The sequence below is a fragment of the Cryptomeria japonica genome, chromosome 5 (assembly GCF_030272615.1).
Source record: "Cryptomeria japonica chromosome 5, Sugi_1.0, whole genome shotgun sequence".
Lineage (NCBI taxonomy): Eukaryota > Viridiplantae > Streptophyta > Pinopsida > Cupressales > Cupressaceae > Cryptomeria > Cryptomeria japonica.
In genome coordinates this window covers 226,787,310-226,859,398 of record NC_081409.1, presented here as the reverse complement: position 1 = coordinate 226,859,398, position 72,089 = coordinate 226,787,310, and the positions used below count along the sequence as shown (strand labels likewise).

Here is a 72,089-nt window from a genome sequence, read left to right as displayed (position 1 = left end):
GGAATTCCCTAGCAAATGTGTCCTCTGAAATCAAATAGTTAAAAATTGCTCACTGGCAGCCACCATGGGAGCTTTGAACCCAATACGTCCAACACCAGAGCCAAGCATTGATGGATTAGATCTATAGAGGGTGGACAAGGAAATGGTAAGTCTTTTGGACCCACCTATATTGGATGTTGCCCCGGCAAACAAGGATACTCCTTTGCAGTCAGAAAACAAAGACTTGGCTTCTCGGCCTGTATCTCCTACTCCGGTAGACTCTCAGCAGCTTCACACCCCATTAATAAATTGACTTCCAAGAGAGAAGTCATGTAAGTTGATCCAATTCCTTTCAGATCAAGGATCTCAGCCTCTTCCAAAACCTCCTTTAAGATGTCCCCGCCTCATTTTATCTCTGATTGTCAAGATCCAACCCCATAAGGCAACCAGGAGATTGTTTGGACAAAAGAAAACTCCCTCTCTGAGCAGAGGTGCCTTCAATATTTTCTCTCAACATCCTGCAAAGGTTACCAAAAGAAAGAATAAACCTAGGTGAAAGAGACCAAGAGGAGTTCCAATGCAAAGGTAAACCCATGCATCTTGCTAACATCTTACAGGAAGAGGAAGTTATTGCCAAAGACATTGAAGTAAATTTGGAGGAGGGGGTAGCCGCAAGAAGTTGAGTCCCACTTTTGGGCAAAAAGTGGAAGTGTTTTCTCTGTTTTTCAAATTTTATGTTGATTTATGTCAAAATTTGATGCACTTAGAGATTGAATCTCGAAAAACTTCAGTAATAGAAAATGTAGTGCTTAGAGTCTACTTTTCAACTATGTAATTTATTTTAATACCCACATGGTAGAAATCCCTTTTTAGTAGGTATGTTTAAAAACCAGTTTTTCAAAATGTTTGTTTTAGGACTATACCACGCATGTGTAAGACCACCCTTTTTTGATGCAAATAAATGAATTTTTGCAAATCCTTCTAGGAAATGATACCTAAGACACCAAATATTGATGAGAATATTTTTGCTTATTTTTTATTGAATATATATTTTTTAATTAATTTTTAACTGACAATAAAGTATATTTTCAAAACATCGGGTGTACGACCACCATAATTCGATGAAAATTTCATATTTTTTAATTTTTGTTTATTAATATTCAAAATAATTGTATGTAAATTGATGCCATATAATTTATTTTTCTAAAATCCTAAAAACCAACAAGTTATTAACGTTTTTGTGAACCTTGGTATTTTAGGTTTAGGTTCCACTTTTGATTAATAAATAATACAAAAATAGTAAAAGTAATCTTATCACTATAAAATTTACATTTCTGAAATCAGGACGCTAAAAATTCTAATAGGTTTTCGTTTCGTCAAAAAATTCAATCAGAAGGGCCCTCAAAAAATTAGGCCAAGGTAGAAATCTAATGTCGTTTTACCTTAGTCATTTTTTGGAGGTCCAAGCATAGGCTTGGTGAGACCAAGCCTATCTCGAAGCAAAAAACAAAGCTAAGGAATTTTTCCTGCCCCTAATTTTAAAAAATGGGCACCCGTTTTTTAAATTTAAAAAATGGGCGCCCGTTTCACTCTATACCATTAAAAGCGAAATGGGCGCGCATTTATGAAAAGATTCATTGGGCTAGGCTCTGGCCCACAAGCACAAATCCCAATGATTGAATGATTTTTCAATCATTGGCTGACAGGTATGATCTGCAAAGAGAATGTTTTGATTAATCATCCTCTTTGTTTGTCTTATTGTTGATTTGGTAAGGAGATTGATTCAAATTCAAATCTTGGTGCAGCCATGGGATCAAATCAACGTAGGAAGAGGAAAAGGAAAGTTTTGACAATTGAGGAGATTGTAGCAAATAGGGAGAAGGAGGAAATGCGTCAATGAGAGAGAAGATCAAGAATGAGACAAGGAGCTTCAAGTTCCACAATCGTTTTAGAAGAGGAGAACATCAATGAGACCATAAATGTTGATGAAGGAAACACAATAGAACCATTTAATTCAGGGGCATCTTCTAATCCATTATTGGATACATGTATGTCTTCACAGCCCTATGTTTTTTCTCATGAAGAAATTGGTGATTTAGTAGAAGCAGGTTACTTATTAATGAAATTCTAATTGAAAATCAAACCCCAAATGAAATTAGAAGTCAAGTTGAAAGTGAAATTGAAATCCAAATTGAAACCCCAACTTAAACTAGATCTCAACTTGAAACTAAAATTGAAACAAAATTTGAAACTCCAAATGAAATTGAAAATCCACCTACAACTAAAACCAATAATGTGCATGTAGACATGGAAACACCAATTGAAAATGAAACATGTTTGAATGATAATCAAATGAATGAAAATTTTGAAATTAAAAGTGATGTACTAGACAACCTTCCTGGCTTGGTTTCATGGACACAGATTAGGACACATGCAAATAGATTGTTTAGACATTTTTTTTATAATAAAAATTTTGGGTTTCAATGTCAATTAATGGTACAACTAATTAAAATGACTAAAATGCGAAAAGTGATGAAGAAGTTAGGCTTTTATGTCAAACCCAAGAAGAAGGAGGAGTCTTTAAAACAAGTTGTATCGACTGTTGCTATTGCCTTTGATACAATTGGAAAGAAAAGTCGTTCTAAAGATAAAAATGTGGCACGATGGGCAATAACAACAGCTTTAGTAAGTCAAACAACTTCTAATAAAAGAATGATGAGTAACATAAGTGGATATCTTAATATTCATCGCAAAACTTTGTCAAGAGCTGTAAAAAGAAGAGTTAATTTTGAAAGTGATCCGACAAACAAATTGTGGATTTTTAGTGGTAGACTACCAAGGTCTGATATGAAACTTACTGGTGAAGTCAAAAATTTGATTGAAAAATTCTGGCATGATAATACGAGAGTATCACCTAATGTTAGAGATGTTCTTAAATTAAGAGTTGGGTCAAAAATTCGTGATCCACATCCAAAGCATCTATTGGACATGACTCAAACTGAATTGTATAAAAATTTTTTGGATGATAAGGTGTTGACTATTAGCATTTGTCAAAGGTCTTTTGAAAAGTGTAAACCTTGGTATGTTCAAATTAACAAGGAAAGAGTCACATGTTGTTGCAAAACTCATGTTCAATTTCGCTACCATTATGATGTATTTCGATATATACATGTTACCATGCATAGTAATGGAATGTTCCAAGAATGTGGTATAAATATACCACCTAAAACTATAAAGGAGTTTATTTCAAGTTTGTTTTGCAACCCACTAAATGAACAAAATTTCCTTTTCAATGCATGTGTTTCTAGTGTATGTGATATATGTGGCAATCTTGCATTGTTGGATGAATGTTTGCATGAAAATCTTTCAAATGATTTTGGACAACAATTAATTGATGTTAAAAGATTTAAAACTATTGAGTATCCACTGAAGGATGGAAAGGTTGGAAAATGATGCGATCTAATCACTGGTAAAGTTAGTGTTCATGCATTTATGAATGAATTCAAGAGTAACATCATACCTAAATATGTTAAACACACTCAAAATGCTAGATGGCTCGATGGTCAGTTTCAAATATGTAAGGATACATTTCCTATTGGTAGTATACTTTTGGTTGTTGACTTTGCAGAGAACTACACACTTGCACCACAAGATGAGGTACAATCACAATACTACAATTCAGTGCAGGTATCAATTTTTGTCCATATTGTCTATAGGCATGCACCCGATAGTACACTAGAGGATCGCAAAATTTTGAGAGAGTACCATTTCTATATGAGTGATAATAAATTACACTCATCTGAGTTTGTCCATTTTTGTTTCAAGACCTTTTTTAGAATTTGAGGGAGAGAGAAATTCAAATGACACAACATCTAATATGGTCTGATAATTGCACAGGGCAATTCAAGAATGCTAGAATGTTTTATTGGTTGAGTAGGATTCATAAGAAAACTAATATCAAACACATTTGGAATTTTTTTGAGGCTAGACAAGGGAAAGGAGAACATGACAGTGCTGGTTCATGTGTTAAGAGAGCCCTTTGCAAAGAGCAACTCAAATTCGAAGAAAAGGCTAAATTTAAAAATGCAAGTGCAATTGTGGATTGGTGTAGTGCAAATTTATCCACAGGATCAAGTCAGAACTCTACAATTAGACGTTTCTTCTGGCTAGTTAAAGAGGAGAATATCCTTCCAAGATGTGATTGTGATACAATAAATGGGTCAGCTAGATGGCATTCATTTAAGAGTTCTAATTCTAACACTTGGACTATATGGACTAGAGAGCTTGCATGTTTTTGTCAATTTTGTGTTGCAGGTGAATGGGAAGAATGTGAGAATATGGAATGGGTCGAAGAATGGCAACACAAATCCTTAACACCTACTGAGACACAATATGAAGATGTTAGAAGAAATGAAGACCCCGATCATGCATTTGCATTAGAAGATTATGATCGTGTTTCAAACCTCATACAACCTGGTAATTTAATTCAATTTATTGTTTATAACTTTAATTTGTATATTTTTATGTATTGTCATATAATTTATGATTACATATTTTAATTATAAATTCTAACAAGTTTTATTTCTACACATTGTACTTAAATTTGTTTTATAGGACATGTGTATGCCGTTGTTGCACTTGAGGATAATGATGAGCAGGTTGAGTATTGGCTAGCTAGATGTGTAGAACCTAAGAAAAAGTTGATATGTGATCAAGTAGATGATGATGGTTTTTAGTATCCAGTTGAGTTTGTTGTGGTGGTTGGTTTTCATGGTGGTACATGGTGGTTGGTTTTTAGTATCCAGTTGAGTCTAATGATAATTGTTTTTCTTTGTCCTTTTAACATTGTATTTGTCTACATTTGATACAATTTTGGCTTCATAAACAACATTGTATTAGTTATCTTCTTCTTAATGTTATTTTGTGCACATTGTAATTGTGTAACAATTGAATTCTAATTTTTTATGATATATTTATTTTATTGTAATCTCTTCATAGATTAATTGTAAGTTCAAAGATAGATTTATGTCTTAAATATGACCTGACTCTATATTTATCATTGTATGGCAAATCTATATTTATAGTGTACTTTTTTATTTTAGTACCATGAAGTCCATGCTTTTCATATCACTACTATCCGCACTAATAAACCATCAATACACTAGTAAAGTAGTGTGGTCAACTTAAGAGGAAAGTCGATACTATGTTTGTAGCTTCCTAATAATTTGGTTGGCCTTAGTTCCATCAATCTATTGGATTCCTCTATGAGATTCATTTATAATTAATAATCCTTTTATATAATCATGAAAATCATGATTCCTCTATGTGATTCATTTATAATTAATAAGTCGATACTTGTGTGAACTCTTTTAAATATTTAATCATGATAATTGTTTTTCTTTGTCCCTTTAACATTGTATTTGTCTACATTTGATACAATTTTGGTTTCATAAACAATATTGTATTAGTTATCTTATTCTTAATGTTATTTTGTGCACATTGAATTATAAACTATTGCACTATAAGATGATCAATCACAATGTTAATATATAAAGTCATAAATAGATCACATAACAAGTCATAAATAAAAAGTCCTATATACAATCACATAACAATTCCTGATGACATAATAACAAGTCTTGAAATAATAATTTAATAAGGAAATGACATTAAAACAAGTCCAAATAACATAATAACAAAACAATGTATCACATATATAATCACTAGAGTGGACCAAATCACATAACATGACCTGATATCATAATAGCAAGGAAATGACATAATAAAAAGTCCTATATATAATCACATAACACATAACAACAAGTCCTATATATAATCACATAATAACAAGTCCCGGGATAACATAACAGCGTCATCATAAAAAGTCCACAATACAATAACATGACATGATCTAAAATATACAATCTAAGAACTCACGTGCATCTCATCAGCAGTCCTCTTCACTCCATGTGAAGGTGGTTGAGATGAATCATCCTGCTGCACATGGTCCTGAGATGCACCATCCTATTTCTATGCAATATCAGTGTCTCCACCCTCCTATGCAGTATTAGTGACTCCACCCTCCTGTGCAATATCAGTGTCTGCACCCTCCTGTACATTATTAAAAGATTTTACATGAGAAGAAGTTACTTGCATAATTCACTTATAAAGTGATTAAATACTAAAAAATTTAAAATAAATTACCATATGACCATGCTCTACAATGCCCTCACTAGTATGTGGAGGTCCACTATCATGAACAAGAAAAGTGGTCGTAGCCAAGTCTTGCAAAAAAAACATTGTACACCAATTTTGATAATCCATATAAAAGCCAGGTACACAGTATAAACAAATTAGAAATTATTTTTGTAATTATCATGCCTCAAATGATAATGTCGATGGTTGCATTTGGCTCAACCCCATAGCCATACCAATATTGGTAGTGGTGTGGACCTGAACAACATATATAAAGCATGAATCAAACTTGTATATATACATAAATTATAAAGTATATATATATATATATAGACTACAAGATTATCACAGAAAAGCATACATGTGATGCAGGCAAAGTAATTGATGGTCGAAGGCATACATGTGATGCGCCATCAAACAATCTAGAAGCCTACAATTGCAAAAAATAATGAACATGAATCAAAGTTGTACTTAAATTAGTAAGCATGTAAACACTTCAAATTATTGGATGAAAAACATACTAGTGGTATATGAGGCTAAGCCTCAGTGGTCCATGGGTCACGTGAAGAACTACCCACCTTAGTGCTACATGAAGCACCAACAAAATTGAAAAACCATATCATATGTAAATCATTACATTAAAAAATTTATTGTTTATTTTAAATGTACATATCAATACAATGTATCTAGATGAAAGTGCATACCATAAATGGGGCACCAACATCTCTAGGTATTGAGGTAACATGCTGTTGGTTCCTCAATGATGTGGTATGATCCATCCTCTGTTCAGAAAAAAATGACTCATGTTATGGTTCATATGTGTATATATAAGGAATTTAATATTGCACTGTAAATTATACAAATAAATTTGTACCTCTCTAGGCTGATCATCATCTGCCCATAGGAGATCAACATATGAAGAGATGGCATCAGCATGTGCAACCTCATCGGCATCATCGTAACCACCATGGGCGGCATCAACATCATCAAAATCACCATCTCCTCCAGGGGCAACCTCACTCTATGGATCCCTACATACATCCCCACAAATCGTTCAAACATGTGCTAAGCATGGGGCAACCCTCACCTCCCACAACTACTGTACCAAATTGCCCAATAGGGCACTCAATGAACCTAGAGTAGAATCCACTGCTCGATGATGGCCAAGTGCTGGGACAACTGGTGATGGAAGAGGAACCAATGGATCATCGCGCACACAATTTCTAACCCTGTCACTCAATTTTGCTCCTGGCCTATCCTGGGGCATGCCTATCCCAACCCCCTGAAACGATCTAATATCGAAGTAATTGGGCTTTTTGCCCAATTCAAATTCCGCGCATAATTTCTTAAAAAAATACATCAAGACCTCATGATTGGAGTGTGGTGGATGGTCAAAGACCATCCACCACCGCTCCCAAAAGTGGCTAGCAATGCCCGGGTGCCTACACCATCGAATAGAGATCTGTTCCTTCTTCGGATCTATCTCTTCACCCATATTAGGGTTCACAAAATATTTTTTCAAATCTATTTTTTTTTTTTTTAAGTCATTAACTTGTTTGTATGTGAGGCCATCTACGTAAAATGCACGCAATCCCTCACACTAGCTACGATACCTATCTAGCTTGCTATCTAATGCCTGCACAGACTATACAATGCCTTGCATACTATTTGCAAGGCATAACAACTGAGGGGGTGGATGGGGCTCATGCCTAATAGTGTGAATATCTCTAATCAAAGCATCAATATTTTCCTAATTATCTGTCGCAACTGATCTGGTGGAGGTGGAGGTGGAGGTGGAGGTGGTGGTGGTGGTGGAGGTGGAGGTGGAGGTTGAGGTGGAGGGGGTGGAGGTGAAGGTGGTACTATACCTAATAGCTCATCTATCTTAAACTCATCCATCATGTGAAAATAATCTGCATATATGTACAAACATGAAAATTTACAATTACAATTACAAACATGAAAATTTACAATTACAAACTATTTAATTTACATTTCACCTTCCAAAAAAACTTATAATTAAATACAATTTAGCAACTTAAATATAAAAAAAGGAAACTCACATAGATCTATAATATTATTAATAGGTGGGTAATAATAAGCATCATTTAAGAAATATTATCCACTTAAATCAAAGTATAAGAAAAATTCTACAAAATAAAACATCATAATGCCCATGCAACTCAAACAATACTTTTTAACATCTAAAGGTGAATTAGTATAAGTTCCATGAAAATCATAAAAATAATCATAAGTTAAAGTCATAAGTTATATCTATGAACTTGTCAATACATGTACTACTTTGTTGTGTTCTTTTCTAGAATCATTGGATGATTTAGTGATCGCAACTAGTAGTACTACACTAAGTTGAAGCTTGAATAAATGACCATTTTTTTGTGATTTCACATTCTAGTCATTTACTTGGACATCTTGGCACTTGAAAATGACCGTCTTATATGAGATGAATTTGTTTGATATGTTTTTTATGTATTGATTTTATTGATTTTTTAAGGTTTTATTTGAGGAGGTATCATAGGTTTCTCTATTCATCCTTTTTTGGTAAAATTAGAAAGGGATAACTATGATTCTTTTGTAAAATGGCATCTTCATAATTTTTAGGTGGTGTAATCATTTTCCTTTTATGTATGGAGTCATACCTAAACTGGAAACACTAGAAAATATATAATCTTGGTGTAACATCATTGACCATGTAGGAGTGATTTGATCTAGTATCAAGATCATGATTCTATGTGTATTGCATTGGATATTGATTTCCCCCACACACTTTGGAATAGACTTTAGGAGATCCATGGAGACCCTCATATCTCTCCATTCCTAGAGGATCCTATAGTAGATTTTTTCATTCCCTTTATAGATGAAGATCAAATACCCTTCGATGGTGATACTTAAGAGGAAATTCATTATATCATATTAAATAATTTATTTACTTAAGATCAACTTTTATTTACATATTAAATAATTTTCAAAATATATTTTAATTATGTACATCAATTATATCAATTAGAATAAACATTTGGTAATGAAATGCAAGCAATTATCATAAAAAATTTAGAATCAATTCATTCTAAATGTAAAATGATACATACACATATAAATATATAATCAGTTTTTTAATTTAATATATACTTGGCAAAATAAATTTATATAGACGTGTAAATTTTTAAGTAATTTAGTGGGGTTTATAATGAAACCTATCCAAGAAAATTTGTCATATATTAGAATACATAACTCATCTACCCTATATAGACACCACCCTCAACTCTCCCTTCTTGTTGGTTCTTATTTTACTATGTCAATTAATGCTTTCACATAATATAATACATTCACTTCCAACACACACTCTACTATTTTCATGTGCATTTTGCAAACCAACCAACACTTTACTAATATTGCTACAATAAGATTGCAATACCTCAAACTCTTGATGTACACCTTCTAATTATACTTTCTTGCTTTCCATTTGAGGCAAGTAGGTCACTGAGTCCAATCCTTTTGAGAAATCAACAAACATTTCTTAGACAACCCTACCTTGATTCTACCTTAACATTTTCATGTCCATAATTAAAAGGAGTCTTAAGATCCATTTTCATAAGCCTACATTAATAATGAACATAATTAGGTTGAAGAAAAACCCCTCTTAGATAAAAAAATTTGTGATGTTACCTACCTCCATACTTGTCTCTTTTAGTGCAACTTTCATGAATCCTAGAGTTTATTTTGATTTGTAAATAAAGATTTGGTTAAACCTTTTGTAAAATAAATTATTACAGGGTTTTTGATCCTTTCCTTTCTCTATGTTTATTATACTTATCATCCAATCCAATGGAAAAATACACTGTCCTATAGCCAAGTTATTGAATCTTAATCCAATGTTTAGGGTTTTAATTAAAGATTATAATTTAGGGTTTAGGGTTTAGGGTTAATCAACCAAGATAGTCAAATTTCTCCTGGGGCTTGTTCGTTTTTTTCTATTTAGGGTTTAGTGTTCATTTTTCTGTTCAAGGTTTATTGTCTATTTTTTGCGTTTAATGTTTATTGTTCATTTTTTTGTTCAGGATTTATTGTCTGTTTTTTGCATCTAATGTTTATTGTTCAGGGTTTATTGTCTATTTTTTGCATCTAATATTTATTGTTTGTTTACTTTTTTGTTTTTTGTTTTTTTCCTATGGTTTAAATACTATTCATGTTTTTTGTTTTTTTCCTACGGTTTTTACTATTCATGTTTTTTGCAATATTTGAAAACTGAAAACTACTTTAAACATGAAATAAAAGACGATTTTCAAACTTTAAAACATAAAAATTAAAAAATAACAATACATTAACATTTTTTTATGAAAAACAATAAAAATAAATAGAATAGAATATAAAAAATAAAACTAAATACTTGGAAGGAGGTAAAAATGGTCAGGGGGTCAGCTGAGGTGAAAAAAAGGGGTACTTGTGCTCCTCAGAAATGCTAGCCCATTTTCCAAACAGTAAAAATGATGGAAAATGGTTAAAAATAAAAAATAAATACATTTAAAAAATGGACACCCATTTTTTTCAAATCGGGCACTCGATTTGAAATAAATGGGCGTCCGTTTAGCTTTGGGCACCTGTTGCTAAATGGACACCTATTTTTTGATGGCTTGGGCACCCGAAGCTAAATGGGTGCCCGATTTGTAAAAATCGAGCACCCGTTTCTAACAGGCTCATTTCCCAACCCGCGGACTTCCGCAGGATTAAGACCCAACTTTTTACATTTACCCGAGGAAGATGAGCCACATCTATCTGAAGTTGAGATCTTTCCCTCTTCAAAAATTTTTCCAATAAAGCAATATTTTAATCTATCAGCGGAGATCCCTTATCCACTCTTGTTGTCACCCACTTTAATGCCACAAGACCTAGATTTGACCATGGATCAGAATGCCTAGAAAATCTTCTAGGAATTCATGAAAGAGGATGAAGACTTGGATGCAGTCTTAGATACTCCCCTAGTAGTATTGTATTCTCAGATCAAGGAGAAAATGAAACTAGGGTTGTAACAAAACCTAGAGGGTTTGGAGAAATTGGACTTTGGTTTTTCCCCCCCTAAAAGGGTCGCAGATCCCTCATTGAAGCTAGAGCATAAGATGGAGTTGTGGAGAATCAATCAAAACTACCAAACCTTTGGAAAGTAGGGAAGGGAATCCCCCTTCTTGAAGAACAATGAAAATCCTATCTTCGAATATTAGGGGACTCAATTCCCCTAACAAACAGAGGGTGATCAAAAGAAGGATTCTTTTGGTCAATGCAGATATCATCCTGTTGCAAGAAACTAAATTGGATTGTCAGCAAGAAACCTCTTTTGGTAATGAAATTATCTCCTTGTTCCATGCATCACTTCAATTTATAATGTCCTCAGAAGGGGCTTCTGAGGTCCTAATGATTATCTGGAAGCGTTCTCAAGTTCAAGTGGAGGGCATTGCTTCTAGCAAAAATTGGCTGCTAACCAAAATCACTCATCTTTAGTTAAATACTTCCTTTTTTGTCATCGAAACTTATGGTCTAGTGTCCTCACTCAAAAATTGACTTTTATGGCTTTCTTTAGATGGAGTCATATCTCAATTGGTCAATGAAGAACTCATCATAGGAGGTGACTTTAATGCCATTAGGAAAGCATCAGACAAAAGGGGAGGCATCATCCACTTAGGTGGATCTCAGCAGGATTTTAATGATTGGATTGATAGGAATGGATTATTAGAAATAGATTCAGGGGACTCTTTTACATGGACAAATATAAGGAAAGGCTTCAACAATATTGCGGAAAAAATTGACAGATTCTTATGGCAAGGTGATCTCTGTTCTTTTTCTTTTTCCCTTGCCTGTGCTATCCTCCCCTACTCAGGTTCGGACCACTTTCCTATTTTTCTTTCACTTCAAGGTAACCAAGTCACCTCCAGATCTCCATTTAGGTTTGAGAATATGTGGATGAAAGACCCAAATTTTCTAACCTTGATTGAAAATTGGTGGAAGGAAGAAGTATTTGAAGGATCAAAACTCTTTTGCTTTATTTCAAAGTTGAAATTAGTGAAGCATAAATTGCTACAATGGAACACCCACCACTTTAAAATCTTTTTTGCAATCCAAAAATCTTTGGAAGAGCGATTGGTAGCTCTAAATGACAAGATCATCTCGGTGGGTATGGATCAAGAATATTTTGATCAAGAAAAGAACCTCCTTTCGGAATATGAGGATATCCTTTCAAAAGAAGGAATCTTTTGGAAACAAAAGTCTACAGTGAATTGGCTCATAATGAGGGATAAAAAAACCAAGTTCTTCCATAATGTTACATAGCTTCGAAGGAGCAAGAATTGGATCTCAAAACTAGAGATAAAGAAAAATCAAACCATAGAGGACCTTGAAGAGATTAAGAAAGAGATCATCTCTTATTACTTCAACCTATTAAACAATACTGAAGGCTCTCAATTGACTGAATAGGAAAAGTTTCTGGAAGTGATCCCTAAGATTATATCAGATGACCAGAATCATAAACTAAATGAGAAAATCAATCTAGAGGAAGTATTTCAAGCTCTAAACTAGCTTCCCTCTGGAAAGGCTCCTGGTTCAGATGGTTTCCCTACAGATTTTTTCAAGAATTGTTGGAACTTATTGGGTCAACAACTTATTGAAGCTTTAGAACGCAAAAGATCAGGTAAAATACTCAAAGAAATCAATAACATGTTTATTGCCCTCATTCCAAAAAAGGAGAAAGCAACAAATCTAGGAGACTTTAGACCCATCTCTCTATGCAACACAATTTATAGAATCCTTTCAAAAGTCATGACAAACATAATGAAGCCTCTCATGGATAGAATTATATCACAAAAATAGATAGCATTTGTTCCAGGCCACTCAATTCTTGATGGGGTTATTGTGGTGCAAGAAGCAATCCACACTCTTCAAAGAACAAATAGACTAGACATGATAATTAAGTTAGAAATTTCAAAAGCTTATGATAATGTAGATTGGCACTTCCTTTGTAAAATATTGCAAGCCTTTGGCTTTGCCAAATAGTGGATCAACTAGGTCTATGAATGTATCTCTACACTAAAATTTTCAATTCTCATAAATGGAAAGCCAATAGGATTCTTCTCTTCCTCTAGGGGCATCTGGCAAGGAGACCCTATATCTCCTTTCCTCTACATCATAATGGGGGAAGCTTTAGGAAGGGCAATTAAAACAAGACAAGTTAATAATCTACTAGAGGGAATCAAGGTAACCACAAATTTTGGAGTCACTCATCAACAATTTGATGGTGACAACCTCCTCTTGGGTACAGCTAAAGTATAGGAAGCATCTCATCTAAACCTACTATTAGAATCTTTCGGAAAGGCCTCAGGACAAATAAGAAACAAAGAAAATTTCAAAGTTTTTTTTTTCCACTCCAAACCACTTACAAGCTAAGATTCTAAAAATCCTGGATTGCAGAGCAAGAACTCTCCCATGTATACATCTAAGCATCCCAATAGATCGAGGACTAAGGAATACCAAATTTTGGGACCCTCTAAAGTTAAAAATGGAACAAAACTCAAAATCCTTGAAGGGGAAGTGGCTATCATGGGTTGGAAGACTTATTGTGATTCAAGGAGTGATCTCGGCCTTACCTACCTACTTATTATCCATCTTATCTCTAACAGCTAGTGCAAATTCCTTCATTATTAAGAAGATGAGAATTTTTTTTTGGCAAAACATCCAGGAAAAGCAAAAAATTGCCTTAATTGCTTGGGATAAAATAATCAAACTCAAGACAATGGCGGGTTTAGGTATAAAGGATCTAAAACTGCAAAACAAAGTCCTAGGGGCAAAACTAGCTTGGAAGTTTATTAAAAACCCTAACTCAAAATGGGTTAGAATGTTCACATCTAAATTTTTATTAGATGTTAACATGGGTCACACTCAATCTCTTGGGATATCCATGATGGTTCATCTAGCTTTTTCTGGGATGACTCATGGGGAAGATATCCCTCCATTGCTAATTCTAGATATCCCTCCGTTGCTAATTCTCTCAATCTTCCAATAGCAGGGTCATCGAGTTAGTGACTACACAGCAATGGATAGCACATCGAATATTCAAAGTTGGAGGTGGAAACCGATGGAAGGATTGCAAATCCTAGGAGAAGAGTTAGAACAACTTTTAGACCACTTAAAAGAAAGAAATATCAACCCTAGAAGAGGAAAAGCTACTCTAGTTTGGGCAGCCTCCAAAACAGGGCAATATAATTCTAAAGATGGCTACAAAGTCCTAGTCAGTAATTCTAATCAAGAAAAGCAGGATATCCCAACTAAGCTATTTTGGAGCAGTAAGACCATCCCAAAAGAAGGGATTTTTGCATGGTTAGCATTCCAAAAAAAAATATTATTGTAACTAAGTTTGGGTACTGATAAATTTCAGGGTTTTTTAATTGTGGTTACCAATAAACTTCACTTTTTAAATTTTTTCTTATCTTCTTATTGATTCAATATTTTTGTCTTACACTATTGAAGACGAAGCTTTTAGAGTGGATGTTTTACTACAAAATGCTTTGGATTGACTGCAAATAGGTATGCTTTGTACTGCGCAGAAATTCCTTGTAGATAAAGTGCAGACTCTTCAGGACTTCAAAAGTCTTGCAGACACCTATGTCTGTTCAATCTTGCTTGGATCTAAAGACACACCAGGTAGGTGAAAAATTACTTTTTTGAATGCCCGCCACTCTTGTGTTTGGCACCTCAAAATCTAACACTATTGTGCATGTTTGAACAGGAGGACTTCTCTACTTATTACCTGAAGTTAATCTGCAGTATGTAATTTTGACTATACAAAATACCTCAGCTCCTCCAAACAACTAGTGTCTTGGTGGGGGGTGACAGTGACGTCTGCATCCTTCGTAAGATGGGAGCTATAGCAAAGCGCCAGGTATGTAGAACAGTTACTGAAAAGAATAGCGAAGTGTCAAAACAATAGTCATGATGGAAATAATAGTTAAAAGTCATTTTGAAACTCTTTTAAACCCTGTTTTCTAAAGATTTTAGTAAGTGTCAGTGCCCATGCTTTTTAGCTTACAACCCAGATATTATTCTGAGTTTTTTTATGTTGTGGCAGGTGGACTATATACTGGGTTCGAATCCTCTGGAGATGTCATACATGGTTGGGTATGGTTCCAAATATCCACAGCGATTATCAACACTGTGAACCTACAACACTCTGCAGATGACAGACAAAATTATCAACACTCTGAACCTACAACCTATATCAATGCGCCGTTAGTTGGCTCTCTGGCTTACTTAGACAGATTGATCACTCTTTATCAATAATATGATATATAGACTCTAAAAATGTAATAAATGTAAGCTTAGCCTATTGTCCTCCATACGCTTATGCTGTGTTTTTTTGGTGAGCGAATAAACATGATAAAGACTTTTTAGATTACTGTTGCTTCTGAGGAGTGATATTTTAGAATTAACAAAACTCTTTTTGAACGACTTACTTATTCTGCAGAACAATTTTACGCTTGAAACACAAATGCCAATGTTATCTGTTTAAAGATTTAAAATTTGACGGTACTAAATGATTAAAACATAAATTACTGCAAGGAACTCTTGTACGGGATGGTCTGCATGCATTCCAAGCGTTTTGGATCAAATATATAGCGTAGACTGTTACTTTAGTTTACCCTTTAAACACATTTGATTATTTTATTTAAAAAATATATGTAAAATATGTAGATAATTGTAAATAATAACTAGGAGTAATAGAATTATTTGTTGGTTCTATTTAAAAATCAAGATAGAGATCAGTGTATAGCAAATATACAACAAATCTCATAAAAATAAAATAAAAAATCTTACTTTCTAAATAATTAGTAAACTAATAAAAATAAAATTAAAGTAATAAATAAAACAAATAAGGAAATTAGTTGCCATAATAAAATTGCTTCATCTATCAACATAATAAAAGATAAAATAAAATTGTGTCTATCTATCAGCACAAAAAAAGATAAAATTTATCATTGTAAATGTAGCAGTTTCAAGTGTAATAAAAATTAAACCTATAAAATTGTCTATTTAATTAGTCTATTTCAAGTCACGGCTAATTAAATAGTTTTGTTCAAATTTAATTATTTCAATTTTTAATTTATTAATAATTAAATTAAAAATATTTTATTGTTTTTTTTTATCTTATTATCTTCACTAATTCTATAAATAAATGCTCTAATTTCTTAATTGTGAAGTTCAATTAATCAATTTTTTGTTTTCAAAATAAACTTGGATTTGTATTTTTATTGTAGAAATGATTTATCTACAATATGATTGGTTTAGAAAAAATGGTGTCATAAGAACAAATTTTTAGGATTGATAGTATTTTTAGGTTTTGTGAGACTAATATTTTTTATTTATTTATTTTTTATTATTTACAATATTGTAAATAAAGTGATATTTTTATATAAATATATAAGTTTTGATAATTTTTTATTTCTAAAAAATATGGGTAATAAATCAATTATAGGAATTTGACTCACACTATTTAAATTAAATTGAATAAAAATTTATACACATATTTCTATTATAAACCAAATATTTCTTTCAAGAACCATGAGCACCCAAAAATCAAAGTGATTTTTCAAATTAAAATAAAATAATATAGTAAATTGAATTTGTCTTTAAATGAGTAGAATATAATGAAGTAAATTATATTTGTGGTATAAATTATCTTTGTGTAATTTGTAAGTTAGTTTTCTTCACTTTGTTTGATGATTAGATATATCAATAGTTAGTCATGCAACCATATATATTTGTATTTAGTTGGTCAAATGTGTAAGTAATTTATATTGGCAACCTAAGATTATATCATATATCATTTTTCAATGTCTCTATAGATGAAAGCATTGCAAAAAAAAAAAGGTAGGGAAAGAAAAATGTAAACTGGCATTGTATGCAAATTTTACCATTTCATTTTGTCCCCACCTTAATACACATGTGAATGGTAAGATGATCTTATACATTTTGAGATATGTAGTATTAAAAACATGCATGAAAAGCAAATATCTCAAATGAAACAATCCCTATCTCAAATGAAACAATGTACTTGTAGGGATAAGATCACACATGTTTACCTTGTATATATTTACTATATATAAGGTGAGTCTCTATAAGCTCTTATAATCATATGCACATTTGAACATAGGAACATTAGTTATAAGATATGTCTATATAGTTGTCCTATTTATAGAATAAATTGAACTATCTAAAAATGGAAATATTACCCTAATATAAACTAATCATATAATCATGCATCAAGCATCTTAATCACACAATTATAAAGCCACACTATAATGAGTAAAAAATGCACCAATAAGAACACAAGTTGAAGTGGGTATTGTTGAAATAATGTCACCCCAAACATAGAAAAAAAAACATGTTGGTGTGACTCTTTGTAGCCAAGATGTGTATGCAAAGTGTAATGATACAATGGGTTGATAAACTAAAGCTCTTAGTAGAATACCCAAAGTATACTTAAAAGGAGAGTACTTAGTACAATACCTCCAAATGGTAAAAGTTTAGAAGAGAACTTAGCACAATAATTCCACATGTAATAAAAAGGGGAAGGGGAGACGGGTGTGTTTATCTCAATGATCTCAATTAAAAAAGGAAACTAATTTTTTTTTAGCTTTCCATAGTCCAGGATTGATTACTAGTGGCACAATTTCCTCTCGTGAAGAGTTTTAATTAAACTTTTTATATTTCCATAATCCATGATTTAGACATGATTTATTTCTAGTAGTACAATTTCTTTCTATGAAGAGTGTCAATTAACCTTTTTCGATTTCCATAATCCATGATTGACTTCTAGTAGCACGATTCCATCCCATCAAGAATGTCCAATTAAATCTATTAGATTTTCACAGTCCATGATTGATTGGAAGTAGCACAATTCACTCCCATGGAGGGTGTCTTATACAGTCCATGATTGAATGCTAGTAGCATAATTTCCTCCCATAAAGGGTGTCAATTTGATTTAGGTATTTGATTTAGCTGATAAGAACAAGGAATCTTACATCAACTCACTTAAGTCTACAGTCTGTCCATTCCATTGCTCTTATTCTGGGTATCGGGTAAAGAAACTAAATGTGGCATGCATTGCTTTCAGATTATATTGCAGTAAAATGTCAGGGTTGAATTGATTTTGTGGGGCATTGTCTTAGGATGAACTGTTATGGGGAGCTGCATGGCTGCATAAGGCAATGAAAAATGTCGAATATTTGAACTACATTCAAGCAAATCACCATAGTTTAGGAGCCGATGAATCAGACAATATATTTGGGTGGTTCAAAAAAAAAATTCGAGCTCGAGTGCTTTTATCAAAGGTATAATAGCTTGAAGTGTGGGTACTGATAAATTTTAGTTTTTTCATTGTGGTTACTGATAAACTTCACTTTTTAAAATTTTTCTTATCTTCTTATTGATTCAGTTTTTTGTTTACACGATTGAAGATGAAGCTTACGAGTGGATGTTTTACCATAAAATACTTTGAATTGACTACAATTAGGTATACTTTGTACTGTGCAGGAAATCCTGGTAGATAAAGTGTAGTCTCTTCAAGACTTCAAAAGTCTTGGTTACAACTATGTCTATTCAATCCTTCTTGGATGTAAATACACACCAAGTTGGTGAAAATTTACTTTATCTGAATCCATGCTACTCTTGTGATTGGAACCTAAAAACCTAACACTGGGGTGCATGTTTGAACAGGAGGACTTCTCTACTTATTACCTGAAGTTAAACTGCAGCATGTTACATCTTCCTGAAGTTAAACTGCAGTATGTTACATCTTCATCCTTCATACTATTGACCTATACAAAATACCTCAGCTCCTCCAAACAACTAGTGTCTTGTGGGGGAGTGACAGTGACTCCTCGCAAGATTAGAGCAATAGCAAAGTGCCAGGTATGTAGAATAGTAATTGAAAAGAATAATGAAGTGTCAAAACTATAACCATGCTGGTAAAAATAGTTAAAAGTAATTTATCAACTCTTTTTAACCCTGTTTTCTAAACGTTTTAGTGAGTGTTAATGCCCATTCTTTTAAGCATACATTAACTCGTATTATTCTCATGAGGAATTTTATGTTGTGGCAGGTGAACTATATACTGAGTTCCAATCCTCTGTAGATATCATACATGGTTGGACAAGGTTCCAAGTACCCACAGCGAATTCACCACAGAGGCTCATGTCTGTCTTCAGTTGCTCAACACCCACATGCCATTGGGTGCATTGCGGGCTTCCAATTCTTGGACAACAATGCCCCCAATCCAAACCTTTTGGTCAGAGCAGTTGTGGGTGGCCCAAATGCTAATGATCACTTTCCAGATGACAGACATGATTATCAACATTGTGAAGCTACAACCTATATCAATGCTCCATTAGTTGGCTCTTTGGCTTACATGGCCCATTCTACTTGCTCTTAGATAGATTGATTACTCTCTATCAATAATATGATATATAGACTCTGAAAAATGTAATAAACGTAAGCTTAGCCTATTGTGAGGATGGCCCAAAGTTGGAGCCTTAGTCCTCCATATGCTTATGCTATGTTTTTTTGGTGGGCGAATAAATAATAATGGTTTTCAACCATGATAAAAAAAATTGAGATTACTATTGGTTTTGAGGAGTGATGTTTGGCCTCCTATTTTTTTTAATATGGATATATTGTTGGCATTAATTTCTCCTGTCCACCTATGTAGAGGCTCCATACTATCAAACAAAGCATTTAATTTAGAAGTTTCTATATCTGCCAGCATTTAAATAAAAAACATCCTGCATTGATCTCAAGTCAATAGTCTTAACATGTTCTTTGAATATGTAGAACTATAAACAGTTCCAAGACCTCTATAAATAAGAGGCATTTGTATATGTTCGGTACTCCATGTTGAGTCCAGCTTTTCAAAAGCTGTAAGGAAATATGCAATCCAGGTGTATGTAAGGGTGTTTAGGAGATGAATGAGATGAAGCTCTCTGAGAAGTTTGTGAAATATATTATGTTAATCTGATCAATATAAAAAAGTGTTTTTATTTTTCATGTTATTTCTTCCTCCATTCCAATCTTCATACTGTCAACCTAAGCAATTAATGTAGAAGTTTCCATATCTACCCAACATTTAAATCAGAAACATCTTGAATCGACCTCAAATCAATAGTCTTAACATGTGCTTTGAATATGTAGAACTATAAATAGTTCCAAGGCCTCTATAAATAAGAGGCATTTCTATATGTTTAGTACTCCAAGTTGAGTCCAGCTCTGTAGAGTTGTAAGGGTCTGACAATTCACTATATATCATAGCCTTTGGAGATGAGTGAGGTGAAGCTTAGATATTAGTTGTTATGATTTTGTTGAATAAAAATTGTGTATTTGTGGTTCAATGTGTAAATTTGTGTTTGCCCTGTTTCCTCCCTCATCCTTCAAATTGGTATCAGAGCCGATGGTTAATGCTCCTGGAGATTTTGTAGAACCAGAAAGAATCTCGAGAAGTGTTCTACCCTTGCTAAAGAGCTGAAGCCATCATTGGAGTGTTGATATTTGAAGGCATTACGCAAGTGCTTGTCTAAAATTGTTGTAGCAGTTGAACAAAGGCTTTTTTCAGTTGTCAAGGAATGGTGATTTGTAAATCACAAAAGCCAAAGTTGTTTGCAGAAGCTATGAACCGACGACCAAAGTCACCATGCTGTTGTTTGATTAAAGGAGAGCTCCAAACATTGAAGAAGTACCATATGCTCGTTGGCGTTTGCTGCTGAGATTCATTACGTTGGATTGTAGGGAGGAGATTTTTCTTGCCCAGCCTTCTGTGACCTCCTCCATCACAGATCGAGTCTCAAAGCTTAGTAGATTTGCAATATTTCCCATAGCTCAAGGAGATTTTGGAGTCTTTGATACAAGAAGAAGTGTTGAAGAAAGCCTTTCTGCAGAGAGGTCAAAGAAAATCGAAGCTACAGTTATATTGAAGGAGAGTTCATAGCTCTCTATGAAAGATCATAGGCTGTTAAGTTAAGGAAGCAGTAGAAGCCGCTAAAAAAGGAAAGGTTTGTTGCCAGTTGAATTAGAAGTCGTTACCACTAAAAGATCACCAAAAGATCGTTGGGTTTGAAGGAGTTTTAGACTTTGAAAAGTCAGTGATCCAAAGAGGAAATCACCAGTCAAAGGAAGGAGAGATTTCTGGGATGCAGATCTATAGAAAAAGATGTCATTGTAGAAAATCTAATGTTGAGGGAGTCGCTAATTTAACCCGATGCATAAAAAGGTTAGGCCATGAAAAGGCTATGCAATAGAAGATATTGGGTGTCAAGATTGAGTTGAAAAAAGAAGATAAGAAGGTTGGACATTCCCTGTAAAAAAATAAAGAGTAGATTATTGAAAAAGAGGAGTTGAGGTTCTTTATGAGGCCACTGTAGTTGGCCAAGCCAGGCTAAAGGAAAGAGAAGAATTGTTCTCCATATTATTGACATGTAAATGGGTAGATAATGAAATTATATTTTTGGGCAAATATTTGAATGATTTGGAATGGTTATTGTACTTCAATTTTTGTAAGGGGTGCATGATTGGTTGTACTAGACACTTTAGTATTGTTACAAATATTGATGAATCTATGTATCTAAAAATAATTCCTATACAATTACCGAGCACAGCTGCTGGTTACCCATGTGTCTCGGTAGATGGATTGATTTTCATATGGTCTCAGTAGAAACCACTAGTATGTGAAGTTTGTGGTCAGTAGAAACCACTTGAGAGCAAAGTTTATGGTCAGCTACAAACCATTTGTGAAAAGAATTTGTGGCTAGCTAGAAACCACTTGTGAAATATATTGGTTAGAGGTAAGCCCTAAAAAACTCAAGGTGATTTTCATGAGGGTAAGTCAGAAGATTGAAGCAGCACACTAAAGCCCATTTAAGCACAAGTTGTATAAGCATTGCAAATGGCTACGTAGTAAGGCTTTAAGTCGGAATCCATCTTGTCTAGATTACGAGGGGATATTCAATAAATTAGTATGTGTAGTCAAAATTAAGGAGGATTTCATTGGCATTAATTTCTCCTATCCACCTACCTAGAGGCTCCATACTGTCAAATGGAGCAATTAATATGGAAGTTTCTATATTTGCCAACATTTAAATCAGAAACATCCTGCATTGATCTCAAGTCAATAGTCTTAATATGTGCTTTGAATATGTAAAACTGACAAGAGAACACAGGGGTATCGAGGAGGAATGCCGAAACCAAGACAAGGCAGTGGTGATTTAGAGCTTTTGGAGATGGTGTATTGAGAGAACATCTGTGGTAACCGTCTCGAATACAACATCCTACCTTTGAATGGCGGTGGGATTTCATGGAAAATGCAAAAAAACAGCTGTCCCATTTACATGGTTGTTGAGGATATTAAACTTCATCTTGATGTTTCAAGGCAGAAAATATATGCCTTCTGTGGGACTGGTCTCTCACAATCATGTAGTTTTTACCATAAAAGTTAGCAAAAATAACCCTAAAGAAGTTGAAGAATATCCTAGTATGGCATTCAGATCAAGCGCATATCCTCCAGAAATTACTATAACTGCTAGAATTTTTTAGCTCCTCAATCTACAAGTTAAGTTTCCTTATTTCCCCCTCTGCATCTTTTAAATAAAACACTTAAGGATTTTTTAGATATGTTTCTTAGAAGATTTAGAAGTTAAACCCCAGAAAATGCCGAAGGATAAATAATGCATTAACTTGGTAAAGATTTGTTCAATTTTGGTTGGTGGAGCGGATGTTCAAACCCCAAAAATCTTAAGTTTTTGACTTCATTTTAAATACAAATATTTTTTAAAGTTGTACTAATGGATCGAATGTCCTGACCAATTACCTTAGATTTTTAGTTTCACTTTTCACACAGAAATTTTGAAAAACATTAGTGATGAGTTGGATGTACTAACACAAACCCTGTAGATTCTTGGTTTTCACACAGATATTTTAAAAAAGCTCTCTGATATTCTATTGGAATAGTATTTTTTAGGGTCATATATTTGCAATCACATTCTAATTATAACATTAAGCATTTGTAAGCTGGTCAAAATTTTAAAGCATCCGAAAACCAGAGAAGCTATTGTAGCAATTTAAGTTTTCTTTAAATTTCTAAATCTAAATTCTCACACAAAAGAATAAAGCCTAAATTTTCAGATGCATTTGTACCTCTCTACCACATTATAGTTAGTTTTCATTATTATGTGGTTGTTATTGGCCTGGAATACAAAATAATAAAACCCTAAGTGTTCAGAGCCCTTTGTGCCTCTCCGCCATTGTAAAATAGGGGGCTCTAGGATTCACAGCTTTATGTGCACAGTACGAAGAGTAGATACGAGGGCACTGGGTGGTACTATTGTTTTTTAAAGGAAAAATTATTTTAGAAAAGCATGTCAAGTCTTTGAAGAACTCTTTTGTTTGAAAAAATGAGTGGTTAGGGTTTCAATTGGCACAATTTGGTATAACACATTTCACTTTCAAGTTTCTATACCTTTTAATTCATATGGTCTGTTTCTGTAATTAGATTTTAGCATGGCTAAAACAATTTTAACTACAAGATTTATGATGAAATATTATTCTCATTTTTACCAGGGAGGATGTTGGTTGCGAGCTTTGGAGTTTTCTGGATTTGTAGATCTATACCTTGCTCAAAAGCCCCTCTTTTGGCACAGGCTGGGGGATGCTAACAAAGTTTACGGTGTTTGGTTGTACACCTGCCAATTGAACCCGTTTTGTCCATATCCTATAATCCTCGCAGCCCGTGAAATAAATGTAAGGACAAGACATACGTTTCTCCCAATTTGGCAGGGTAGTTTTAGAAAATAGGAGATTAGGCAAAGTACAAGCTAGGAATGGGTATTCTGGAATGTCCAGTGTTCAAAATTCAAATATTCTACTGCCACTTAAGATTCTACTATACAAATATTTTTAGGCAGAATATTTTCTAGAAATATTGATGGAGTGTGAAATTTTAAAATGTCAAAATATTTTTGTGCCATGCCCCATACCTCATTTTGTGTTAGAATTATATTAAACTCCAGATTAAATTTTAATTGCTATTGTTTTATGCAATTTGAAATTACTTTTGGATATGTCCTTGTTATGTGATTATCTGATTTTTGTTTTGATATTCATGTTTATTAGATATATTAATGTACAACATCTTTCCTAGATTAATATTTATGTTTTATGAGATTTATCTTTATGTCATACACATCCTAGTTGGTTGCTCAAGACCTTGCTTGTGACTAGTTCCGTGCATTTAGGGAGTCATTTATATTCTGTGTTCTACATAAAATACCTAAAAATATTGTCAAAACAAGGTTTAAATGATACACCTCTTCCATGTGGTGTGCAATGGGTCTTGGCATTTTTTTTCTTGATCACATATTGCATTTGGAATCTCATTTTGGACAAAATCTGGGATACGACACATAAATTACTTTTCTAGCTTCAAAATTAGATATATACATTCTTCTAAGATTAATGTTGACATGCCCCATACCCCAAGGTAGAAGAAGTATCTGCTAGAGTAATATGCCTTCGTAATTGCCTTCTCTCTGTTGATGGACTATCCTTGGACTATCCTAAAGCTTTCATAAGATTAATGTTGACATGCCCCATACCCCAAGGTAGAAGAAGTATCTGCTAGAGTAATATGCCTTCGTAATTGCCTTCTCTCTGTTGATGGACTATCCTTGGACTATCCTAAAGCTTTCATAATTGTTTGTGAAGTTGAGAAGATCATTTGAATCCATAGATGCTATGTACACTCCCAAGTTCATTTTGTTGTTAATCTCTGCATTGAAAGTATCTATCTAGTCTGATTGGTAGTTTCTATGAGTAGATCCATGACTAATTATAGATAATTTTGAAGAAAAAACTATTGAATCATCGTTATAAGGTAAGACTCCCGCATCCAATGCAGTTGGCCTTTCTGAATTTTTATGATTATCTCTAAATCTTCCATATTTCAATGGAAGAGTTGCTTCAATCTCATCTAAATCTAGGGCTATTGTTTCCATACAAAAATCAATGTAATTATTACTATAGTTTTTGGGTGGCTACATTTGAGAAGTGTTCATTGTTATGTCCTTTCTCTGATCAATAGTTGGGGGAATACTCCATGAAAGAAATAATTTCTTCTTTAAGGTCTGCAAACAACTCAAAACAACCACACAACCGACCTTGTACTCCTATGTAGGAACTTCGCTGCTCTGCAGCACTTGTTTTATCTACCAAAGAATTTAATAGTAATTTTAATTTTTTTAATTGTTGTTGTCTATAATTTTGTTTACAAAAATATGTTAATTAAAATGTAGATATTGCTTCTTGAAAAGAAATGAAAATCCTTGTCCTTTCATTATGATATCTTATATAAATAAAAAAAGTGTAATTTTTTTGGAAACAATGATAAATTGGTAATATATGTAAAAATTTAAATTTATACTAAAAAAACTTGTTTCTAGTTATAATAAAAAATTATTCTAAAAATTCATATTAAAATATCATCTCAATTATGACAAGTTTCAAAATTGAGATAAAAAATATTTAAAAGAAAAAAATTGGCTAAGTTTCTAAATTCATGTAAAAAGTATGATACTAAAAATTCATATTAAAATATTATAAAAATAGAAACAACTCTATCCTACCATTTTAAAATATTCTAAATAAATTTGTATTTTTATAATAAATATTCTAAAATAATATATATGGGTTTAAAAATAATAATCCTATATAATATGTATTACCTAATATATTGTTTTATGGTGAATTAACAATTTGAAGTATCATTTATATGGTCTAAAAGTGAAAAAACAGGCATATAGACCATCAAATTCTAGGCTTGGTGGAGTCTAAGTGAGAAAGTACATCAAATAAAGGATTCATAACCTTTTATTATTTGACCTTTCTAGTAAAATCATATTGATGTACATTGTGTGGTTGAAAACACAACCTACATGCATCATGGAAAGTGCGACAATGAGTTCTCCCTATTACCCAACCTTGTCTTCCCTAAACAAGTGTTGTATTGTCAAGGATTCCTTTTATTCGTTTATTCAAATATGGTATAATGGTGTTTGTTGATTTTATTATTTTTTCATCCACCCTCCATCTCACAATCTCCCAACCAATTTGATCATAGTCTTTCAACCAATAATTTGATCGAGCAGTCATTGATATCTCATCTAATCCACACCATTGATCAACCCAATCTCAAACCTAACAATTTTCCCATTCTTATGTCATTTTCAAGGGTTAATTACTAGCATTTGCACCTTGGTATGCAATGGGTATGCCGAAGAGGTGTGCAAGGTCAAATAGAAAAAAAATTGGTCTATTTATTGCATGCATTTAGGGAGTACATGAATATCAACCTCCATTACCAATATGGTCTATGCTTCTGTTGTGTTTGTAATGGGGAGAGGAGAGAGAGGGGAAGAGAGAGAGAGAGAGAGAGAGAGAGAGAGAGAGAGAGAGAGAGAGAGAGAGAGAGAGAGGATATGTTGGAACCCTACAATTTGCAATTTTTAGAATTCCAAATTCCAAGACAAGGAGCAAGAAAAATTCTAAATATATATATACATATATATATTGAATAGGTACAAGTAATATATTTTATATTTGTTACACAATATGAAACCATAACACAAAAACAATAATGGCCATAAAAAATGGAGTGTGAAGCACCAAAGGGGGTATTTACATCATTTAAAGACCATTTATCCATTATATACCCATAAAATAGCCTTAAAATACCTCTAATATGCCTAAACAACTTGTAAAGTGATAATTAATTACATAAACTAAGGCAATTTCGGGATTTGGAATTATTTTTATTTAAAAGGAGGGTGTCTTTTCACCCAAAGGGATATGAAAACCATTCAAACACATATATATATGTGTGATGTAAAATGTAAAGAGAGAAAAAAAATAGAGAGATACAAGAGGTGGAGGCAATTTTGTACTTTTAAACTTTTTATCAAAAATTACCAGTTGCATTTTCTTTCTCATATGTGTTGAGAGTTAACATATTCTCAAAAGGCAGTTGCTTGTGATATTATCTAAAGGAGATAAGGTTATTTGTGTTCGTCCAGTGAAATTTTGTGTTTCATATTGTAGATTTGGATCAAAAAAGATTTACTTGTGAATTGTAATTGTTCCCTGTATTTCTTCCTTGGATGGTCTCTTAAAGTTAGGGTTAAATTCATTCAAGCAGTTTATAATATAGACATTGAAGTAGAGCTCATAAGAAACAATAACTAATAGACTCGTCGAGAGGGGGTGGGTTTAAAAACTGTCTCATAAGTTTACACAATAAGTCCTGAAGAAATATAAGACTCTGTAGACCAAATAAGAGGAAAGGCATTGATCATTTGTAAACAAACCCTTTAACCATCCCAATTACCCTTTACTTTTAAGCATTAGGATTAGTAGAGTAGGTATAGTAAGGTAATTTAGCCAAAGTGTAACATATATGCCTTTGTAAGATACATAGATCAATACACACATCTAAAATCAATCTGTTTGAGAAACTTATGCCATTCTGAGACTAGGAGATATCAGATTAAGACACTAAATCTGCTATAAAAAGCATTAGTTGAAGGAACAACTAGTGAGTAGGTATACTCGCCTACGTCCTGCAGAGCCTAAAGTGAGAGAGTTAGTAACCAAATAGGTTCACTCTATAAGTTGGCCAAGTCAATTGGAGGGTTTGATCATAGGAGTTGGCATTTCCTTAGAACCTATCCAATCTATTGATTTGAGACCCAACAGATTGGCGACTCTGCTAGGGAAGAATTATTAAGACTCTATTGTGGGAGAGAACTCAAAAGAAAGAAATAACTTATGTCCTCTATGAAAGAGGTGGCAACTCTGTAAAAAGGAAAATTAAATGAAAAAGATCAGTAGCATTCAATATGTTTCAATATCCATATTTTTATGGAGAAGCATCTTCAGAAAAATATGCACAGTGGCAACCATAGCCACAAAGAGGCAAGAATATTCCAAGAAGTTTTAAGCCATTGGATTTTGGTAACATCCCTAAGTATCCATATGCATTTCCTTGTGAGCTGAAGATCTGTATGGCGAGGTTCCATGGAGATGAAAGGGAATCACCAATTGGGCATCTAAAATCATTTTATTGGTTTATTGAGACCTTTAGAATCTACTCAGAAGAAACAATCATGAAATGGTTTGTGCTAACATTGGAGGATGTTGCAGAGTAGTCATTCAGCTTCTTACCCCCATAAAGTATCTCATCATGGGAAGAACTTGAGTGGTGGTTCATGGAAGAATTCTACGGTGTAATCGAGGACAACACTTCAGCCGCTAGCCCTTCAATTGGTTCTCCATACCAAAAACAGATTCAATCAGATTATGATTGTGGCAATGCAATCTACAACATAAGAAGAAAGGAAGGTGAATCTATAGAAAAAATGATTGGCAGAATAATGGTGACTTATTTCCAAATGCCTTATAATATACAACTTAATTCAGCTATACTGGAGGAATTGATAGAGAGAGAATTTGGGTCTGACAATTTGGAATCAGCATTTTCAATTCTTGAAGAATTGAATAAAAAACTACATGATTTGTGTGAGACGAGTAACATCAATATAAGAGATGCAAATGAAGATGAATATATAGAAGAATCAGTTATCCATTTGGAAGTCCCATCTAATGAAGAAGCAATTGATGATGTTTGTGAGTACAAGTCAGAACCTGAAGAAATTGTTGCTAACATTGATGAAGAATATTGTACCAGTCATGAGGAAAGTGAATCCATACCTGAGTACCTTGATGATACACTTGATAAAGAAGAGGTATGCGAATTTGGAAATGGCTTTCAAATATTTTTAAACCCCTTATGTGATGAAGTGATAGAGGAAAATCATATTCCCTACTGCCATGGTATGTGTGAAAAGGATTTTCATGTATTCTCAAATCCTTTATATGATGAAGAAGAAAAAATTTCAGACAGTATGGACAATACAAACATGTGTGAAGAAAACATGGGTAATAATATGACTAAGTCACATGATAAAAGGACCACAAAAATAAGAGAGTTACAAAAGGAAGGTACATCACATAGAGATAAAATAAAAGGTGAAAATAAGTACCAGTTAGATAATATGCAGCATTCCAATAAAATAGAGATGAAGAATATGTGGATGCCACAAGAAGCAAACTTTTGTAAAAGTATAAATACCATTTCCTATGGAATAGGGGATAATGGTAATCCAGGTGAAATAAAGAATCCTTATAAAATAAGGATGGATGATGCATCTTATGACAGGAATTGCCAATCAGGTGATATCACTAATTTCAAAGTTTTTATACTACTTCATGATGAGAATCAGATGTTTGATAGAGGAAATAATTAGTGTTCAATTTTTTGGGCTTGAGGCCACCAAAATAGGTCAATGAATTAGGCACATGGTCTGCTCTACCAAAGATCTGAATTCTTGCTATGCCCACAAGGGGCATCCATCCCCAGACAGAGCCACTGTTTGAACCCTAAAGTTTGCAATTTTTAGAATTCCAAATTCCAAGACAAGGAGTAAGAAAAATTCTAAATATATATATACATATATATATTGAATAGGTACAAGTAATATATTTTATATTTGTTGCACAATATGAAACCATAACATAAACACAATAATGGGCATAAAAAATCTAGTGTGAAGCACCAAAGGGGGTATTTACATCATTTAAAGACCATTTATCCATTATATACCCATAAAATAGCCTTAAAATACCTCTAATATGCCTAAACAACTTGTAAAGTGACAATTAATTACATAAACTAAGGCAATTTTGGGATTTGGAATTATTTTTATTTAAAAGGGGGGTGTCTTTTCACCCAAAGGGATATGAAAACCATTCAAACACATATATATGTGTGATGTAAAATGTAAAGAGAGAAAAAAAACAAAGAGATACAAGAGGTGGAGGTAATTTTGTACTTTTAAACTTTTTATCAAAAATTACCAGTTGCATTTTCTTTCTCATATGTGTTGAGAGTTAACATATTTTCAAAAGGCAGTTGCTTGTGATATTATCTAAAGGATATAAGGTTATTTGTGTTCTTCCAGTGAAATTTTGTGTTTCATATTGTAGATTTGGATCAAAAAAGATTTACTTGTGAATTGTAATTTTTCCTTGTATTTCTTCCTTGGATGGTCTCTTAAAGTTAGGGTTAAATTCATTCAAGCAGTTTACAATATAGACATTGAAGTAGAGCTCATAAGAAACAGTAACTAACAGACTCGTCGAGAGGGGGTGGGTTTAAAAACTGTCTCATAAGTTTACACAATAAGTCCTGAAGAAATATAAGACTTTGTAGCCCAAATAAGAGGAAAGGCATTGATCTTTTGTAAACAAACCCTTTAACCATCCCAATTACCCTTTACTTTTAAGCATTAGGATTAGTAGAGTAGGTATAGTAAGGTAATTTAGCCAAAGTGTAACATATATACCTTTGTAAGATACATAGATCAATACACACATCTGAAATCAATCTGTTTGAGAAACTTGTGCCATTCTGAGACTAGGAGATATCAGATTAAGACACTAAATCTGCTATAAAAAGCATTTGTTGAAGGAACAACTAGTGAGTAGGTATACCCGCCTAGGTCCTACAGAGCCTAAAGTGAGAGAGTTAGTAACCAAATAGGTTCACTCTATAAGTTGGCCAAGTCAATTGGAGGGTTTGATCATAGGAGTTGGCATTTCCTTAGAACCTATCCAATCTGTTGATTTGAGACCCAATAGGATAAATAGTGGGGAAAGAGTTAGAGGAGACAAATAGAGAGGGGTAAAGATATAGAACTACATGATAGAGATAGGGAGGAAGAAAGAGATGAAGTTGGAGAGAGAGAGAGAGAGAGAGAGAGAGAGAGAGAGAGAGAGAGAGAGTGAGTTGGAAGAGATAGATATCTAGAGATAGAGAGAGATATGGAGGGATATGAAATGATCAAAGTAAGGATATGGGGAGAGATAGAGGGGGGAGATAAAGGGAGAGAGAGAAGATGAGGGGTAGAGGGATAGGGAGAAGAGGGGAAAAACGGAGAGATATAAGGAGAGTAGGGAGAATGATAAGTAGGGAGGAAGAGATAGCTATAACTTGGGAGAGAGAGGGCGAGGTAGAAAGATGGAGACAATGAGAGAGAGGGAGATAAAGAGAGAAAGATAAATATATGGGTAGAGAAGGATATAGAAAGAGAGAGAGAGGAGGTGATAGAGAAGTAATAAGGAGAGGAGAGATGGAGAGAGAAATAGAGATAGAAATGGAGAAATATGGATTGTTTGTGTGTGTCAATGAGAAAGATAAAGATAGAGATAGGGAGCGAGAAACATGGCGTGCACGTGTGTGTGTGTGTGTGTGTGTGTGTGTGTGTGTGTGTGTGTGTGTGTGTGTGTGTGTGTGTGAGAGAGAGAGAGAGAGAGAGAGCATTATATTGGATTGTCTATCTCTACATTGCTTACAAATTTAATTATTAACCAAAATAAATATTATTTTTAGAATTATAAAATAATTACTAGAAACATAATCAAAAAATTGTTAAAAAGTTAAGAACATAAATATTTGATATAGTTAAAAATGATAAAATATATTTTAGAAATATTGTATAAACTAGGAAAAAAGTTCAAAATATAATTATTTTACAATATTCACTTTTTAAAAGAACTAAAATTATTATAAACTAAACTACTTCTAATATTTTTTATTTTAATTTCACAAAATATAATTATATAATTTTAAATTTAAATCTAAAATGTACAACTAAAATACAGTTAAAAAATGCGATATCAAAATATATAATATCTAAATAATAATTTAAAATTATAAATTAATAATAAATAAAAATAACCATAGTATACAATAAGCTTATTAAGTTAAAATATATTTTTATAATATCTGTAAGATTTTCCCAAGATCTAGAAGCAATGGAAAGCACAAATAAGAGAGACAAAATATATGATAGGAATAAACTATATTCTATCAAGATGCAAAATATGATCAACTAGATCATTACAATATGTTGAATTGATTGCTCATACAAATAATGTAGATGAGCCTGCTTATATAGGCAAGGCTGTATGGATATGTGAGCACACAAATATGACATGTGGCTCAATAAGAAACAAGGGTAGGTAGGAAATAGGTGTCAGTAGGTAGGAGAAACAATAAAATATTCCACATGAGGTGGAATGTAACAACAAGATAAGATCAACACCATAAAAGGTGGAAATTCTACTACACACACTATCCCAATGTGGCACAAACACCCAAGTGTCTCATATCCAAACTACTATGAAATGCATTATCCTAAGTAAACTTAAGTAAGGTGTAATAATATCCAAGATGAATAATTATTTACACCAACACCCTCCCTTAAGTGCTACTTAGGGGAATGCACTAAAGTCTACAATGCAACTAAGCAATGCAAGATGGGTCCCGGCTATGAGGCCATGTTAGGTACCCATGAACAAATGCAAATGCAATCTCCCATAAATGTAGAAAGAGAGAAAAAACCAATGGGAAAAAACCCTCCCCTAAAAGAGAGATGATGAAAGCACACAATGCTCTCAATGATGAATGAGAAGAACAAAATATGTCCCCCCCATAAGAGAGAAGAAGAGACCATGAAGCCCTCCCTCAATGTCAAATCTTCTACAAAGATGGTCCAATGATGATGACCAAAATACCTCCCCATAAGGAAGAAAGAGAGCCTATGGGTATGTGCAGGATCATGGTGTGCCAAAACAGGCCCTTAAGTGGCAATGAAATTTCAGAAAATCAGAGTTATACAACTTGACATGAAAATTTGAATAAGTTGTGAACATTATTTTTAAAATATGTAAGAAGAGAATATATATAGAAAATTGAATGTAGTTTCTAAGCTACTAGTTGTTTTTTGGGAAAAAAAAATCCTATTTGATGAAAATTTCAAATTTCAATGTAGTGGTACTAAAATTTGAGGAAAAAATTAAGAAGTAGACATATGTCTGACCACCCTAATCACAATGAAATATTAATATTTTTTTATAATATTTATAATATAAGTATTAGACTCATGTCCGGATGTGACACATTTTTTTTTTTAATTTTTTATAAATTAAATAATTATTTATGAATTTTTTACTATAGCTTTTCAGAAATTCAGAAACTCCTACGTCTGACCACCTTAACTTGGTCAAAACCTTATGAAATTTAATTTTAAAAAAAATTTCCCTATAGTAGACGAAGCATAGGATGTGACACATGTTCGGTTTCAAAAAGTGTTATACCATTTCAAAGTTATGAGTGTTTTTCAATCAATATATCAATCAAGACTATTGTCAGAATTCAATTAGAAAATAAATAATAATAATTTATTAAATTTGAAATAAGAGAAGCCTTATATTGTTGGAAAGCTAGGAACGTCCTTAAAAAACTCTTTTCGTTTTATCAATTTTGGTTACAAAAAAAGTCGTCAGCCACTAGTGTAAAGTCTAGAAAATCAAGGAATACTGAAAAACACATTTTTTCAATTGACTTTCAAGGCCTGTCACTTCAAAGCCAAATACCAAAGCATTCCTGAGCTGAAATTTGAAATTTGAAAATTTGACTACAAAAATTTGTGGTCCCCAAACAATTTCCCATTGCTGCCATTTATTTTGCAAATTGCCACATGGCAGAAATCCAATATCCAATTAAATTAGATATCGGATTTTATTAGTCACATTTTAGAGAGAGAGAGAGAGAGAGAGAGAGAGAGAGGAGGAGAGGGAGGGAGAGAGAGAGAGAGAGAGGAGAGAGAGAGAGAGAGAGAGGAGAGGGAGAGAGGGAGAGGGAGAGGGAGAGTGAGGAGAGGGAGAGAGAGAGAGAGAGAGAGAGAGAGAGAGAGACAGAGGTGGAGAGAAAGAGAGAGAGAGAGAGAGGGGGGAGGGAGAGAGAGGGAGAGAGAGAGAGGAGAGCAAGAGAGAGAGCGAGAGAGAGAGAGAAGAGAGAGAGAGAATTAAAGGGAGAGAGAGAGAGAGAATATGACCCCTGAGGAGACAATTTGGTGTCTTAAGGGGTCCTATGGTGTTCTTAGGGGTCATATGGTGTCTTGGGACACCATAGGACCCCTTAAGACACCAAAGCATGTCGTTAGGGGTCATATGGTGTCCCATGAACCCTTATGACCTCTTAGGATACCATATAACCCCTAATGACACCATATTGGGTTGCTTTGGGTCATATTGTGTCCTAAGGGGTCATATTGTGTTCTAAGGGGTCCTATGGTGTCCCAAGACACCATATGACCCCTATGGACACCATATGACCCCTAATGACACCGTAGGACCCCTTAAGACACCAAATAATGTCGTTAGGGGTCATATTGTGTCTTATGGGGTTATAGGACACAAAATGACCCCTAACGACATGATTTAGTGTCTTAAGGGGTCATATGGTGTCGTTAGAGGTCGTATGGTGTCCATAGGGGTCATTTGGTTTCCCATGAACCCTTATGACCTCTTAGGACACCATATGACCCCTAATGACACCATATTGGGTCGCTTTGGGTCATATTGTGTCATAAGGGGACCTATGGTGTCCCAAGACACCATATGACCCCTATGAACACCATATGACCCCTAACGACACCATAGGACCCCTTAAGACACCAAATCATGTCGTTAGGGGTCATATTGTGTCTTACGGTGTCGTAGGACACAATATGACCCCTAATGACATGATTTAGTGTCTTAAGGGGTCCTATGGTGTTGTTAGGGGTCATATGGTGTCCATATGGGTCATATAGTGTTCCATGAACCCTTATGACCTCTGAGGACACCATATTACCCCTAATGACACCATATTGGGTTCCTTTGGGTCATATTGTAGGGAAAAGGGGTCATATCATGTCATAAGGGGTCATATTGTGTCATAAGGGGTCCTATGGTGTCCCGAGACACCATATGACCCCTATGGACACTATATGACCCCTAACGACACCATAGGACCCTTTAAGACAAAAAATCATGTCATTAGGGGTCATATTGTGTCTTATGGGTACGTATGACACAATATGACGCCTAACGACATGATTTAGTGTCTTAAGGGGTCCTATGGTGTCGTTAGTGGTCGTTTGGTGTCCATAGGGGTCATATGGTGTCCCGTGAACCCTTATGACCTCTTAGGACACCATATGACCTCTAATGACACCATATTGGGTCGCTTTGGGTCATATTGTAGGGAAAAGGGGTCATATTGTGTCATAAGGGGTCATATGGTGTCCCAAGACACCATATGACCCCTGTGGACACCGTATGAACCCTAATGACACCATAGGACCCCTTAAGACACCAAATCATGTTGTTAGGGGTCATATTGTGTCTTACAAGGATGTAGGACACAATATGACCCCTAACGACATGATTTAGTGTCTTAAGGGATCCTATGGTGTCGTTAGGGGTCCTATGGTGTCATTAGGGGTCGTATGGTGTCCATCGGGGTCATATGGTGTCCCATGAACCCTTGTGACCTCTTAGGACACCATATGACCCCTAATGACACCATATTGGGTTGCTTTGGGTCATATTGTGTCCTAAGGGGTCCTATAGTGTCCCAAGACACCATATGACCCCTATGGACACCATATGACCCCTAATGACACCATAGGACCTCTTAAGACACCAAATCATGTCATTAGGGGTCATATTGTGTCTTATGGTGTCATAGGACACAATATGACCCCTAACGACATGATTTGGTGTCTTAAGGGGTCCTCTGGTGTCGTTATGGTTCATATGGTGTCCATAGGGGTCATAAGGGGCCCTCTGTCTCTCTCTCTCTCTCTCCACCTCTCTCTGTCTGTCTCTCTGTCTGTCTGTCTGTCTCTCTCTCTCTCTCTCTCTCTCTCTCCCTTTCCTCCTCTCTCTCTTTCTCCCTCTCTCCCTCTCTCCCTCTCCTTCTCTCTCTCTCTCTCTCTCTCTAAAATATGACTAATGAAATCTGATATCCGATTTAATCGGATATCGTATTTCTGCAATGTGGTAGATTACTAAATAAATGGTGGCAACAGGAATTTTTTTGGGGACCACAAATTTTTGTATTAAAATTGGATATCAGATTTTATTTTATTTGATATCTGATTTTTGTACAAAAAACTGAGAAAAAAAGGGTTTGTGGGCCATTCTGCAGATTCCAACGACCCATAGTCTGTATATTCTATTTTCTGTCAAGGATCATGGGTTTTCAGATAGCTAGGGACAAATTTGTGCTTTTGGGAGATTCTTAAAGCGAAAACTTACATTGTCAATCACGAAGGAGCATGTGTGGAGGGAAATGGGGAGTAGTAGTCGTCAGAAGTCTAAACACAAAAGAAAACTTTCAAATGACCAAATTAAAGTGTATAGAGAAAGAGATAGAGAATGTCATAGGAGGAGAAGACAAGGCATGTTAAATATTGCTAATGTTACTTCAACTGAAGAGGAAATTGAATTTGAAAATGTGCCACAAGTTATTGAAAATGAAAATGTAGATTTTGAAAGTGAAAATATTGAAAATTTTGAAAATGTTGAAAGTGATAATGAAAATGCTTAACATGTGGAAAATTTTGACATAGGAGGTGAAAACGTGGAAAAATTTAACGTTGAAGGTGGAATTGCTCAACCAAGTGAACCATATGTAACACCTAATTACTTTACAAATGAAGACCCTCTCATGGATGAAAGACAAATTCCAAATCCAAGACCTTCAAGAACCCCAAAATGGTTATTTAAAATCGATGAGAACATTATTACGAATCTTGAAGGCAAGAGGTCAACAAGAACCATTTGGTTGTGGGCTACACAACTTTTTAACCAAAATTTTAGCAATAAGACATTGACCGAGCAATGCCAACTCTTTGTTCAATTGCTAAAGATGATAAAGATGAGACCATTGCTAAACAAATTGAAGATTCGTATGAACAAGAAGATGGAGAGAAATTCTATTATTGCAAAAAATCTATTTGATGCTCTCAATTATACTGGAAAGAATACCAAAGAAAGAGATAAGAGAGCCACTCAAAGAGTGATTACAACCTCCTTAGTAAGCCATCAATTGAGGAAGGCTCATCAAATGAGAAAAACTTGTGTTGATTTTAACATAAACCGTAAAACTTTGGATAGAGCACTTCAACAAGATACATGGGCATTTGGTGGGAGGCTTCCATGTGTTGATAGAAAGTTGACTGACAATGTGAAGGAAGAGATTCAACAATTTTGGCAATCTAATTCTAGAGTGTCACCCAATGTAAAGGACATTTTGAAATTAAGAATTGGCAACCGAGACTGCACACTACATCCCAAACATTTCTTGGAATCAAGCCAAACAATGTTGTACAAATTTTTTTGTGAACTACATCCAACTTTGCAAATATCACAAAGGGCCTTTGAATCTTTGAAACCATTTTATTTTGTTCCTCTTAAGATTCGCAATACCTGTTATTGCAAGTACCATGTGGAGTTTTCAATGTACCATGAACTTTTATGTCATACTCGTTCTACGATGCATACTAATGAGATGTTGCAGGAGTGTGGTGCAATGCTATTTCTGAGATCATCAAGAGACTTTCAAGATCTATTTTTATGCCCTAGAGATGATGGCTGCTATTTCTATAGAAATGATTGTTTGAATGAGAAGTGCTCAAAATGTGGTGGGTTGTCAAAGTTTGTTTCATGTTTTCATGAGGGCAGTGAACATGAGTTTGGAAATAATTATGTTGATAAAAAAAGATACGGGATAGTGAAATATACTTTGAAGAGTGGAGGTAAAGGTTCCAGATGTGAATTAGTCTCAAGAGAAGTGAGTATTGCTGATTTTATTCTGGATTTTAAGGAAAATGTTTTCTACAAGTATGTAAGGCACACCCATAGGTCTCAGTGGTTGGATCAATAGTTCAGGATGTGTAAGAACTCTTTCCCGATTGGCACTATTGTATCGGTGGTTGATTTTGTAGAGAACTATACATTGCAACTACAGAATGAGGTACAGTCTCAGTACTACAATTCAGTCCAGATTGCTATTTTTGTTCACATTACATATAGACATGCTCCTGATAGTACAAAAAAGGACAGGAAGATAATCAAGGAGTATCATTTTTATATGAGTGATGATAGATCACACTCCTCCGAGTATGTGTAACATTCTTTCGAGAATTTTTTTGAGTTCTTGCATGAGAAAGATATTGCAATTGACCAACATATAATATGGTTAGATAACTATATGGGTCAATTCAAGAATGCCCGTATGTTTTATTGGTTGAGTAGAATGCATGTGGAGAGGTGTATACCTCATATTTGGTGTTTTTTTTAGGCGGGGCATGGGAAGGGAGAGCATGATGGAGCAGGTGCATGTTTGAAGAGAGCTCTAGTTAAGGAGCAATTGAGGATTTCAGGTGCAAATTTCTCTGATGTACGTTCTATTGTTGATTGGTGTAGTTCAGCATTATCACATGGAGGTACTCTTGATTCAACAGTGAGCAGATTCTTTTGGTTGGTTGAGGAGGGAACAATGGGAGATAGATTGTATTGTCAAACAATTAAAGATTCTTCAAAGATGCATTCATTTCTCAGCTCAAATGCAAGTACATGGACCATTTGGACACAAGCGTTGGCTTGTTTTTGTCAGAGTTGTGTTCATTGTGATTGGGATCAATGTGAGTCAAGTGAGTGGGTTCCCCACTATCTAACTCCTTTATCTCAAACAATATCCTTGTCAAATGATGACATGGAAAGTTCACTTGAGTATGATCATCTATCAGATCTTGTACAACCAGGACATGTTTTTGCAGTTGTTGCACCGCAAGGGAATGAAGAGAGATTAGAATATTGGTTGGCATGATGTGTACAGGGAAAACAAAAGCTAACACAACTAGTGACAGATGATGATGGGTTCACATATCCTACAGGTTCAGTTGTTGTTGTGGGAACTTGGCTGCGAACATACATGATTAGAAAGAATGGCATACCTGCATTTGAAGACTATGAGAGACACAAAACCATTATAATGTATTCACACCTTATTATAGCTATAAATGTCAAGTTGTTGAAGCATCAAGAAAAACCGAAGACCAAAGAGCTATGGACAGTGACTACTGCTAATCATGAAGCAATACGAGATACTCTTAAACAAAGAGATGATCCTTCAAGTACACTTGAGTAGTAGGTCTTTAATGGTGCCTTATTTTTTAATCATGCATTTCATTTCAAACAATGATCATTAAACCTTAATGTTCAAGTTTGTTATGCGTATATTAAGGATGTGTTCAAAATGTAGGTCTATTGATGAACGTTTTTTTTTTGGCAACATGGTTTTTGCATGCACATAGCGAGTACACTTGATATAATTGGAAGGGACGTATTTTTGCACCACGACTTATTATCATGCATTTGATGAGCTTTACAATTTTTGTTATTAGACAACACTATTTGATAATTTTTTGTGATATAATTATCGCATAACCTTTATGCTCATGAAGGTCTTTTTTGATGATATACAATAGTATCACATTACGATTTTTGCATCAACATAGTGGGTTCTGTTGATATAATTCGAAGGGATGTATTTGTATGGTATATAATCCCACCTTTTCATTTATTATCATGTATTTCAGTTGAAGTGATTATCATAAATCGTTTATGTTCATCCATGCATTTTATGTGTAGAATAACAATTCTTAAAAATACAAGTTCATGCTAGATCATTCGTCATTGACAAGACCCTCTCTTGGTGATGGTACATATTCCTTTGTGCATTAATGAGATTAAATTGTGGGTCTTGTTATATTTATTATCATGAAGATGATTCAAATGCATGTGGCCAGGACACATCTGTAGTGGATCAAATAGTCATGATAGATGATTTATTGAATCAAACATTTGACATTGATAGTCAAGTAAGTAGGTTAATGTTGGGCCTTCAACATCAACACCTACTAGTCAAGGTGGTCATCGAACTTTCACTTAGGCAACCTTGTCTATTTTTATTCATTAATGGTTTATAAAATAAAGTCAGTTAGATTTTGGCAATTGAATAACATTGTTTCATTTTCAGATGCTGACATCAGATGCACCTAATATTCTCTCCACAATGGAGCATGGTGGTCTCTAGCAGTAGTATCTTTGATGCTTTTGACAGTAGTATGAGTCAGATTAGTAAATTTCTAATTTGATGCTTCCCACAGGTCTTTGCAACTTCAGATTGTGAGTGTGCCCCTGTTACAAATGAATTGTACTTTAATCGACATATAACAATATCCAAGTGGTGGTTGGCATGAGCTTGAATATGGTAAGTTGTATGCATCTTGAAGTTGAATATGATATGTTGTATACATCTTGAAGTTGAAATTTGATTAGACTTTGTCAGCATTTGATGAATCATAAATGTCATTTCATTATTAATCTTGTGAGTGTGAGGTGTAGGAATAAATATCAATTACTTTGAAAGTCATGGATTGTTGTCCTGATATGATAACCACCAAATGGTTGTGCCTTATGAAGAAAAGTTGAACAGATAATAAGTAATTGAGAACATCAATTCAAATCCATAATATAGAGGATTCTAATAACAAATCTTTGTATATTTATTTTTTCTAATAGTGAAATAGGTACAACTATATTGAGATAAAATGAAGCTTTTCTCTCATATGAAGATGTCACATTGGCAAATTGGTCTTTATTATAATACACAAGACATAAGTAAAATCAAAACTCTCTCGTTAAATCCTTCGAGATTCTATGTTAACTTGTGACTCATTAGTGTATGCTGGGAGAGGGAAGAGTGTGTGGTTTTAGGGTATAGTTTTGGACTTGAACCATATTGCATAAATCTCAAGGCTTCAACTTGATTATCATTAAAGGTTTCTAATTGTTTACAAAATATACCTTCATATCCCTTCATGGATGTCACATGTGTAGGGTATGACCCTGAGTGTTGGATCGAGTGGGGGGGGGGGGGGGGGAAATAGGAGCATGTGTATGGTAATAATGCCTAATTGGACATGTCGGAGCCGACAGTTCATCATCATGACGAGCAAAATGAGAAATCGGCCACGTGATAGCATTCCATTGAGTGAGACTGACGATTTTTTTGCCAACTAAAAAATTGGTGCCCTAATAAAACCGTAGGGAAAATTGAAAAACTGAGATAGGCTTTTGTAGGGACCCCTCTCGTGACCTCATAGGTTCAAACGGATCATTTGCAGGTGCCACAGATTCTGAGTTAGGGCCTATCAAAGTTTGATAATTTTGAGCACTTAGGGTGCTCGAGGGACGACGTCGGTAGGGTATGACCCCGAGTGTCGGATCGAGTGGGGGAGAAAAATAGGAGCATGCATAGGGTAATAATGCCTAATTGGACATGTCGGAGCTGATAGTTCATCATCGCGACAAGCAGAACAAGAAATCGACCACGCGACAACATTCGATTGAGTGAGACTGATGATTTTTTCGCCAACAGAAAAATTGCTGCCCTAGTAAAATCATAGGGCAACTTGAAAAACCGAGATAGGATTTTATAGGGACCCCTCTCATGACCTTGTAGGTTCAAATGGATTGTTCACAGGTGCCATGGATTCTGAGTTAGGGCCTGTCAAAGTTTGACAATTTTGAGCACTTAGGGCACTCAAGGGATGATGCTAGTAGGGTATGACCCCGAGCGTCGGATCGAGTTGGGGGGAAAAATAGGAGCATGCATAGGGTAATAATGCCTAACTGGACATGTCAAAGCTGATGATTCATCATCGCGATGAGAAGAACAAGAAATTGGCCACGCGACAACATTTGATTGAGTGAGACTGACGATTTTTTTGCCAACAGAAAAATTGCTGCCCTAATAAAACCGTAGGGAAAATTGAAAAACCGAGATGGGCTTTTGTAGGGACCTCTCTAGTGACCCCACAGGTTCAAATGAATCATTCGCAGGTGCCATAGATTCCTAGTTAGGGCCCATCAAAGTTTGATAATTTTGAGCACTTAGGGCTCTCCAGGGATGACTCCGGTAGGGTATGACCCCGAGTGTCAGATCGAGTGGGGGGGGAAATAGGAGCATGCATAGGGTAATAATACCTAACTTAACATGTCGGAGCTGATGGTTCATCATCGCGATGAGTAGAATGAGAAATCGGCCATGCGACAACATTCGATTGAGTGAGACTGATGATTTTTTTGCCAACAAAAAAATTTCTGCCCTAATGAAACCCCAAGCATTCGACCGAGGTGGGGGGAAAAATAGGACCATGCATAGGGTAATAATGAATTGTATCAAGTATTGTTCATTAAATGAATTGTATTGTATTGTTCATTAAATGAAGTGTATTGTTCATTCATTGTATTGTTCATTGAATGAATTGTATTGTATTGTTCATTAAATGAATTGTATTGTATTGTTCATTAAATGAATTATATTGTTCATTATAAAAACAACAGTTACGATGAAATGAAATGAATTGTATTGTTCATTAAATAGCCATTATTAGCCATTGTATATTATTGGAATGAAGATTAAAGATTTCCATGATAACACCACACATAGATGAGTAACAATTTATATGATCGAATATCAACTTCTGTATATATAAAAATGTCGAATGATTACCAATGTATGTCCATACACAAATATGGTAGAAACGCCAACTGAAATAAAATGCATGTATAAATACATGAATGCATGTCCATATACAAAGTGTACATGCCAACTAGACATGTAAGCATCCCAAAACTATCTATAACATCCTAAGCTGCTGATGAATCATCAAAATCGATCCTCTTCACTGCACTGCTCAGCTCTGAAGGATCCTGCACAAGAAAAACAAACCATGATTAATATTAGTTATATTTTATAATTCACATTCGAAAAGTTAACATAAAAATGAACTATAATTGAACTATTCATGTTTACCTCATCTCCACATTTTTCTCTTCAGCTTTGCAGGACTCTTGATGTATGTCTTTGGTAGAGGAGGTATGTTTTGAATATTTTGATACACAACATACATATGTTCAGAAACATGACATTGATACAAGTTAGCATATAATTGTCACTGATAATAACAAATTATATCTACTAATCAAATAATAAAATAAACACACATCTACTCGAGGCATCTCTTCTTCTTCTTCAGGTATACTGGGTGTAGTCATCAAGGATGTGAAGCCAAGAGTTCTTTGTATATATACACAACAAGTATATGAAACTATCAATCTATGTCTAGACATGTATAATCACTATAAGTTATTTAAACTATTCATTCAATCATATTTGCATTCAATTACCTTTCACTTGTCTCAAATTGCACTACCAGATCCTAAATCACACTGCACTACACTCGTGCTGCTTGTGCCCTACAAGACTAAAATAAGATATACATGCAAGTTACTACATAATCTAATTAATACAAATATAAATGATGAGCATGTATGTACAATAAAATACAAATGACTAGGTGAAATAATATATGTACCGTCAAGCTATCAAGGCCAAATGAAATGGCTGACAAGGTGCCCTCTTGAATTTGTCTCAACTCATCCTCGATCATCAACTGTTAAATAGACCATGTAAATAAAAATAAGTACTTAATATTATCTAATTTATAAATATTTAATTAAAATATAACATGAACTGTGAAAACACAAATCTTACCAATGCATCATCAATGTATGATGACGCTGCCTCCTCGACTCTAGCATGTGAGGACTCCCTACGGTATCCTTGAGTCTATGTAATAACATCTAGTGCATCATGCATCTCATGCACCTCATAATCTGCATTGCCCATAGGAGGATCAACGGGCTGTCCAACTGGACCCAAGCATACATGCCCACACATGACACAACTATGGGGCACGCATATGTGTGGATCTGAGGATGACGTGTCACCAACACCAGATGCATCGCTACCATCAAGAGTAGGCTGAGCTACTGACGCAGCCTGAGAAACCAAAAGGCTACTCAAAGAGTGAATAGTCGATATGGTCCGTGAAACTGCCTCACAAATGATATCAGGATGTTGAACTGTATGTGGGGGATCAATAGGAGGAGGGGGGACATATGGGCCCTGGACTACACTGACTGCCCCAGGTCTATTTTGGGGCATACCTAAACCTACACCTTGGAAAGGTTGGATGTCAAAGTAGTTCACATGTTTGTGTAAAACAAACTCAACATACAGTTTTTATATGAAATAGAATGGGATATCAGGATTGTTGTTGGGTGGTTTGTCAAAAACCATCCACCAACGATCCCAAAAGCTTTTCACAATCCCATCATTTGTGCACCATTTGATAGAAAGTTTTATTTTTTGGGGATCTACGGGCTGACCAGTATAGGGATTGACAAACAATGAGGCAATTCCGGCTTTGGATATCTCAAGATCCTTGATATCCTTATATGACAAGCCATCTGCATATTTTTCCTTCATAGAATCTCACCACAAAAGGGCGGCATCATGCTCCTCAGTCATGGTTTCCATACTTTTGATGATCGACATGAGAGGATCAAACAATGGGTGTAGATGAGGGATCCTACGATATACTTCTGAAATCCCCCTCAATTCAATCAAATTTTGTGCAATCAAATCTTGAATTGAGGGGGGGTTTGGCAAATGAGGGTTTGGTTGTTGCAGTTGTGGTTGGTCAGTGTTTTCATTGTTATCCTCCATTTTTAACCTAATTGAATGTAAACAATTAAATTTAGTTAACAAAATTAAACAATTAGGTATTTGATTTAAAACAACTTAGTTTTCATGAAAAAAACCATATTTTCAAAGAAAAATCAAATAAACATTAACAAAAAATACAAAAAATGAATGAAAATGATTCAAAACAATAAAATTCTTACCTCTAAATCTATTTTTTTGCAATTTTTTGTCAAAACACCGGATATCGGATGGAGCAGATATAGGATTTTGATCAATTCGCGCGACCTGTGAGTTAAAAATGACTCATGGGACTGTCACTGTCGAAATATAAAAGTCTCAGAAAATCAGATATCCGATTTCTATACTTCAATTATTTTTAAATAACATATATAATATAATAATATATTATATAATACATATTGTATTATATTATATATGTTATAATATATAATATAATATAGTATAATATAATATTGTATTATATATAATATAATATAATATAATATTGTATTATATATAATATAATATAATATAATATTGTATTATATTATATTATATATAATATAATATAATATAATATAATATAATATAATATAATGTAATATAATATATAATATAATATAATATAATATATAATATAATATAATATAATATTGTATTATATTATATATTTTAATATAATACAATATTATATTATATATAATATAATATAATATATATTATATAATATAATATAATATAATATAATATATAATATAATATAATATAATATATAATATAATATAATATAATATTGTATTATATTATATATTTTAATATAATACAATATTATATTATATTATATTATATTATATATAATATAATATATATTATATTATATTATATATAATATAATATTGTATTATATAATATATAATATAAGATAATATAATATTATATTATATAATATAATATAATATAATATAATATAATATAATATAATATAATATTATATATAATATAATATAATATAATATAATATAATATAATATAATACAATATAATATTATATCATATTATATTATATATTATATAATATATTTTTTAAATTAAAATTATAAATGAAAACCGAATATCCAATTTTCTCAGATATCCGATTTGCATAGGTAATTACCAAGCCAAGGTGTACTGACACCCAGGCCAAGCAAAAAGTCAACACGGATTTTCGCGTTTTTAGGCAAGTGAGGAAGGCTATTTTTTTCACATTGCCACTTTTTGGCCCCCTTGATCCTACACTAACCCCTATGCTGCACCAAAAAGTCAAAGTGTGATAAAACTAGGTACCAAGTCGATGATGATGAATCACTCGCTGCAGCAAAATGAAGATCAGGCATGGAGACAACCTACTTTGAGCATCATCTGGATACTCGTAAATGACAGAAATACTGGTACAATCCAAGTCTCATGGGATCTATGCACAAATGTGTACAACATAAGTCTCAACTGGACCCATGCACCAAGTCTCAAAAGATATTCGTAATCTACGTGTACAAAAGGATTACAACAAATATGTCAAAAATGACAAGATACAAAGAGGTGTGGCACTTTATGATAGTGTGTGTACAACATTTCTCATGCAATAGCTTACAACATAATAGTTTAAATCTGGAAACATGAAAATGATGCCACCAAGAAGCCCTATAGAATACTGCAGAAAAAGACATCTCTGATTGGGATGTGGCTAAGAGATATAAAGGAGAAAATCAACCCCACCCCCCCCGCCCCTTGACTACCGGTTGGAAGCACTGCAAGACAAGTATGAAGTGACACGAAAAAATTGTGTTCCCAATTTGACTTATTCCATGATATTTTTATTTTTAAAAGATTTTAAAAATCTAAATAAAAACAATTTATTATAGCCCATAAAAAAAACTTTATTAAAAAATAAAGAAAAAATTAAAAAAGGTGATAGTCATTTAAAAAAAAAATATTGAAATGAGAAAACACTTTATTTATTTATTTATTTTTGATCGGTAAGAGGCCGAGGCCAAGAATTTTATTAATTATTTTGAAGTTTTACATTACTCCACTTGTGCGGGTGCCAGTAGGAAAGAGTGGAGGCGAGAAAACCTCCGGCCTTGCCCAGGACCATAGTCCAGCTAGTCCTGACTTAATATACAATAATTCCAGATAAAACACAAAAAAGTAATTAAAAAAACTCACCAAAAAAATAAATTTCTTAACCCCCTCCACAACAAGGGGCCTGCAAAGCCCTACGGACACCCACAAGTACACCGCAGGGCCCGCAGGACTGCGGGTACACTGTGTTTACCCGCAGTGACTATGGTTACCCACAGGTACTGTAGGTAAGAACCCCAAAAAATTTTGATTTTTAAACTAAAAACCAAAAAATAAAGAAATTCGCCCCCCCCTTAAAATGAAATTTAATTAATTTAAAAAAAAAAAAAAATCGCAAAAAATTGATAAACAAAAAATATTTTTTATTTTTCTTAAAATTTCAGCCCTGTACCTGCAAGTCCGTACGGGGGGCCAGGAGGGGGAATTTTTTCAACTCGGGGTAATGGAGGCTGATTTCGACGAATTGACAGTCGATCTTGGGGTTTCTATGCATTCTGAGTGCAATGGCAATGATAGAATTGGCCAAAAATGCTCCAAAATTGCAGATCACTATCGGGACAAATCACGACCCTCCACCTCCAAATGGCTCTACATTTGGCCTCAGATGTCAGATTTGGATGAAACAAAAGGTGATTTTGACTTTCTCGAACCTTCTCAATCCAATGGTGACCTTGGATTAGACCCAACAAGCTCCCATAATATTCTGCAATAGAAAACTCCAAAATGGAAAACCCCAAATTTGTCTCAATTGGCAAACTAATGACACTCGAATGGCTCTGATACCATGTGCTATTTTGCCAAGATCTAGAGGCAATGGAAAGAACAAATAAGAGAGACAAAATATATGATAGGAATAAATTGTATTCTATCAAGATGCAAAATATGATCAATTGGATCATTACAAGATGTTGAGTTGATTGCTCGTACAAACAATGTAGATGAGCCTACTTATATAGGCAAGACTATATGGATATGTGAGCACACAAACATGACATGTGGCTCAATAAGAAACAAGGGTAGGTAGGAAATAGGCGTGGGTAGGTAGGAGAAACAATAAAATATTCCACATGAGGTGGAATGTAATAACAAGATAAGATCAACACCATAAAAGGTGGAAATTCTCTTACATACACTATCCCAATGTGGCACAAACACCCAAGTGTCTCATACCCAAACTACTATGAAATGCATTATCCTAAGTAAACTTAAGTAAGGTGTAATAATATCCAAGATGAATAATTATTTACACCAACATTATCTAGTATAAGTATACAAATAATTTATATATATTAAATATTATTATATTGTTTACATATTATCTAGTTAATAATAAATAATTAAAAATTAAAAGAGTTAAAATGTAAATTAATGGATTAAATATAATATAATTATATAATAAATAGTTTTAAATTATTGTAGTAAAAAAGAATGTGGAAGTTTATATTCCCTTGTACGGTAAAACATGTTTTACATATTTTATGTGGGCTACATATTTATTTCTTTACAGGAAAACTATGGATGAAAAAGGAATAAAATTAATTGCATTGCAGTATACATAGGAAGAATTTCATATCTTAAAACCCAAAAAACAATAGAAAAGGATCCCAAACAATATAAAACACTGACCAAAAAAATCAATGATTGCATACATCTCACTCATCTTGCACACCACTACGAAAAATGTGAACTATTGATCTGACATATCAGGCTAGCCATCTCAAATAAAGAGACGCCTTTGACATAATAAAATTGTATTGTAGTGCTACAAGTATGGGTGACCACATTTCATTATTCATTTTAACATTGATCTTTCCCTTTTTATAGTTTCTTGCTTAAAGTAAAGTCTTAGTTAAACTAAAATAGGATTTAATATTTGATGTTTTAATCTACATTTTATTTAATTTCTTGCTATGGACATATTTGAATCAGGTTCTTATCAAGTGTGGAAATTAATTAAATTATAATTAAATTGTTTTCAAGAGAAATTGATTGCTTGCATGCTATTTCATCTAATTTTTTCTAGAAATTATTATAGATCCCAATGTCAAATACATTAAAAATTGTATCATAGAAGCTCCAGGGTATTGTTTAATAATGCAATCTATTATCCTTTTTCTCTCAAAGAGATGAAATAGTATTCTCGAGTAAATTTATAGGTGAAATAGGGGTATTTTGGCATGTGCAATAAAATTATAGCATCTTTATGGTAGACTATGTTTCAAAAGTGACATTAATTGTATAACAATAGTATTGATGTGTAATACAATTCATATGATAAAAAAAAAAGAAATATTAAAATTAAACCAATGCAAGGATCTCTATATGACAAAATAGAATTTGAAATTTAGATGCTGATCATTTAATTAGTTTTTATAAGTTTATAATTTTTGAATAGTATTTGACACAATGTAGTTATTAATGTCTTGTGGATTATTAAGGTTAAATAATTTGTACCGATTAGATGTAAATACTTGTGTTTTGTATGATTAGTGGGTCATTTCAAACACAAGTACTTACATGGGGCCTAGTGGAAGTTTCTAAAAGAGTGTGTCTGATATGGTGGACAAGTGTTACCCACTACTCACCCAACAATCTACATATTGAAAACTTTGAATTTATCCCACTTTATTAAGTCATCTTCACACAACTCAATCATGATTATTTGTCCATAAATAAATAAATATTAGAATAAATTACAAAGAATATGAGAAATAAAAAATATTCTATTAATCTTTTCATATTGTATTTCTTAGAATTTTTTTAAAGTCATTCAAAGATATGTTTTGTTCATAAATAGATTTGTCGATATTAGAAATTGAAAAGATTCTATTAACCTTTACAGATCATGTTTTTATAGTTTTTTTAAAGTCATATAGAGATTTTAATGAAGAAATCTAGAATATGAGTCATCAATAAGTTGATGAAAATATTTTTCTAATAATGATACTACATTTAAAAACATCACCATCAGCATCCATGTCTATGTCGATGTCCAAGTAAGATCAAATCGAAAGAAGCATAGGAAGCAAGCCTGCAATGCATCTTGTTGTGTAAACCTCCATTAGAACACCCTAGTGTGCTCAATCTATTCGGTCTACATCTTTGCATTATAAAGTAAATATTCAAGAAGGACACCATGAACATGAGGTACATCATGATTAAAGGATGCTACAAAAGGTTTCATGTGTTTTTATTTCCTATGCTTAACTATTCTAGACACAAAGTAAGTCTTAAATTTTCTTTTTGATTTACTCTTCTTGAACAATTTGTAAAAAGAAGTGACCTATCTTAGTAAACTCCCCCTTCACCAATTATTATTTCTTAGGCTCCTTCAGTTCAGCCTAGCTTTAACCTCGACTTTCAACCCCTTGACTATAATTGTTAACCCTTTACTTTTGCAAAAACTTAGCCCAAATTCATCTACCCTAGGCACTTCAACCTCTCTAGCCCTTAAGGCTCTTAATTATATTTCAAGTTCATAAATATTCCTTATAGCTTCTGATTCCATCCTGAATGATTAGAATATTATAATGTACATTTCATTCCCATAATATAAGGGTAAGAAGGCATGGTTCTTAGCCCCACTTAAGGTTTCCTTTGTTCATAATTGTGATCCTTGTTTTGAGTTTTCATCTAGATTTGAAACCCATCCCACTTCACAATTCATCTCACCTCACCCTAGAGCCCACATGGATATCCCTCCCCTTTTTCCTACCAAAGTCTCATCTCTCAACCCAAATGTGGCATTGGTGTTTAAACCTACTCAAACCTATTGGAACACCTACCATAAGCTACAAGATAAAATGAAGGAGTTGTGTAAATATTTTGATACTCATATGGAGATCTCTAAATGGTAATAAGCCTAGCTTCATGTGACCAGGCAGAAAATTCAAACCCTTAAAACATTAGTTTTTGAGAAGGTGCAAGAGTGGCTCAATGAATCCCTCTAGGAGGGTATTGAGGAGCTTATGATAAATGCAACTAAAATGTTTGATAATTGGCAAATGATTGAGAAGGGAAAATACATATAGAAGGAAATTGGTTGTGAAGAGAATAAAAGAGAATAAACAACTTGAAGCGGATATTTGTAAGTTGAATGAGAATTAGGGCACCGTCATTTAGGGCATCATTGATTATTGCAGGGACTTTGTCAAGAACATGTATATCACCATCTAGGTTATGCAACAGTAACTCAAAAGAAGAAAGGATAAGTGGTCAAGAAGGGATGATGTTCCCTTAGCTCATTGCAAACCCCTTTAATAGGTTCATAAAAGGTTCAAATATAAAGAAAAGACCCCTCTCTCTCCTGTTATTCTTAGGTTGTGGTGGATTTGTTTGCTTCTCTAACTTTTGAGGATCATCTTGGGATTTTATTAAATACCATTAAGGGCCTGAATTTTCTCAATAACAATCAGTTGTCTATTGGTCTCTTCAGAGCATTTTCTACTTTTTCTATTTGTTGGTCTGCATATCTAGTATCTTTTGGCTTAATCTCAATTCTTCTGAGATTCAAATGTTTTTCCTTGATGGCTAACTTGTAATGGGTTCAAGCCCTTCACATGCTAATATATAATCAAAATAAAATAAGATAAAAAATAACTCTTATACCATGTAAGAATAGCTCAAAATTTCTTGATAATAAGTTATGGTTAGTAAGCCACACAAGTCATGAAAGTGCATGCTCAAAATAAGAGATTTAATAAAAGAAACAAAATGCGCAATGCAATAGATAAATCGATTAACTAGATAAATTGATTAAACTCAAAATAGATGAACAAATATATACTAGAGAGCACTACAAACTAGAATAGCAATTGTCATTTAGAAGATAGGCATGTGATCTAGCTGGAATATATATATATATATACACACACACACACACACATTTCTATACAACCATATGGGTTATAAAAGAGACTACAAAAGTAGAAAAAAAAGTTTGTGTACTAATAAATATGTCATATTATATATAAAATTTTATATCTTGAACCTTTTGGATACAATTGTGAGGTCTTATTTTCATCAACAATCTCCATATATATAGTTACCATTTTGTTCTTCTTAATCATTTTCGACACAAGGAGAAAATTTCCCTCCCCTACTACCTATTTTGTGCCCTAAATACTGGGATTATGGATGCTATCTCTAATCCCAAGCCTAACCCTGCATTACATGAGGGTCTTATGGTGGTCCTATACAACCATATCAAGAACACCATTGTTCAACAGGCTATATCTGAGGTATCTGAGTCAAATAATGATTTGGGTGATTCAAATGATGAAGATTATGAAGGGTACGCCACAGAGGTGAGGACCCCCATACCCTTGGGTTGAGAAAGCGTAAAAGGAAAACCAACCAAGAGAAACATGGTAAAGGTTCAATCAGTCGAAAAAAGAAGGGGGATGATGATGATAGTTGGTATGAGGAAGAAGAGGAGAGAGAAGAATACATGGAGATAGATAGTGAGGAGGTTAAAATTATCTCAAGCTAGAAGAAAAAGGGGAAGATGCTAAGAGGTGAGGAGTTGGAGGCCAAGAACCGCTCCCCCCTTCCTACTAGCTCCAAGGATTAGAGTAAGGGCTTGGCTAGGGAGAATACCCCCAAGAAGGAAATTAAGACAACTAAATGGAAGGAGATGGATCTAGAGGTGAACTTGGACTCTGTGGGAGATGAGGCTTAGGATGGATCCCCTCTAGAATTCTACCTCTGTATAAAAAATGGAATGAATTTCTTCAATAAGGTCTTCTTTTGGGTACAAAAGGAAATAAAAAACATAAAAGGTAAACATGTCTAGGAAGATAGCAAACTTGAAGCTATGGGCATTGACAAATACATCTCTCTACCTGATTGCTTAAGTGAGTTGACTAAAGCTATCAACAATGCAGAGGAAATTGTAAATGCCCAATACAATAGCTTTAAAACCCTTGAAGATAGGGCAAGGGCAACTGAAAAGAAGATGGAAGGGATTGAGAAGAACCTCAAAAGGATTGGAGAGTAGAGTTACAAGATTTTAAAGGCCGCTTCTGATAGTATCAAAGTCCTAATTAGCAAACTTGAACAGGTCTAGGGGGATAAGGCCCCCAAGGACACTACTGAGGAGAAGGACGAAACCCCTGAAGATAAGAAAGTTGGTCTTGGAAAAAGAACAAGAGAAAGTACCAGGAAGAAGAAAAACCAAAGCATGGACATTGAAGATCTCAAGGGGACGACTGTGACAATGGAGCAATTGGAGTTGGAAGCTATCGAATTTATGAAGAACTTCACCTAGGCCTGGTGTTTTTCTCTGCTTTCTTTGTTGTCTAGTGTTTAGTTTCTTTGTGTTGTGTCTTTTTTGTTGCTGGCTTTTTATTTTCGACCAGCTGTCCTTTCTGTGGTTGTTGTCTTTTGTTTTTCTAGTGGACTCTAATGACTATCTTTTGAATCTCTAATGTAAAGGGTTTCAGGGGCCCTTTAAAACTCATTTTCCCCTAATAAAAAACAATCTCCATATAGAATATCACCTTCTAATATCTCTAAAAAATGGTAAAACCTAAATAATTGAATTAGGAAAAACATAAAAACACAAGGTTTAGATGAGGGAGATGGTCCTTTCAATAATTCCAAAGATGTGCATAGCAAGAAATGAAATAAAATGTAGATTGAAATATTAAATAATAAAACCTATTTCACATCTAACTAAGACATTAATTGAAACGAGAAACCATAAAATGTAAGTGAATCTCACTCAATGGTTTCTATTGCACCAAAAGAAAAAGATTGATATTGAAATGACTAATTGGTATCATGAAAATAAATTTTTAATTATTAACCCACAAAAATGCCATTGGAATGGGTAAATTGTGAAGTTTAAAATTAGGTTGATCAATGGTCTAGATTAGATGAGAGGTCAATGATTGACATCAATTTGGTTAGGTAGTTATGAGATGGAGGGTGGATGAAAAAAATATATAATTATTATATTGATTTTTGGGTATTGGTTTTGAGATGGAGGGTGGATGTAAAAGGGAACTTTCTGAATTATTTTATGATTTTTAGGTGGAAAAGGTTCTATTTAACAAATAAAATTTATTAAATAATGTGAAGTAGGAATGAGAATCATTAATAATTACATGTAAAGCTTATTTATTAGGACTCTAGGGAAATGGTTTAAGTTAACTAAATAAATTATTGTAATATTATTTAATAAATGGACAAAAGGATATGTGATAGGTGATGTTATGATGCCATGCATCTTTAAAGTGTCTACAATATTATTTAGATATTTATTTATGCTATCTGAGTATTTATAATATTTGATCTCAAGTGTAGAGTATGCTTGTACATGACCACCCTTATTAAAAAATGAAACACTTGGATACAAAGCACACTAGTACATATGATTTGTCTTATCAACTTGTTCAAATGATTTCTAATGATAGAGTAAATATAGAAAATGAATCACACATATTGTCATGTCCCTCCCTTGATCGTTAGATATATACTAAATGAAGCAATTATTATTATTAACGAATGATTATTTTAAATTTATTTATTTATTAGATATTATTATTTAATTAATATTTTTACTAATAATAATATTTTTAAAATATTCAAATAAAAAAAAAGAATTATTATTATATTATAAACATAATTCAAGTATTCTTAATTGTAAATATAATTCATATACTTAAAATAATAAATATATATTATGAAAATTAGGGATGATAACTGACCAATATAATTGTTGAGCGCATTCATTATGGTGAAATATGTAACATCGTAATGGAACAATACAATATATTACGATAATACTGAGAAGCACAGATCGACCAAGTCTAAAGAAGTTGTCAAATACAAATAAACACCATAATCACAAAGGGTATAAATTATTAATACTTTGTAAAGAAGCCAAAATATCATATATGTTAAGGGAGGTGCTTAAGATCAATCTCCCCAAATCCGTTAAAGGGAATGGAGCATGTTTATCGAAAATGATGGTACATATCCAAGTTATTGAAAAGTCTATAATCCAGTCATCACATCATTGGGAAAGGAATAGAACGATCAATAAGTCATCATCGATTAATGATAAAGAATAGCCAGATCTGTTATGCGTCAAAATCTGTCTGCCCTTTCACCCGCCATTGAATATATTAACAACTAATGTCTTAAGCAGTGGTAATATCAGTAATGTATATTATAGGAAATTAGCAAATATATCAATAATGGATTATATATATATATATATATATATATGGTCTAATATCAATAAGGTTATATATATATACATATACATAATGTCTTAATTGGACAAATAACAGTATTAGATTGTGAATTAGAAAGAGTTCATAAGATAATAAACAGGAAGGAGATGTTTTCATGTAGGGAACATTACAATTGGTTTGACACTTGCATTCAGAATTATGAATGTATGATAGATGAACAATTTATTTGTGAATAGTTAATTGATTGAAAAATGAAATATCATTGTTTGGATTCATGTTAAGGTAAAAATGTCACCTAATATATTTGGCTTGAGTCATAAGTATATTGAAAAAGATTGATTATGGTTCAAACATGTCCAATCCTAGTAGGGGACATTACACATATTCTATCATATCAATTATCTATCTTTATCTTTGAGCAACTTAAAGAATTTCATTCTAAATTGAATATTCAATTCAAGAAATGGCATTCTTCTTTTCCATATAGGGTTTCCTCTCTCTATTTTGTTGCATACATTATTTTCTTTTATATAAAAATTGTTTCCAACTTCCTAATGCATTTTTTAACAAATTTGATATTATTTGACAATTTTGTGTTGTAGATTATATTTTGATGGTACATGTAGATTTTTTTCCTAACATTTTATTATGTAGATGTTAGCTTCAGGACATAGGCCCAAGGGAAAGTTTCCAGAAGAGAGCGCATGATATGGTGGACAAGTGTTACCCACCATACACCTAACAATCTACATATTGAAAACTTTGAATTTATCCCACATTGCTAAGTCATCTATACACACGATAATGATTATTTTCTCATAGACATATCAATATTGAAATAGAATACAGAAATATAAGAAATTGAATATATTCTATTAATTTTTTCATATCATAGTTTCCGAGTTTTTTAAGCACCATATAGAATTTTTTTTTTTTTTTAATATATTGAACAAAGCAATTTATATAATGAATATCAGTTATCAATGACACCATCAAGTTTGTGCTTCAGTCTTTTTGCTTATTGGGTAAGGTCCGCGTCTCTGTCGGTGTCCGTGTAAGATGAAATCGAAAGAAGCGTAGGAAGCAAGATTGGCAATGTACTTCATTGTGTGCGCCGGCATTAAAACGCCCTAACGTGCCCAGTCTAATCGCTATGTATCTTTGCATTACTAAGTTAATATTCAAGCAGGGCACTTGTTTGAACATTATTAGGAAGATGGACGAATACATTACAAAAATACTGTCTTCTATTGCCCTCTTCACTATGCTACAACATTAGCATCCTCCCCAATTGCATGAAATCTTAATGCTATGGTATAAATCTCTCAATGCTTATTTCAATCCTCCTCTCTATCAGCTAGACGTTCCAGAATTCAAAGACAATTCTGGAGTGAGCAGCAATGATCTTTATGAGATCGTGCAGCAGTATCTGGCAAGTCTGGAAGGCATTGCCCCAAGGCAGACTGCATTTCGTGCCAAGAACTCCTGCAATATGTGCTTCTCTCCAGTCAACGATGAGGAAGTGGAGGATTTCTTCCAAGAAGTCAGACCACGCTGGAAGGACACAGCAAAGAGCGTTCAAAATGGTAGCCACTACGAGAGGCGGAGCTTCACTCTCATACTTCCAAAAGTGGACAAACGCTTTCTCTCCGCTTATGTCAATCACATTACAAGACGAGGAGAGAATTTCAGTAGAGTGAATAAAGAACTCACGCTCTACTCAATACAAAGGAAGCTCTCTATGGGGACGGATGGACCGGCGTTCCATTCAAGCATTCCTCCACTTCAGAAGCAAGATAGAGAGAAATGGAGAGGATACAAAGAAATATATATAGAGGAGAGGGGAGGGAAAGGTAGGGGAGTCAGTGTGCAAGAATGAGAGAGATTAGGGGGTGGCAGTGTTTGGCAAGAAAGGGAGCAAGAGGAGTGTAGGAGAGGGGTGAATATATGTAGAGGAAGAGGAAAGGGGAGATGGAGATGGAGATGGGCATAATTGGATAGAGAGATGAAGGAGGCCAAGAGAGATAAAGATAAACAGAGATATAAAGGGAGGCAGAGACATAGATATTATAGATAGAGGGAGATTGATAGAGAGGAGTAAAGAGAGATGTAGCAAGAAAGGGACACAGAAAATAGATATAAAATGAATGAGAAATAGAGAAGAAAGAGAGAAATAGAGGAGAAGGGCTAGGGAAAGGGAAAAAAAAAGAGGGGAGGAGGTAGGAGGTAGGAGGTAGGAGGTAGGAGGTAGGGATAGTGAGGTAGGTAGTAGGTAGGGAGAGAGAGAGAGATAATAATTTCATATCAAGTGTAATATAAAGTTGACATATGTCTATGGGAGCTATGTGTCTAGGGTAACACATACTTTTTTTAGTGGCTTGATAATTTAGTGTTAAGACCTTTGCACTCGAAAGTCTCCTTGCGAGGTTGCCAATCCACATAGTCTCCAAACAAAACTTCTCTTATTTCATAATTAGAAAAATCCCATTTCTTGAAGATTACCATGGTGAAAATGATTTTTTTTCCCCTTCTAGCACGATTTATTGGTAGAAAAGGAATTATGCACTTGCCATGGTTTTTCTTTGGCACTATAAAAGAACAAGAATGAGACTCCACTATAACAATAATGAAATGCCAAAATTATATACCATTTAATACATGATAGTATAGTGTAGTATTGCAAATTGTACACCTCTAATTAGGGTGTTTGATTTTACACTCTCCTAGAACCCATTTTAGTATTTTTCATTCTACTCATTATAGGACCTATAGTGTAATTAATTAATACTTAATTCAATATTATGAGTCTTATTCCACTTTAATGTATCATCACACTATTATTTGGGCCCTTATTTCAAGGTTGGCCCTTTATCTTTTATTACCCTAATTTATTATACATACTACCCCATTTCAAATCTCAACACACATTTCCCCAATATAAACATTATATATTTTCATACGAACCTATTTTCGGCATTAAAACCCTATTATCTCTTATCCCTAAAAAGTTGGGCTGAAATTTCTCTAACTGCTTCTAGATTTGATTGTGTGACTTCTTTGCATCAACGTTTTGGATCACACTTTGTGATCCATCATCGAGATGTTTATTATATATTTTCATTGTTAGGATAGAGATACCTCAAGCATCTCGGTCGTATGCTTCTTTTCTCAAATTGTGGGAGGATAATAAGGTGATCCTATAGTTCTATGCAAAAAAAAAATTCTAAGTCGGTGTAAAGGTGATTTCATTATGAAATCCCTATAGAAGGCATCTCTTTCAATTCATTTCATCATATTATTATTACATCCCATTATTATACTATCAATCCAATTCAAGAGAAACACTTCAAGAGAATATCTAATTCAAGGATCGAAGCAAGCTACATCAAGGAATCTTCAATTATGTTTCAATTATGATTTCATGATGGATTTTATGTGATTTATCATGTTATTGCATCAACACATGGAGGACTTATCCTAAGGACATTACATCATCTATTGAAGGTATGATCAATTCAATCAATTATTTTAATTCAAACATTTTCAACTAAATTTCAATTGAATTCAAGGGTTAATTCCAAACCTAGCATTGGATCTAGAAAAACCCCTATAAACCACCCAAACATGATATTTCTCCTCTTGTGTGTAGCTACAAGTTTTTGGCCAAGACAAAAAAATTAGGAGGCATTTTGAAAACAAATAGAGAGCAATAACCAACGTTGGGATAGGAAAAGCTTAGACCAAGATGCTCTAGGTGTCCCTAACTAGGCTAGGGTTCCCTAGGTGCCCCTATATCTAGAAATCACTTCCAAATTCGATAGAAGGTTAGTACAGGGCCTAAGGAGGTCAAATCTTGTTTGGTGTGCATAAGTCAGATGACCAAGGGGAACAAGGTGCTCTACATGACCTTGTCGAATGAAATCAGCCTCAAATTCCAGTCACATATGCAATTCTTTATTTTTTGCTCATTTTTGTAGATTTGTTGTGAAGCTTCTATTTCAGTATCAAATAGTATAATTGATTCAAGTTGCTAATTCATGCATGTACCTTCTAGCCTAATTCTTTACACTCAATTTGCATCTTTTTGATTAATTATTTTCGACTCAATCAAAAGGAATAAAATTCAATTAGCATTCAATCCACTTACTAATAGAATTTGTAAGAACCCTTGCCAATTCTGACCTAGATTTTTGTTTGTTTTTATTGATTGTGATTATGTGACATTTCATCAAACACTTGGCCAGTTAACGGGCTGAGATCTGATTTCTGAGTTTGACTTTGTGTTCAAAACATAGATGAGCATGATACACAACAACAAAGAACACAAATACTAATAGAACACACCAAAAACTTATGATTTTACGAAAATATCAATAGGACAAAATACTTTTATGTTTTCTCATGAAGTTTTGTTTACAACACAAGTAGAAGCATATAATTTGAAATTAAACTCAACCAAAGAATTACAGAGTCCACTACGCAGCTTTATTTCAGACTTTCATTCATTATCAGTTACCAATGCTTGAAGACGGTTTAGCAATACAAAAATTTATATCCAATTTCAAGTATTAAAGACTTACAAATAGTTCGTTCTATATACAAGGCCTCTAGTAATGGTTGTAGGCTGCCTAATCTACCCAATATCTGGTCCACATCATCTCAACGTGTCTGCTGCTCCTGAAAACAACCTAGAAGAGACACTCCGGAATAGTTCTTTTTATCTGTATATTGGGTTCTGAGGGTTCAATAAAAGGGTACTCTTGCAGTGGCACCACTGGAGTTCATCCTCCCTCCACAACCTCGCATCACCTATTCTAGCTTTCACTGGTCTAAATTTCCCACACTAGTTAAGATGGAGTCAAGCCAGAGAGAGAAGATCACGACTTTCATAAGCTTGCCGTTGTCAACCCTAGCCAGACTGCAACAAGTCCAAAATTGGTCCAACTAAGTACAATAAGGAGTCCCAAATTAGATTCCCCAAACTAGTGAACTGGGGCTATGTCCAATTCACGATTCTCTTAGTGGTTTCATCGTTAGAGAAGCTCCCACCAATCTCCGCTCTTCCGAAAATAATAACACATAATAATAATCCCCCAAAATGAGCTCCTTCCGTAGGTTATAAGGTTGCAAAAAGCTTCTTTTCGAAAACCATACCCAAAATTGAAAAATGAAATATATTCCAAATTCCATGAGAGGTGACCACCATAGGCTAGCAAGCATTTTTAATACATGCAAAGAAATTGACTTGATAATACATGTCAATTTAATGAATGTGAAAAAAAATGTAGAATAGGTAGACAATATCAGTGAGGATGAAGAAATTGGGTGTGAAGAAGTTTGAGGCCACGTTGAGGGTCTTGAGGGAGATTGAGGGAAGGTGTGAAGCCCTAGAGACTAAAAGAGGAGAATACACCAATTGTCCCAACAAATGGGACAAAGAGGAGAAATGAAAAATAATAGAAGAGGTTGAATAAGATTGGCTTGAGAGGCAAGGAGCGGGTAGAGATGCCATGTGAGTAGCCTGTAGATGAAGAAATAGGTTGTTTGCAACCCATAAAGAACTTTGTGGACAAGAAAGCAAAGGAGATAATGGTCCCTGTGAATGAGAACAAGGAAGAGAATGTAACCCACATGCTGCAAGAGTCCGATGTACTGATTCATTCATGCTTGCAAGTCATGGGGAAACAACTTGGACAAGGACGAAAACCCTATGTTGAAGGATGAGGCTGAAAATAGGCATGTCAAGAAGAGGAAGGAATACAAAGAAGAGGAAGGCATGCAGATGCTAGAGTTTACGCTCGAGGTTGGAGTGATCCTTGAAAAAGAGACATTTCAAGTTGCTAGTTCAAGCCAAGGGAGCTTGTCAGATGAGGAGAAAGGAAAGTGAGGGGGCCTCAATAGGGGTAAAAAGGAGTTTCATGTAAGTTCTTACAAGTACATGCAGCAAAAGGAGTTGACTATGTGGATACAGACATGCTGATGGTAGAGAAATTGTAATGCTAAAAGTGAAGGTGGATAGTGAACAGAGTACTACAAGAGGATGTTGTAAGTAGCAGGTAACATGTCGTAGCATAGGGGTGTTGTGACAAGTACACATTGAGAAGAGGAACTAATGGACATGTTATTCAAATTCATAATGCATCAGGAGTTGAGTCCAGGAAATGACTTTACAACCGATGGCCAAGAGTTATGGTTCAGAATACTAAATAAGATATAGGGAAACATTGTATGAAGAAGGAAACAACGATGAATTCAAGGAAAGAAAAATATGTCTTTAAAATCCACACTGAGACAGCTATATATTGAGGCAGTGTGTTATGCATGAGGTTGAAGGAAAAGAGTTTAATTTATGTTATGCATGAGGTTGAAGAAAAAGAGTTGATTTTCTGCATGTCATTCAGGAGAGTTGATTTTGTGCATGCCATTTATGTTATGTATGAGGTTGAAGAAAAAGAGTTTAATTTATTTGTTAAGTGTAGAAACATTTACGATGATTTGTTTATCATGTGCATCCATTGAAGAGAGTTGATTTGGTGCATGCCATTTATGTTATGCATGAGGTTGAAGAAAAAGAGTTTAATTTATTTGTATTTGTTAAGTGCATGCCATTGAAGAGAGTTGATTAAAGAGAGTTGATTTTGTGAGGAGGAACATGAGATTCATTATAAAGGAGGTTTTTAATTATGTTGGGTATATTTAAGAGATCTGGAATATATGTTTAAGTCTCTAGTTTGTATGAATGCTTGATTCCTATTAAGTAAAATTATCAAAATCCTTTCAAAATGTGGCCTATGCAGGTCTCAAACCTGCGACCTTCGCGTTATTAGCACGACGCTCTAACCAGCTGAGCTAATAGGCCACTCGGAACAACTGTTTGACCAGAAATAATCTCTTTTGTTACAACTATCAAAGATAATGCCAAATGTTAATTGAATGCAAATTCCCATTCGTTAATGCAGAGAGAAGTGCAAACTTTAAAGAAGAAAAATAGTAAATAGATTTTACTCTACCATGGGCCTCGATCGAAACCACAAACTGAGCACACCTCAATATGTACCTTCATATACAGTAATGACATTCTGTACTCTCCACTTTCAAATAGTACATGTAACAGCAGAAAAATGCAGAGATGGAAATAGAAGGACACTCATTTTAATTAACAGATTACACATATATAAATACTACTGTTCTTTAATAAGTAATTGAATTTTGATGGGCTCTTGGTATATCTCTACTGAGTACAAATTCTATCGATCTTGTCCAGTGATTAAATGAATACGTCAGTTATGTTGTCATTTGTTTTTATAATACTTCAAATCTACTTCTTGTGATTGATTCTTTTATTTTTACATAATGTTTAGTTTCAATGGATCTTGCATGATAAAATGGATTGTCCACTTTGATTATCACACTTAATTGAAATTGGCTCTTCTTGTTTGTCTCATATCTTTAAGAATAAATCTTAGCCAAACAACTTCACGGGTGTAACTGCACAATACTTTGCACTCATCTTCACTAGAGGACAATAAATAGTTGGTAGTTTCTTTCTTTCTTCCTACTCCAAGAAACAATGTTTGAACCTATATTAAAAGAACAACTAGTTGTGGATTTTCTATCATTTAGCTCACCTATCCAATTAGAATTTGAACAACCTATCAACTTGACATTCAAATAGTTGTTCAATACAAAAAAATTTGGCACCTTATATGTATCAAATAACTCTCTTTCCTCTTTTCCAATGTGTATCAAGTGATTTAGACATGAATTGATTAAGTATGTTGACTGAATATGCAATATGAAGTCTTGTTGTGGTTAAGTAATTCAACTTCCCACCATTTGCCTACACAAAGTCACATTCACTTTTATAGTATCATTGTCAATAGAAAACATAACATGATATTTTAATGGAGTAGATATTGTTTTACTATCTTGCATATTAAATCTTTAGATTAGTTTCTTTGCATATTTATTTTGAGTAATTTAAGTCTTATCATCTTGTCTCCATATATCATTTCCTAAAAAATAATACGTCATTTCAAATGTCTATGATGCATTTCTTTTGAATTCATCAATCATTTCTGTAGTCACTTAAATCTGTCCATTTTAATTAAATGAATATTTGCTATTTATTTGATTAAAAATCAAGTAGCCATCAGTTAATTAAATTAATATTTAATTAATTCATCTTCAAACATTCTCCTATAAATTAAATAATTTATTCAATTTATTTTAATTAATTCATTAAACCAAATTCACAATCAATTAAATGAATAAATTCTATTTATTCAATTTATTCATCTTTCCTCTTTTAAATAAATTAAATAAAATATTTATTTAAATCATTAAATCCCTTCCCACTTGCATTCTCCTAAAAATGCAACTTGCACCTATTTGTTGAAATAAATGAATTTTATTTTAATAAAAATCATATTTTCCCTCACCCACCAAACCCACTTGCAATCCTAATCCCCTTCTAGATTCTTCTAAACCCCTTCCTAATTAACCTAATCCATCCCCTAAATATTGTCACATTCCTAAGCAACTAGGAGTCACTTCTCAAAGACTTCAAAGTCTTTGAAAAGCACTAAATGCTTTGTGTGTTCAACAATTTAACCTCTAAAGTTTTCCAAACCACTTATGGCTCTTACATGACCATTAAAGGTTAAATCCCTTTGCACCCATGGTTAGGGACTTTGACCCCTAACTTAACCCTCATGTGACCCATGTGTTTTCTCAAGCATTTATTGCTTTGACCATGGTTATCATCACTAACTCTTGCACAAGAGTTTATCCATTGGATAAAAGCATTATTTTTTGGATAATGAATTTATTCACTCAACCCAACCTCAACCTTAACCTTAACTCCCAAGTTAACTCTCAGGTCGTGTTAAGCATTTAATGCTTATTCCCTCTCCACTCAACTCATCTCATGTTGACACTTGTCATCCTAGGATTGGGTTGAAAGCCCTGACATGGATTGAATATCATTCAATCCTAACCCTTGTTGAGATTACTCAATCTCAACCATCCATTGCTCCATTTTTCCTATTGTAGCGTCCTAAAATTGCAACACTTGCAATTTCGACTGCATTTGGGTCTTCACGATGGCGACGCAACACTGAACCTGAATGGAAACCCTGAAACCTGTTTGCGACATCAAAAACTGCATATTTCTGCACCGTGGCTTGATCCTTCCTTGCACCCTGCTGTCCTGGGAGGTGGGACCATGGCACCCAGCGCCCTGGTCCCTGGCCCTATTTTGGGCCCGGTCTCTTTTTGGGCATCGGGTCTTCAAGTTTGCAATTTGCAAAATAATGTTTCTAGGTCGGCCTAAGGTCGGAAAAATCAGTCTCCTAACCCTAATTGACAAGTATATAAACTACATTTCCCCTCTCAAAAAGGGTAGATGGTAAAGAGGAAAAATATATGCGTACAAGAGGCGGAAGCGATATTCAAACATTCAAGCATTCCTTCATTCTAAGTCTCCATTCAAGGCTAAGTGTTGCATTCAAGACAAGGATTCAACCATTGAAGAGGAGATCACCTACAACTTACAACACACAACATAGAACATCATTTACACCTTCGCACGTAAGAATACAAACATTCTTACAACAAGGTATCAGTACTTGATTACATTACAAACATTTACATTTACAACATTCTCATTTCTTGGTTAATTCCAAAACCGGGGTTTGACCTGAAGGCAAACCCCTAATCCCTAACCCCCCAATCATCCTCTCTTTTCTATGTGTAGGTTGCAGGTACGTAGCTGTAATTGAAGATCTGGAATCCTTGTGCAGAGACGAACAGATCCCCCTTCATTTCGCGGATTTTTCGGAGGACTGTGTGCACTCCGGGCGCCATCGTCCTGACAACTTTCGCTCAAACTTGTAGGACAGCATCGTCTCGACATTTTACTACTAATTTAAAGTCCGTAGCTTCATCCCGTATCCCTATCTCCGTTTATAAGCGAATCTTTCTTACTTTACATGCATTCCTAATTCAATCCTTCTATCTACATTCTTTACAAAAGAGGTTATCCTTACTGTCTCAACCCTTGAAACTCATTTAGAATTCAATCTTGCATTGTGTGGGATTGGATCTTGTGAGTTTCAACCCCTCTTTTTTATGTAAAGTCTCTCCTAAGTGAAAACCGTCAATCCTAGTGACCTCCTTTCTCCTTGGAATGGGGGGAACACCTAGGGTTCGATTTTCCGTTTTACTTTTTGGTGAACCTGACGTGAACATCCTAATTCTGATTTTTCATGGTTAGATCTAAAAAAATTTTTTGCTTCCTTAATTACATTACCATGTTTGATCTTTTGCAAAATTTTAGAGGTTGATTGCATAAAAACCCTAAATTTTCTTTTTAGTAATTGAGCTTGTGAAATGTTTAATTGTTAATGCTTGTTTCAGATCTACCCTTCTATTGCAAATTGTCAATTCATATTTGTTCCTTAATTCTGAAAATTAAGTGGTTAAGTGTCAAAACCTTAATTTTTAAAACCCTCCTGATTCAACCTTTGACCGATAATTTCACTGATCAAAACATCTCCAAATCGGCTGTAACTTTGGATTCCGCAACAAAATCATAATATCTTTCATCCCTGAAAATTTTGAAAAAAGTTACGAGGACCGTGTGCACCCCGAGCGCCACTGTCCTCGACGTTTTTTCCGAAATTTCAGGAGCTACATCTTACTATATTTTTCTGCTAAAATCCAGAATCTTGGCTGATTTCATCAATTCTAACACTTTCAAAATTAAAGTCAAAGTTGGTCTAGTGATTGCTTGGATTAAGGCTTCTAATCATTCAAAAAATGTTGAAATTGAAATTTTGTGTCAAAATTGTGTTTCTTACTGTCCTAAATCTAAAAAGTGTGTTGGCATTCATTCAAAGTTTTAGTGCTTTATTCAAATTTTTGCAATTTGTGACTTTTGAAATTAAGTGTTTAATTGCAACAACTTTGATTTCCGCTTCCAAAATTGAATTTTGCATGAAATTGAGTCAACTTTTAAATTTCAAAGCTTGCATTGCTTTTATTATTCCCTCTAAAATCATAAAATTCAAAATTTCAATTTCCCTCTCTTTTTCAAAATTCAAAATTTGCATTTTTCAACAATCTTGGTAGGGTTCAATTTTGAGATTGCAACTTTAATTTGGCCTATCTGTAGATTGTAAAATCACTCAATTTTTTCAGATTAGCTTTAAAATCATCATAACTTTCATCCCTGAAAATTTTGAAAAAAGTTGCAAGGACCATGTGCACTCCGTTTGCCACGGTCCCTGACATTTTTTCTGAAATTTCGGGAGATTGTCGTGATTGCATTTAACAGCCTAAATCTAGGAGATTGGCTGATTTTATTGAAATTTTCTACCTCTAAATTCAAAATCTTCTCTCCCTCTCTAGTGCATGAGTTTTACAACAATAAGCCCTACTTACACTATTCCCGTTAGATGAAGCCTTAGAATTAAGTCTTTCCAAGGTTTAATTACCGAGGAGATGGAACCTAATTTGAATGGCCTTTTTAATGAGGACACGGGTAATTCCTCTAATCCTCTTAATGATGAAGAAGCTCTCCATGAGGTTTCTGTAGAACAACTTTCGAAATTGGATAACCAATTTAATTATTTTCAGCAATGGATGTCTCAAGAATACCCCGATAGTCAAGCTCTTTCATTAATTGAGGGTCTAAAACATATGGTTCAAAGTGATAAGAATGGAATTGATATTTTGCGTAGTATTGCACACATTGTGGATTCGAATGTGATGCCTATGAAGAGTTGTGCCGAAACTTTAGGTTATACACAACCTCCTACTCAAGTCAATCATTCTATCCCTTTGACAACTTCTATTGCTAGTATACCTACTTTTACATCAAACATAATGACTACTTCAATACAAAACATTCCACCTATGATCACCAGTCATGGGGGCAATCCTTCCTCTTCAATCAACCCTCTTCCTTCATTCAATTCGACTTCTTCATTCATTCCTTCAATGAGTGTCCCTATTACATCTCCACAAATGAACATGACGCAAGGGGGCAATTCATTCAACCATTCCATTCCTCCTTGTAGTGCTCCTTTTTTCCAATCATCTCCTATGACTAACCATCATAGTGTCCCACCACCTTACTCTCAATCAATACCTTCTTTCAATAACATAATACCTCCATCACAATCTAACATGTCTAATATGAACTCTTCGACTGAAGCGACCATTAACAATCTTGCACAAACTGTCTCTTCTTTACAGCAACAAATTGCCTCTATGAATCAATCTAAGTTTAGTGTGCCCACATTTGATGTTGCGAGCCCACTTTCTCTTGACATTGTTCGAGCTATTCCCCCTAAGCATGTTGAAATCCCGCAATTGGAGCTTTATAATGGTAAAGGTGATCCTCTAACACATGTTAAGACCTTTCAAACAATATGTACCGATTTTACTCATGACCAAAGGTTGCTTGCAAAACTGTTTACTAGAACATTAAGAGATAAGGCTCTACAATGGTATTGCTCATTGCCTTCCTATTCTATTACTTCTTTCCAACAACTTGCGAATGCTTTTATTCAACAATTTCAAAACAATATAAGTCCTAAAGTTACTTTGATTGATTTAATGCATTGTAAACAAGGTGCTAAAGAAAAAGTGACTGATTTCATTGGTAGATATAAGCATTTGTGTGCTCAAATTTCTTTTCCAGTACTTGACAATGATATTTAAAGAATCTTTATTTCTAATTTACAAAAAGATATTAGAGAAAAACTTCTGTTTTCTGAGTTTACTTCTTTCCAACAGTTGTGTGCAACTCTTCACAATTATCAACTGATTGTGAGTCAAATGGAACAAGCAAATCCTATGGCTCCGAGTGATAAGGGTGATAATAGTCAACAACCATTTGGGAAGTTTAAACCGAACAGAGGGTTCATTAAGTTCAATGAAAACATCATCAACAACAATGTGAATGCAGCATCAAGTGTGCCTCCTATTTCTAAGTTTTTCAAGAAAGAAAGAAAGTTTACTCCTTTGAATGAATCATTGCATAGTATTATGAATAAGTTATTGGAACAAAATGTGCTTACTCTCCCTCCTATAAAGCAAATAGATCCTGCAAAGATTAATTCACCCTATTTTGATAACAAATCTTTTTGTCAATTTCATCGTCAACCTGGGCATGATATTGAAAAATGTTTTGCTTTAAAGGGTAAAATTCAAGATTTGATTGATAATAATACTATCTCTGTTTCAAGAGTGAATGATAAAGGAAACACATCTGTAGCTCTTCCTAACCAAAATCTTAAGATTTTTACTGATCCATTACCTTCTCATACCTCTAATGTGATTGAAACTAATGGTTCCTCTTTCTCATTTGATGGTCTTGTGTCTATGACTTCGAATGTGATTAACTTTGCAGCAAAAAATCCCTAAAGAACCTTCCATCACATTTGATTCCAGTGAAACTATCAGGGCACCTGATGGTCCTTTATATATAGTTGCAAAAGTCAAGAATACACCTTGCCGTGGAGTGCTTATTGATCCTTCTTGCATGGTTAATGTCATTACTGAAGAATTTCTTTTTACTTTGCAATTGAATCAAGTGATCTATGACAAAAAAAATGTGGTTGTGAAATTATTTGATGCATTTTCTTCTCTTGCAATTGGTTCTATTACATTACCTATTGAGGTCCATAACAAATCCCTTGATGTGAGCTTTGCTATTATTCCATCATCCGAACAATTTCGTGTGAAGCTAGGCTATCCTTGGCTATCTTCCATGAAAGCTATTGCTTCTCCTATTCACAAGTGTTTGAAATTTCTCCATAATGGTGAAGTTGTTACTGTCAATCATAGTCTCTTTAAACCAGCTGAAAGAACTTCTAGTGTTCCTATTGATTATTTTTGGCCTAAACAATTCCTATCTCTTCCACCGCGAAGTGATCATCTTTTCAAATCTTATCAAAAGTGGAAAAAAGATATGATCCTATCTCTAAGTGAACCTCGAACACCCAAACTTGATATTCCTGTCGTTCTTGAGAAGGAAGTTCTTCCTTTGAAAGATAAAACTAATGTCTTTCCTCAAGAAGATTCCCAACCCATTCTTATGGATGTGATTATGTCTATGTCTAATAATCTTTCTAAAAGTAGACCTATACCTCCTCGTCATGATGGACTGGGTCTCCTTCCTAAACCAAATATTCCTCCTTTATATGTAGCAGTTTCTCCTCCTCCCTCTTATAAAGAGAAGAGACCTTCCTCTTCTCCTATTATCCAACCTAAGAGACCACAACCTAAACACCCAAGTGATAAGGATGAGAACATTCCTCCTCCTCAATCTTCTCAACTTCCTACTAAGACTAGATGAAATCGTTCTGCGCGTGAACGCCGACGAAAGCATCATCTTAGAGCTTGTGCAGCTACTTCTCAAACTTTGCAATCCCCAAAAACACCTTCAGCTAGTATTATTCCATTTTCTCCTCAGCTGAAAATTGAGCCAAAATCTCCTAAGCATAAGATGCATGATGGTTTTGATCCTGTGCGAGTTAAAGATCCTATTTTTATAAATCTTGATGATGATATAGATGAAAATGTTATTCATGATGAAAATGTTACTTCTCTTGCTTCTGATAGTGAATATGAATATGTTGATATTGATAACCATTTATCTAATGAATTTTCTAAAGCACTTATCCTAGCTCCTAGACAAGAACAACATGGCGTGGAACATGAACATAGCCCTTGTTTGGATCTTGTGATAGCTCCATCTGTTGTGTTGGATGTTCCTCCTCTAGCATGTTTCCTACCTTCTCGAAATATTGATCAGCAAGATCAGGGGGTGGATGACGTGCTAGACTAGTTTCATTAGCACAGCAGACTCTCTCCTCCTCTCTTGACATCTTTTGTTACTTCTTCTATGTGTTATTCTCATTCTTCTATTTGCTGTCCTTAGTGTTGTCTACTTGAGGATGATGCAAAGCATTGAGATCTCTTTTGGTCTCTCTCATGTTGACTCAAAAGCCACATGTGTTCCCTTCTTCTAGGTGACCTTCCTTGATTGGGGAATGAAGAACAATTATGCATACATATATATGATATACATGAATTATCATACAGCATACTGACCCCAAGGAAAGGGAAGTCACCTCGTGCTTTATGTTTTGTGTCTATTATCCTTGGGTTTATCTCACACTTGGGGGCTAAATCTTTGTGATAACGTGCTCCTTTCCCTTCTCATTTCTTATGTGTATCACTACCTTAAAGCATTCACCCCCAATGAGGCGTGTGCGATCGCTTTAATGTAGGGGGCATACACTCTATCCATATCTCTTCAGGATACTTGAAAATCTCTTGGCGAACTTAGCTTTGCCTTGAAAATTTTTGGTATTTTTCTTGCATGACTCATAGTGAGAGAACCTTACTACTGATAGTCATGGTTCTCCCTCGTGATCTTCCCTTTTACTTTGTCAATTGAAGTCATAAGATCCTTATTCCACTAGGGGCTTGGTGTATCTTGCCTCCTTGACGTGGTGACATCAAAAACTGTGACCTAAAATTGAGACACTTGCAATTTCGACTGCATTTGGGTCTTCACGATGGCAACGCAACACTGAACCTGAATGGAAACCTCAAAACCTGTTTGTGACATCAAAAACTACATATTTCTGCACCGTGGCTTGATCCTTCCTTGCACCCTGCTGTCCCGGGAGGTGGGACCATGGTGCCCAATGCTCTGGTCCCTGGCCCTATTTTGGGCCCGGTCTCTTTTTGGGCATCGGGTCTTCAAGTTTGCAATTTGGAAAATAATGTTTCTAGGTCGGCCTAAGGTCGGAAAAATTAGTCTCCTAACCCTAATTGACAAGTATATAAACTACATTTCCCCTCTCAGAAAGGGTAGATGGTAAAGAGGAAAAATATATGTGTACAAGAGGCAGAAGCAATATTCAAACATTCAAGCATTCAAACATTCAAGCATTCCTTCATTCTAAGTCTCCATTCAAGGCTAAGTGTTGCATTCAAGACAAGGATTCAACCATTGAAGAGGAGATCACCTACAACTTACAACACACAACATACAACATCATTTACACCTTCGCACGTAAGAATACAAACATTCTTACAACAAGGTATCAGTACTTGATTACATTACAAACATTTACATTTACAGCATTCTCATTTCTTGGTTAATTCCAAAACCAAGGTTTGACCTGAAGGCAAACCCCTAATCCCTAACCCCCCAATCGTCCTCTCTTTTCTGTGTGTAGGTTGCAGGTACGTGGCTGTAATTGAAGATCTGGAATCCTTGTGCAGAGACGAACAGATCCCCCTTCGTTTCACGGATTTTTCGGAGGACCGTGTGCACTCTAGGCGCCATCGTCCCAACAACTTTTGCTCAAACTTGCAGGACAACATCGTCTCGACATTTTATTGCTAATTTCAAGTCCGTAGCTTCATCCCGTATCCCTATCTCCATTTATAAGCGAATCTTTCTTACTTTATATGCATTCCTAATTCAATCCTTCTATCTACATTCTTTACAAAAGAGGGTATCCTTGCTATCTCAACCCTTGAAACTCATTTAGAATTCAATCTTGCATTGTGTGGGATTGGATCTTGTGAGTTTCAACCCCTCTTTTGAATGTAAAGTCTCTCCTAAGTGAAAACCGTCAATCCTAGTGACCTCCTTTCTCCTTGGAGTGGGGGGAACACCTAGGGTTCGATTTTTCATTTTACACCTATAAATAGAGCCCATTTCTTCATAGTCCAGATCCTGAAAAACTTGTATGCATTTACAGTGTAGCCATTTTTAGAGAGCATTAGATAATCAATCATATTCACTCTTTTGTTTTAAAATCAACACTAGCTAATTA

General features: G+C 34.2%; 1 protein-coding gene and 1 non-coding gene across 2 annotated transcripts; one reads left to right on the top strand and one right to left on the bottom strand.

Moving 5' to 3' along the window:
- The first annotated feature begins 15,088 nt into the window (after positions 1 to 15,088).
- Positions 15,089 to 19,660, top strand: LOC131056188 (endoglucanase 3-like). The gene is made up of 6 exons (XM_057990539.1): positions 15,089 to 15,112; positions 15,299 to 15,343; positions 18,399 to 18,560; positions 18,763 to 18,771; positions 18,946 to 19,140; positions 19,364 to 19,660. Exons 1-6 carry the CDS (start codon positions 15,089 to 15,091, stop codon positions 19,658 to 19,660), a joined length of 732 nt encoding a protein of 243 aa, XP_057846522.1.
- A 42,343-nt stretch (positions 19,661 to 62,003) lies between these two features.
- On the bottom strand, positions 62,004 to 62,077 carry TRNAI-AAU (transfer RNA isoleucine (anticodon AAU)). The gene has a single exon. It is a non-coding gene; the product is annotated as a tRNA-Ile (tRNA).
- Between the last annotated feature and the right edge of the window lie 10,012 nt (positions 62,078 to 72,089).

Coding starts and splice junctions, on each gene's coding strand:
- LOC131056188 (XM_057990539.1), top strand. CDS start 15,089: ATGGGAGCTATAGCAAAGCGCCAG. Junction 15,113..15,298: donor GAGCTATAGCAAAGCGCCAG/GTATGTAGAACA, acceptor ATGTTGTGGCAG/GTGGACTATATACTGGGTTC. Junction 19,141..19,363: donor GAGCAATAGCAAAGTGCCAG/GTATGTAGAATA, acceptor AATCCTCTGTAG/ATATCATACATGGTTGGACA.